At 54.7% G+C, this 64,175-nt stretch overlaps 5 protein-coding genes and 2 long non-coding RNA genes across 20 annotated transcripts; 4 read left to right on the top strand and 3 right to left on the bottom strand.

Annotated features, from left to right (window-relative positions):
- Window positions 1–6,163: 6,163 nt before the first annotated feature.
- LOC139436867 (uncharacterized) lies at window positions 6,164–8,331 on the bottom strand. Its single transcript, XR_011646323.1, has 2 exons — window positions 8,093–8,331; window positions 6,164–6,367 (listed from the first exon to the last, which is right to left on the bottom strand). It is a non-coding gene; the product is annotated as an uncharacterized lncRNA (long non-coding RNA).
- FXYD3 (FXYD domain containing ion transport regulator 3) lies at window positions 8,219–13,981 on the top strand. Of its 3 annotated transcripts, none has more exons than XM_071209221.1 (9): window positions 8,247–8,345; window positions 10,912–10,960; window positions 11,064–11,117; window positions 12,138–12,170; window positions 12,286–12,309; window positions 13,080–13,154; window positions 13,232–13,268; window positions 13,595–13,632; window positions 13,749–13,981. In XM_071209221.1, exons 3-9 carry the CDS (start codon window positions 11,078–11,080, stop codon window positions 13,766–13,768), a joined length of 267 nt encoding a protein of 88 aa, XP_071065322.1. In that variant the 5' UTR covers window positions 8,247–8,345; window positions 10,912–10,960; window positions 11,064–11,077; the 3' UTR covers window positions 13,769–13,981. The 3 variants fall into 3 exon arrangements, with proteins under 3 accessions (XP_058135196.1, XP_071065322.1, XP_071065321.1); XM_071209220.1 differs by lacking the exon at window positions 8,247–8,345 and adding an exon at window positions 9,659–9,676; XM_058279213.2 differs by lacking the exon at window positions 10,912–10,960 and having other exon boundaries at window positions 8,219–8,345.
- Window positions 13,982–14,840: 859 nt separating this feature from the next.
- LGI4 (leucine rich repeat LGI family member 4) lies at window positions 14,841–27,098 on the bottom strand. 5 transcript variants are annotated; one of them, XM_058279217.1, is made up of 9 exons: window positions 22,520–26,213; window positions 22,043–22,114; window positions 21,622–21,693; window positions 20,237–20,308; window positions 20,043–20,114; window positions 19,648–19,817; window positions 17,342–17,506; window positions 16,743–17,248; window positions 14,841–15,878 (listed from the first exon to the last, which is right to left on the bottom strand). In XM_058279217.1, the coding sequence occupies exons 1-9, from the start codon at window positions 22,687–22,689 to the stop codon at window positions 15,564–15,566; spliced, it is 1,614 nt and encodes a 537-aa protein (XP_058135200.1). In that variant the 5' UTR covers window positions 22,690–26,213; the 3' UTR covers window positions 14,841–15,563. The 5 variants fall into 5 exon arrangements, with proteins under 5 accessions (XP_058135200.1, XP_058135202.1, XP_058135201.1 ...); XM_058279219.1 differs by lacking the exon at window positions 22,520–26,213 and adding an exon at window positions 27,033–27,098 and having other exon boundaries at window positions 16,743–17,506; window positions 22,043–22,102; XM_058279218.1 differs by lacking the exon at window positions 20,043–20,114.
- FXYD1 (FXYD domain containing ion transport regulator 1) lies at window positions 26,391–30,608 on the top strand. 5 transcript variants are annotated; one of them, XM_058279222.2, is made up of 8 exons: window positions 27,044–27,177; window positions 27,951–28,015; window positions 28,419–28,451; window positions 28,879–28,953; window positions 29,183–29,219; window positions 30,090–30,139; window positions 30,285–30,336; window positions 30,458–30,608. In XM_058279222.2, exons 1-7 carry the CDS (start codon window positions 27,080–27,082, stop codon window positions 30,305–30,307), a joined length of 381 nt encoding a protein of 126 aa, XP_058135205.1. In that variant the 5' UTR covers window positions 27,044–27,079; the 3' UTR covers window positions 30,308–30,336; window positions 30,458–30,608. The 5 variants fall into 5 exon arrangements, with proteins under 5 accessions (XP_071065324.1, XP_071065323.1, XP_058135205.1 ...); XM_071209223.1 differs by lacking the exon at window positions 27,044–27,177 and adding an exon at window positions 26,391–26,458 and having other exon boundaries at window positions 30,285–30,608; XM_071209222.1 differs by lacking the exon at window positions 27,044–27,177 and adding an exon at window positions 26,741–26,809 and having other exon boundaries at window positions 30,285–30,608.
- A 119-nt stretch (window positions 30,609–30,727) lies between these two features.
- FXYD7 (FXYD domain containing ion transport regulator 7) lies at window positions 30,728–39,995 on the top strand. Of its 3 annotated transcripts, none has more exons than XM_058279226.1 (6): window positions 30,728–30,939; window positions 35,169–35,198; window positions 37,304–37,378; window positions 37,509–37,551; window positions 37,714–37,754; window positions 39,601–39,995. In XM_058279226.1, exons 1-6 carry the CDS (start codon window positions 30,909–30,911, stop codon window positions 39,621–39,623), a joined length of 243 nt encoding a protein of 80 aa, XP_058135209.1. In that variant the 5' UTR covers window positions 30,728–30,908; the 3' UTR covers window positions 39,624–39,995. The 3 variants fall into 3 exon arrangements, with proteins under 3 accessions (XP_058135209.1, XP_058135210.1, XP_058135208.1); XM_058279227.1 differs by having other exon boundaries at window positions 37,509–37,542; XM_058279225.1 differs by lacking the exon at window positions 37,509–37,551.
- A 503-nt stretch (window positions 39,996–40,498) lies between these two features.
- Window positions 40,499–51,281, top strand: FXYD5 (FXYD domain containing ion transport regulator 5). Of its 2 annotated transcripts, none has more exons than XM_058279228.2 (8): window positions 40,499–40,640; window positions 41,365–41,425; window positions 42,694–42,774; window positions 44,380–44,478; window positions 47,106–47,177; window positions 48,126–48,161; window positions 48,243–48,317; window positions 50,973–51,281. In XM_058279228.2, the coding sequence occupies exons 1-8, from the start codon at window positions 40,524–40,526 to the stop codon at window positions 51,020–51,022; spliced, it is 591 nt and encodes a 196-aa protein (XP_058135211.1). In that variant the 5' UTR covers window positions 40,499–40,523; the 3' UTR covers window positions 51,023–51,281. The 2 variants fall into 2 exon arrangements, with proteins under 2 accessions (XP_058135211.1, XP_058135212.1); XM_058279229.2 differs by lacking the exon at window positions 40,499–40,640 and adding an exon at window positions 40,932–41,036.
- Window positions 44,894–50,896, bottom strand: LOC131274191 (uncharacterized). The gene is made up of 2 exons (XR_009181385.1): window positions 50,600–50,896; window positions 44,894–48,689 (listed from the first exon to the last, which is right to left on the bottom strand). It is a non-coding gene; the product is annotated as an uncharacterized lncRNA (long non-coding RNA).
- Window positions 51,282–64,175: the final 12,894 nt, after the last annotated feature.

The raw sequence follows: 64,175 nt of genomic DNA on the forward strand, positions 1-64,175 counted from the left end.
AACCGTTAACCTAATAGTCTCCAGCTGACCTTGTGGAGAAAAGAGAGGAGCTGAGCCCAGAGGAACCCAGGAAGCCTGAACCCTCGCAGATGTCGGAAGCCATATTGCTCCAACACATGGAAATAGACTTTGGTGAGGGAGGTAACTTATGCTTTATGGCCTGGTATCTATAAGCTCCTACCCCAAATAAATACTTTTTATGGAAAACCAACCAATTTCTGGTATTTTGCCTCAGCACCCCTTTGGCTGACTAAAACAACCACCATCATCATTGCCATTATCCCCATCATCACCATCACCATCTTCACCATCCTCACCATCACCGCCATCACTGCTACCACCCCCACCACGACCACCACCACCATCATCATCATCACTCTACCCCCGATGATGCCTCTACTTTCTCCCCTTTGCCCTTATGATCTGCCCTTGGCCCCCGATTCCTCCCTCTACCCTCCTTGGTCCTCCTCTGGTTGGAGATGCTCTGGAATAGTAATGCTTGGCTTGCTATTAAGACCCATTTGTCTTCTTCCAGAGCTGGCCTGCCATCCCCACAGCCATTACAAGCTCTGCGGCTCCCCCTGCCCTGGCTTCTGTGCCGAGCCCGCCTTGCCCGACAGCTGTCCAATGCTGTGCCAGGAGGGCTGCCAGTGCGATGCGGGCTTCGTGCTCAGCGGCACTGACTGTGTGCCCCCGCCCGGTGTGGCTGCTCCCTGGAGGGCAGGAACAGCCTGGCCGGGGAGGCCTTCTGGGAAACATGAGAGCAATTCTGCCTCCTCGAGGCTTCCACCCACGCCGTGCGCGGCTCCCCCTCCTCCTGCGGGCCTGGGCAGGGGTGCAGGACCCTGAGGGGTGTCTTTGGGTGCCACTCACTCACCCCTGGCACCTGCCAGGCACCTGGGCACTTGCATGTCAGCACTTTTGATGGGAGGACTGCTGAGTTCCCAGGCACCTGTGCACTTGTCATTGCCGAGTCTGGTGGCTCCTCATTGCCCTCCTTCGGGTGGAGCTTGGGAAGGAGAACAGGGCCAGCAGCCCCACTGTGACCAGCTCAGAGATGCCCATCTAGGTTAATGGGACCCAGATTTGTCTGCAGAGAAAGAGCCTTGATCTGACTAAAGTAAGTACTCATTGGCCTGTCGAGATTCTTGAACTGATTTAAGCTACAAGAAAATGCATTGGCTTCAACAGTGTAAAAGTCATATGAAATATCCCAGGGCAAGTGCACTGATTCTGGGTCCACAGGATTCCTCTGTGTGCCAATTGGTTGTTTTTGGTTATAAATAATAGAAAACTTCATTAAAACTGACTCAGTACCAGTCAAATGTTTATATTACATAATGGAAAATTCCAGAGGGAGATCAGGCATGGTTTGTTCAGGGCACCTCTACTTCTTAGAATGTCTCTTGGTCTGTGATCCTCTATAGTGTTAGTTTTGTCCGCAGCTTGACTTTTCTTGTGGTGGCAAAAGGACCACAGAGCTTCCATGCCTCAAAGGTGCATTCTCCTCTGTCCAGAGCAAGACCAAATCTCTGACCCCAACTACTGAGTGCTTCCCTCTGATTGGACCCCACTGAACTGACCACTTTGGCAGGAGATTGTCTTCTGCCCATTGGTTCCTTCCCCAGGAGCTGGAGGAGGGAGCCATCCTGCCGGCCCTCACAGTTGCCCCTTACCGTTGTTACTTCCATCATCACCAGAGGGTAGAATGGGAGCCCACCCCCAAATCCTCAGATTCTCCAAACCAGTATTTCCTGCTACAAGGATCTTCAAATAATGTAAATGCCCTGGAAAACCTCCCCTCGGAGACCTGAAACTTTTGCCTGGAACCCACAGGGGTGGAAGTGTTTTCCACGCCTGAGGGCTCCTGCCCACAAGAGTTCCATTGTTGGCTATGGGGACACAGACATGCCCCTCCCACCCTATCCCCTTCCAGGAAGGGACGAGCTTTAGGAATTAGTCACGCTGTCAGCATCCCACACAACAACTCCATTGAATCCAAAAGGCATCCCCGCAGGGTGAAGGTTATTCGTATCCCGTTGTGCAGATGGGGAAACTGAGGCCCAACCAGGGACACTTGCTTGCCTGAAGTCACACAGTGAGAAAGTGGTGGAGTTGGGACTTGAACCCAGGCTGTCTGGCTCTGAGTCACTTTCCACCTGTGGACCTCCTGTGTGCCCCAAAGCTGCAGTCGACTTAAGAGCTGGGTGCTTGATGCATCTCTGATGGGGCCGGGGAAGTAGCAACCTTCAAGAATGGCTTCAAGTCATTCATTCACTCAACAAATATTTCCTGAGCAGCTACCATGTTCCAGATGCTGTGCTAGGTGCCGGGAAGGGAACAGCCATTTCAAAGGGGAGAGAGATAATAAAGGTCACCAATACGTGGATAATTGCACAGTCTGTCAGGAGGCCTGTGCGTGCTACAGAAAGAAACAAAGGAGCGAATGGGGAGGGGTTTCCAGGTGGAAGATACCAAGTGGAGTGGCCAAGGAAAGCCTACTTGAGCCAAGACCTGGGAAGGAAGGTGAGGGAAGGGCCCCTGTGCACATCTGGGGGAGCAGCAGATGCGCCGCTCCGGCAGGCTGGGATGGTGCCCGGGGTATCGGAGGACCAGCGGGAGGGCAGTGAGTGAGGACTTGAGGGGGAGGAGAAGTGAGGCCAGACAGGGGCCAGACAGAGGCGGGGCCTGCACTGTGGTGAGGGTCTTGACTTTCGCCTGGAGTGAGGGGCCGCCGGGGGAGGGCTCAGCCGGGCGGGCCCTGGTCTGACCCACGTGACCCACGTGCTCACAGGCTCCCCTGGCTGAGTGCGGGGGAGCAGCGAGACCAGGGGGAGGCGGCTGGGAGGGACCTGGGCGGGGCAGTGGAGGGGAGAAGTGGTCAGGGTCTGGATATATCCTTTACGGTCTTCTTTCCTCATCCAACCCTCGTGCCTGTTCTTGGGACCCTCAAAGTTATATGGGATCCTGTTATCCTTTTGTCACTTTTCTGGTTTCCCAGCTGCTAAAAAAAATACCACATGATGGGAAGGCTCACAGAGCAGAGGCCAGAGGCTTGCTTCCTCCCAGGCTGCGTATCTGCTGGCTGGCCAGCAATCTCCGAAGGTCCTTGCTTTCCCATCTTATGACAATGCCCACGGCGGCATCTTCTCCTTTCTCTTCTGGGTTGTGTTGACTTCCAGCTCCTGGCCACTCCCTGTGGCTTCTCTTTTACTCTGTCTGGATTTCATTCTGCTTATAAAGTAGTCTGGATTAAAGTCCACCCTCCCACAGTCGGACCCCACCTCAACTGAAGCAACATCTTCAAGAAATCCTATTTACAATGCGCCACACCCACAGGACCAGGGGTTGGGACCTGAACGTGCCTTTTGCCGGGGTTGGGGACCCCTGCGCTGTGGAGCCGGATGACCTGGGTTGGAATCCCAGCTTTGCCTGGCCCTTAATGAACTGTGACTTGCAGCTAAGTGATGTGTTTCCTGCCGGCCCTCCTGTGGGCAGGCAGATAATGTGAGCCCAGCAGGCGGTAAGTCCTCTAGATGCGCCTGCCAGTCTTGCCAGCAGTGGTAGGTAGACGACTCAGGGACGTGTAGGGGTGCGTGGCTGACTCTCACTGGGTGCAGCACCACCTTCTTGGATGCTGAATTGCATCCAAGGGGCGATGTGAGCTGCTGGGTCGGTGCCACCCCTTGGCCACGGGTGCCAGCCGGGCTCTGATAACTGCAGACTCATCTCTGCACCTCTGCAGCCAGGCAGGAGCCTGCTAGCCCTCACACCAGCCTCAGAGCCTTGGGTACCCAGGAGGCTATGGCCAACAGCAAGGAGCTACCTTGCTCACAGCCAGGAAGGCGCAGGGCTGGGCATGGAGGGCTCTGCGAACTGACCCAGGAGGCAGGAAAAGGAGAGCCAAAAAGAATGCAGGCTTTTAATGAAAAGGAAAAAATAGATATAACATTTAGTTATATATATACATATTATATATAAATATATTTAATTTCCTAAATTTGATTAAGTCCTTTTAGATTACCCAATTTTAAAATTACTCCCCCCCTTTCTTTGGTGTTGTTTTTCATCTCGTGATTTATTATTTTAACTTTCATTTTTTAAAAAGTGTATTGTCTTTCCCCACCTCATATTTTGAAAATATTTTTAACTGCAGAAAAGTTACGCAAATAGTGCAATGAGCCCAAATATCCTTCATGGAGATGTCCCTATTCTTAATGCTTTACCTCATTTGCTTTATCTCTTTCTCTATAGATTTATATGTGTGTTTTATTCTGAGTGTCTTGCATCTCAGAAATCTTTTCTGGTCTGTTTGCCCAGGCATTTTCAGAAGCCTCGGTCCTCTCTGTCGCGGTCAGTGGACTGACCTCTTTGGGAGGGGGCTCACAGAACCGACCTTGTGTTCCTCAAGCTATTTCAGCTCAGCTGCGGGCAGGCGCTGCCTCTCTCACCGGCCTCAGGGTGACAGTCCGGGGGAATCTTTCCTGCGTAAAGCACACCCCAGCGCCTCCCTGCAGTCTCCTGGAGACGCAGGCAGATTGAGCCAGAGGGCGGGCACGAGTGGCGTGGCCAGGACACCTGATGCAAACCCTTGAGCCACCCCAGAGTCCACCAGTCACTCCCAGGCGCCTTCCTGGGGTCCCCGTGTCAGGGATGGGGGCCCTGCTGTGAAGGGACCCCGCCCCAGGTGGCTCGCAGGTGGATACCAGCGAGAGGAAGGAGACAAATGAGCGCCCGGGATCATTTCTGATGTTGAGGGGGCTCTGTGGGAAATCCAGTGACAGAGCAGGTAGGTTCTCCATGGGAGGAGCTGAGAAAGAGAGTCCCAAGCAGAGGGAGCAGCGGGCGCTGGGAGGTGGAAACCAGCTTGGGAGCCTGAGGAAGAGGAAGCGAGGGGCAGTGCGGTGGGAGGGGGGATAGAGGGGTTCAGCAGTGGCCTGTGGCAGCCTCAGAAGGCCGGGACAGGCAGGGCTTCCTCCCGCTGTCCCCTTGACCCCCAGCCCGCAGTGGCTGCAGGCCCAGGCCCCCTCCCGTGTCCTCTCCGCACCACACCTCTCTGCACAGACCTTCCCGTGGAATCAGGCCTCCTGTCCAAGGCTGAGCCTGTGACGGGGTCACGTGGATGCAAGGCGGTCTGAGAGGGGGGTGGGAGCAAGCCTGGGGCCAGAGTAACTTGGGAGTCTCCTTCTCCCTCACCCCCTCCCGTGCAGCCTCCAGCTGGAGAAGCAGGGCCTGGGTCACCCATGGGAGACAGACCTGCTGCTTCAACTGCTGCTGCCAGGGGGGACTGTGGCCCAGTGAAGCCTGACCTGCCAAGAGAAGCTGGAAATGCAGCTCGTCGCATTGAAATCCCCTGCTGTTTAAATGCCAGCAGCTATTAATTTGTGCAACACTTTGTGAACCAGAGAAAACACGCAGTGGTGGGATTTGGCCCTGGGGCCCCCAGGCTGAGATCCTTGTCTTAGGGACAGAGGCAGGCTAAGAGGAGGTTGCAGGGTCCCCCCACTTGAGCTCGCGCTCCCCATCCTAGAGCCCAGATATGGCGCCTGCCCTTCCTGCCTCCCTGTCATTCCTGCTTGCAGAGGAGACAACCAGATATCAGCTCGAGCTCAGTCCTGTCCACCCATCTCCCCCTCCCCCAACAAGGGATGAGGACATCGGTCCAGGCTCATCAGGAAAGCTGGCCCTCCATGCCCACCTGCCACCCTTTGCAGCACAGCCCCCACCCCCACCTCCCCAGCTCCTGCAAGACCTGCTGGTTGACTTTGTGTGGCTCCTGGAAGCCGGGCAGACAGCGACATGCCACAGCCCCACTGCTCCAAGGTGGCAAGTCAGGGCCCAGGCCGGGCCCCTGCCAGCTCCCACTCTTCAAGTGCAGGTGCTGAATCCTGGGGCTGCTGGGAGCAGCTCCACAGAGATCCAGGAGGCCAGTCACCTGCCCCATCTTGCCTTGGAAATGGGAGCTGGGAGCATGGCTGCAACCGCCTCCCCGACCTGCCGGCCTGCCGGTCTGCCCTCTCAGCCTCTACCTGGGAAGGCAGGGTCCGGGCCGGCCAGAGCTCGCCTTGTGCGGGGTGTGCCTCTGGCTCCCCCACCCCCTACAAAGGTGCTGGCAGCCTTAAAAAGAAAAAGGAAGAACAGCAAAATGATTGACCCTCCCAAATCAAAAGCAAATGGCAAAATCCAAATCAATAAAAGTTTGAAACAATGACTACAAAACACCCTCCAGGCGTTAATTCTGCATTTTCATCTGGCGGTCCTGCAAGCTTTGCCATGTTTGGAAGCCCTCTGTAGGTTTGAGTTTTCTTATCTTGCAAGAATTCACAGAATGCTGAGAAATCACAGCCAACAGTAACTTCAACAGGTTCTTCAGAGCCAAATGATTTCAAGAGCAAAATGGGGAGGAAATATGACAAATGATTTTTATGACAAGTCCATATAGCTATATCTATATCTCCATCCCCATATATCATCTCTATAGCTATATCTATGCTATATAATATATAACCATATTCTGTAAATATATAATCATATATATGCCATAAAATCATGTATATACAAATATGCCATAAAAATCAGGACATGAAAAGAACAATCATGTCCCAGCTTGCTCAGTTGTCACCATGCCTTCCCTCATTTATGATTCCTGCCTGGTCCCTTCGGCATCTGAGTTTGCAGACTGGCCTTGGTGAGGGACACAGCAGCCCCTTCCTTCCCCATCACACACCCCCTCTGACCGCTGCAGTTCCTGGAATTGCCAGCAGAGGGCAAAGCCACGCCACTCCCAAGACCACCAAGGGAGTCTCTCCAGGGACATTGAAAAGTCTGGGTGAGAGATGCTCTCTGCCCTTACACAAAGACCCCCTTAGCTGAACTGGGGTCCTCCCCCACCCCGGTCTCCCGTGCCTCTATGGCCTCCTGCACCTCCCCTTTCCGGCTTTGAACCTACCCCACCCTGAATGCCTCTTCCCCTCCCAGTAGGAACGGGCCCTCCTCAGTGATGTGTGTGTGTTTGTCTGGGGTGGGGGGAGCCTTGTCCTGGTCTAGGGCCTGGGATTGGGAAATCGCCCAAGGGAACCACTTACAGAGAGCTTGTGGCTGGATGCGCTGTCCCCGCGCCCTGCCCCTCCCTGCTGAGAAGGGGGGTCCTTCCTCCCTACCCCCAGCAGACCAGGTCCTCATGGAGCCTTGACCCTGGACTTCTCTCTCCCTCTCCTGCACCCCACTCCTGATAGGACCCTCTCCCTGGCCTGGCTCCTGTAGCCCTCCCCCCCACCCCCATGAAGTGTTGGGGGTCGCCTGTAGTCCAGCTGGTGACCAGCACAGAGCCACCCCTTTCCTGGCCCTGCCCCTCCCCGTGACCCCAATCCTCCGCCAGCCACTCAAAGGCGCCTTGTTCTCCGTCCAGTCCCCAGACAAAAGTCCCTCTGTCTAAGAAGGCGGAATTGGGGGGAGGGGGCCCCCCAACGGGGGCCACACGAGGGCCTACACAGATCCCAGCCGGAAGGAATGCCTCCAGGAGAGGGGGTGGGGGTCAGGGAGGGAGCCCTGCACAGTGCAGGGGGCCTTCTCTGGAGTGGGAGGCAGCCCCCCGCCCACCACCCACTCCGTGGATCCAGCTGCCAGCACCCCTGGGGGCAGCCTGGGCTGGGAAATGCTGGCCTGGGACTTGGGAGCCGGTGCTCAGGCTCCCCAGAGCTGGGCGGGGGCTACAGCCTGGCCAAAGGTCCAGCGGCTGCCCTCCTGACCCGACCCTCTGTTCCAGTATCTTCCCCACGTCTCCCCTCCCCGTTTCCTCATGACCGTGGTCATACCAGCATCTTCTGCAGACCCTCAAACCGTGCCAACAATAAAACATGACCTGGACGGGGATTTTAGATCCCTCATGATGCCCATCAGCCCTGCCCCCAAGCAAAGCACCCAGGCTAAGTGAAAGAAGTTAGGCTGCTACTCCAGTGCACCGCCTCCCCCCACTGCCTCAGCCGGCTGTACAGAAACTCCCCCTCCGAGCTCCTTTTGGGGGGGGGGAGCAGGAGAACCCCTGCTCCCTGCTGTGATGGGTCCCAGCCCTCTTCTTCCCTTTCCACCTCACCTGAGGCTGCAGTGTCCTTGGAGCCCCCAGAGAAGCTCCCCGCTGCCCGGGGCTGGGGAGAGGGTGGAGCTACAGCTGTCTCTTTAAGAGCAGCAATGGGGTGGGGGGGCCCCCAGCCATGGGGAGTCTGACTTGTTCTCTACCTGCCCGGGTTTGCTCAGGGCGTGGCAGCTGTGGATAAAGGCAGGTCTCCAGCTCAACAGCCCCGGCTCTCTCCCAGAACCTCCTCTGATCAGCCTGGGGAGCCACACAGGTGAGTGGCTGGAGCCCCCTTCCTCCAACCCCTACTCAGTTCTGCCCCCAAACTGTCCCTCCCCCCATGCCCTCTATTCCCCCCCCCCAACCCCCCGCACACCATACTCCTCTCAGGGCTGGGGAAACAGCTGGGGTGAGAGGAGGCCCTCAAGGGGCATTGGGGAGTCTGGGAAGACTGGAGGTGCCTGGGGTAGATAAGATATCTGGATGGGGGTATCTGGTGGACAGGGGTGGGGAGGGGAGGGTGTCTGGGAGTGTTGGGAGTGTCTGAGTGGGCTGGGGGCCTCTGGGTGGGGGCCGTGTCCCGTCGGTCCTGGAGACCTCCAGGAACAGGGGCGATGGCTGCCTGGGAGGAAGGAAAATGCAGTGTAGGTTAGCAGACTTCGGGGACTCGGGGCGCTGCGCTGGCCGCCACGACAGCACACAGAAGCCGCCCTCAGCAGAAACAGTCTCCCCGGGCCAGTGTGGGAGGCTCTGCAGCCAGGACGGAGCAGGGAGGGTGGACAGAGGCCGGGGCCCTCGGCCGCAGGGCTGCCCTCCTCGCCAAGCCGTCACCCCAGCTGCAGCTCAGCAACTGGCCTGGAGGGGAGCTGAGGCCAGAGGCCTGGGTGCGCCCGAGCCCCTCCTTCCGTGTACCCTGTACAGGCAGTGCTGGAGGACGTCACGGGATGGGGAACAGTGGGGGCCTCCAAGACCAGGGCTGGCTTGAGGATCCATGACGGGATGACAGGATGGGGAGTTACCCTGGGGTCGCTGGGGTTCCGGGGAGTTAGGCATCATGCCAGTCCACCAGCCACGGGGACAATGTGGGCGAAGTAAGTGGCTCTGAGCGCATGCCCGCCATCAGCCGTCACTGCTACTGTGGGAACATCATGGGTGACAGAAGCTTCCTGGGCAGTCCTAGTAAGAGCAGCCCACCACAGCCCTGTGTCCTGACTCCCAGGCAGTCCTGCCCACACCCCACCCCAGCGCTCCCCAACAACGCTGCGAGCCCTCTTCCTGCAAGGGGTGGCTGCTCCCCCAGAAATGGCGACTGCAGCCTCCAGGGTTCATGGGAAAACCAAGAGGAAACAGGGATTCCCCGGACCTGGGTGGCCAGAGGGAGATGGAGGAGACGGTGCTACCCGCAGGAAATAGAGAAACTCAGGGGCTGGGGCTTATGCGGAGGGAAGGAAGAGAGAGATGGGGGCACTCTCTCCAGCTACGGGCAGGGAATTTTTCAGGCACCCAGCAGCGAATGTTTTCACCTGGATCCGTGACCTCTGGATCCCGTGATCTCTGGGAACCCCTAAAACCATCAGCAGAATCAGGGAAGTTTGTGTGATCATGGTGGGTGTTTGTTTTTGTTTTGTTTTGTTTTTCTGAAAGAGGCCTGGAGCTTCAGTCAGAGAGCCAGAGAGATGTGTGCCCCAAAGGAGATTCTAGAAGGGCCAGGGAGGGAGTTGCTAGGACTGGTCAGTGGTTGGATACCTGGACCTGCTTGGGTCCCACCCTGGTACTTCCACTCCTCACCCCCTCAAAGCACAGGTCTTGCCAGAAGTGAAATGGGGGACAGATGCCCTCAGGGGGGATGGGGGATGAAATGAGTGAAATCACAGCAAGGTGACTTGGCAGTGTCCAGCCCAGCATGGGACGGAGTGTTAGCTATTGTTATCACGATTGTGACACCGACTATGACGACCAGCATGTATGCTTGTGGTGGTTGGGCAGGGGCAGGGAGGGGGCCGGGGCCACACAGAGGTCTGGGGACTTACCACAGGCACACTGGGCAGCCAGAGGACAGGGCCCATGCCAGACCAGGAGGAGGGAGGAAAAGTGCTCTTTCCACTGGGCGGGCCTACCTGGAGGAGGGAGTGTTTGCTTCCAGGAGGGTCCAGGCAGGGGTAGGCAGGGGCTGGGCTGGGGCCAGGGTTAGACTAGGGGTGGGGGACAAAGGCCAGGCTAGGGCTGGGGAGGTGTCTGCAGGGGCTGCGTCGGGGCAGGACCAGGGGCAGGGGTGGGATAGAGCCGGGGGCTAGCTTCCCAGCTCGTGCTCCTAACTCAGGCTGGGGCAAGGTCTGAGGAAAGGGTGGTGCCAGGCGCAGGGGCAGGGCTGGGGGCAGAGGATGGGGCTGGGGTTGGAATCAGGCTGACGCTTCTCCCAGGCCTGGCCTCCAGGCGGCCTTGAACTGTTCCCCACACCCTGCCCTGAGCAACCTACTCAGCACCCGGCCCCCGACCCAGCCTGAGGGCAGCAAAGTCTGGGCAGGACCAGGCAGGCTGGAAGCTGTCCGTGGGAGACACTCCCAGGAACCTGGGCCTCCCGCCACCTGCCCCCCAACACCCCAAACCCAACACTGCCTGATTAGGAACAGCCGCCAAGGGCCCACTTCCCAGCTAGGTGCCTGGGCACCTGCTTTCTCCTCTGAGAGTCCTAGCTTCTCATCTGTAAAATGGGGTAACAGCGGGCAGCACCTCCCTCATTTGGTTAACGGGGTGACTGACTTACAGTCCTCGCCCAGAGGGTCACGGCTGCGGCTCCTTCATCACGACGAGTCTCAGCCGGCCCCCGCTTCACCTTTCAGCTCCTTCTCTGGGCCCCGCAGGTTTCCAGGCTGGCCCTCCGAGCCCGGGGTGAACTGTGGGCCCTGGGTGGAGGGGCTGGTGGAGGGGTGGTGGGAAGCAGAGGCCAAAAGGCCCTGCCTAAGCCGGACCCTCCCTCCACTGCCCACCCCAGGCCAGAACTTCAATATGCAAGAAGTGATGCTGAGCCTGCTCGTCCTCCTGGCAGGTGAGTAGCCGCCCCGGAACTGCCTTGCCCTGCGCAGCCGCCAAGCCTTGTGTGTCTTGCCTGCCTCCTAGGTGGACACTAGGACAGCGCTGTCCTGAGGACAGGGAGGGTGGCGCTGGTGATTTGAGGGGACACACGAGGGCAGAACTCACAGCAGCATCTCCAAGGGCTGGAAGGGTACCTTCTCCACCTTCGTTTCTGAACCTCCTGAGGGTGTCAGGAGGGCTCGGCCTGTGCTCCCATGTCCCCCCCTCCTTCCCCCCCCCCGATGCTTTACTAGAAGAGGAAACTGGGAACTGAGGGGTGATGTACCACTTTGAGCAAGTTACTGAAAGCCTTTGTGCCTCAGTTTCCCCATTTGTAAACATGAGGCTAACAATAGGACCTACTCAGAGAGTCCTTGAGAGGACTCCGTGAGTTAATATTTGAAAGTTTAGGTGGGCAACCCCTTCTAGCCAGAAGTTAATCCTAGTCCTTTGATTTTTGCCTGTTAACATCAGGCGAAACCGGTATTCCACTCAGGATAGTGTTGTCAAGCTGCGTATTTAAATAAAGCGCATTTAAGTTTTTCCAAAGGAAAAGGAGAGCAACCCCGATTGAGTGGGGGGGGGGGGGGTGATTGAGACCAGTCAGGAAGATGGGAAATTAGAACATTAGAACGGCTGGATTTGGGGAAACAGGGCCCTGGGAACTGACGCCATCTGTCATCTTGACAAGAAAATCCCTCCGTTTCTGCAGGAGGCATGGATGAGTGCAAGTTTCTGGAAATAGGGACCCAACAGTGGCCCAAAGCCACATGGATTAGAAGCTATGTCAGGAGGCAAAATGCTGCTGCTGGGGGGAGGCCAAGCATCTGCGCTGGGTGCAGAGGCGGCTGGTCTGGGGCTGGATAAGCGGGGTGGCCTCGGCCCCACTCGGGAGCCGGGAAGTATCCCTCGGAGGATGTCCCTTCTGCACCCCCTCCGCCGGCTTTCTTGGGGCCCCGTCACCATCTTCCTCCCTCCCCGCTTCTCCCACTAGGCCTGCCTGCCCTGCACGCCAACGACCCTGAAGGTGAGTCAGGGACTCTGGCTGGACTCGGCACGCCCCACCCCCAAACTCTCTCCCGGGACCCCCGTGTCCCAGCTGTTGTCCCAGATCTCATGTTCTTTTTTCTCTTTCTCTGCAGATAAAAACAGTCCTTTCTACTATGGTAAGAGTTTGTACCCCCGGCCCCCTCCCTACACACACACACACACACACAATCTTGTGCTGAGGGTCCCACACAGTGTCAGGTGAGAGTTGATGTGGGCGAGGACAGGACGGAGCAAGGATGGGACACTCAACAGTGAACACGTGGGTGGAGTAAGGGACTGAGAAAGACTCCTCCCCGAGCAAGGTGGAGACACAGGAAGTGAAGAGTTCACAAGAAGCCGTGCGGGGAGAAGGGCTGACTTAAGAAAACTTCCTGGAGTTGAGCTCTTGGGCCCAATCCTCACCTGGCCTCCAGGTTCAGCACAACCCCCTCAGCCCCCAACCCTTACCTCCCTGCCCTCACCTGCCCCCCCCCGCCGGCTCACCCTGCTCCAGCCACGCTGGCCTCCCTCCTGTTCCTCAGACTTTGCATCTGCTGTTCCTTCTGCCTGGAAAACTTGTCGCCCCCCCATTTCCTCTCGTCTCTGCTCAGCTGTGGCCACCTCCGGGAGGCCTCCTCTAACCACTCTTTCTCAAAGCTGCCTCCTGGCTTCCCTGATTCTTTTTCTTCAGAGCACTTACCTCCACCGGACCCTCCTTTATATATCTCATTTGCTTGCGTGTAAACCAGAACGCGAGTGCCAGGCGGGCCAGAGTTTTCATCTGTCCACTGCTGCTGGGTGCCCAGCACCCTGCACATCGTAGGTGCTCCCAGATATTTGTCAAGTGGACAGGGGATGGCAGGGAGGACACCTGCTGGAACTGAGGTCCCCCTCTGCCTTTCTCTAGACTGGCACCGCCTCCGGGTCGGTGGGCTCATCTGTGCAGCAGTTCTGTGTGCCATCGGCTTCATCGTGCTCATGAGTGAGTGTAGGAGCTGAGGGGGCAGCTGGGTAGGGCTGTGGGGCCCCTCCCCTGACCCCTCGCCTGCCCCCCAACAGGTGGCAAGTGCAAATGCAAGTTCAGGCAGAAGTCCAGGTAAGATGGGGTTCCCAACGTACCCACTTCTGCTGGACAGACAGCTTTCAGGGGTGAAAGGGCTAGATCTTGCAGAAAGAGAACAAGCCTCCAGTTCCTGCTCTGGAAAATCCCTGCTATTAGGATTTCTCAGATTTCTCAGTTTTATGATTCATAGCTGAGAATCCCCAGAGGGGCCCAAATTCTGTAACGCTTTTGTAATGATTGTAGTATCCTCCAGTGGAAAAAAAGCCAGTAGGCATGTCTGGGCAAGAAGGGGTTCCTTTAGCCCTGAGGTAGAGGACAAACAGGGGTGGCTGCCGACCTCACTACTTTTATCTCCCTAGCCACCGTCCAGGGGAAGTCTCATCTCTCATCAACCCAGGTAAGACAGGGAATGGAACAGGGCTGAATGGAACATGCAGTGCAAGGTATGTGCACGTGTGCTTTGGGGAAAGAATGTGGTCCGTTGTCACAAGCTGACCTCACCATTTCTCCCAGGCTCTGTCCAGAACTGCTGAGGCTGGACCAGCCAAGAGGCCCGGAGGGTCTTTCTCTTCCCCAGGTCCTGGCTTTGTGGTCCCCTGGCTCATCTGGGACTTGAACTACAGGATGGAATTCTTCTCCTTCTCTTCAAACAACTTTGCCAGGACCTCATCTCACCTCTCATGGGAGGGGTCTCTTTGTTCAATTTTTTAAAAATCTAAAATGGTTTTGCCCAAAGGGTACCCAAATGGCCTTGAGACTGTGTGCTTTGGGGTGGCATCTTGGGGGCTGGGAGGAGGGGAATGCAACACATGGAAGCTGGCAGCTGAATCTCTTTGTCAGGAAAATCCCAAAAGGCTTGTGTCCTCGTGACTTGGTAGGTGGCACAGAGTCTGCCTTCTGCCTCCATGGCCATGGAACCACTTATGCAATTTGGAATTTTCTAGTAGCCAAAGGGGGAATACTTTTGGAGTGAGAGGAGGCTATAAGAAGATGGAATGCTAGGACACTCAGGGGGCACTGGGGCCATCCCAGGAAAACTAAGATGGATGTCCACCCTCCCACCGTGCAAGTCCCCAGATAACTTATAATAGTAAGAGGCTTGTGATCCTTCCACTCACTCCTGAGATCCCACTTATTAAACAAGACCTTTCCAAACATTCAAATCTCCTGTGAACCCTTTAAACCCCCCCCCCCATGATAGTCCCAATAATATGTAACGACCACAAAGCGTGAGATCCTCCAATGAGCCTCAGACTCCCTTGACACCCCAAATGCCCAATGATACATCCAAAAATTCCCCGTGAGACACCCCACTAAATGCCTAAAACCCTTCAAAACATCCCCAAAATATCTCCTGCAATGTCCTGTGGCATGACCTCAAATAGAGGCCAGCAAGAAACCCGTAACTAATAATGCCTTTACATCCCTCCAACATTCCATGCCCCTCATAACTATGAGCCCACACCCCTTAAAGACCCCACCACATCTCACCACGAGCAGCCAAAACACACACCTGGGACGCTCCCCCTTAATCTCTCCCATGAACCCCACCCCCACCCCATTCTGCTCCCAAACACCCTCTCCCAATGATCCCACAACCGCAGGTGGGGCGGGTGCGCAGTGTTTATTGAGCTCCAACACTTTCTGTCCTCCCTCTTACCCTCCGTCGGGGAGGAGTTCCTGGGGCTCCCGGCGGCACCTCGCGGCACCTCGCGCTTTCCCACCTTTTCCCCCGCGCACGCGCAAGAGAGACGGCGCGGAGGGCACCGGCCTTCTGCAGCAAGCATGCGCACAAGCAGCAGAGGAAAAGAGCGTGTCCGCCAGGGAAAACCGCCCGGCAACTGATGACGTCATGGAGGCAGGCGCTAAAAACGATTGGCCGGGTTGAGTTTAGAGGCCAAGGTTGCGGAATCTATTTCTCAGTCCGTTCTCAGGAAGTGCGAGAGACTGGGCGTTGGGTAATGGTGGTGGGCAGGGGACTCGGGGAGCTTGCAGTCCTCGTGGAGCTCTGCATGTTCCCCAGCCATGACTCTGTCTCCCGCCCTGGGCAATGTCCCCAAGTTGCCTTTGGTGGGGGCAGCGACACCCAGCCCAGATGCTGCTGCAGACTAGAAGGGCAGCTCCGAAGATCCAGGAGGCTGGGCCCTTCCCTTTCCCATAGTGGGCCCAGATGCTCCAAAAAGTGGGCTAAGAGTGGGACCTGTGGTCATGATTTCACAGGACAGTCGTCACCCCAAGTGGGGCCAGGAGGCCAGTTGAGGGGTCATCCAGAGGCCCAGGACACCCCACCCACCCCAGGCCCCAGCCAGGGCCAGGGTCCCGTCTGTCTCAGGCACTAAGGTCTAATTCGTGATCCTGGTAGATCTGCGTGGGACCCTTGAAACAGGCAGCGAAGAGGAAGCGCTTGCCCGCCACAGTGATGTGGGCAAAGGCGCGGGGGGCCACCAAAGCTGGGGGCCCCAGCTCCTGCAGCGGCTGCAGGAGCCCCTTGTCGGGCTCGAGGCGGAAGACCTGGCTGAAGGCAAAGTCGCTGCCCAGGATAGCCAGCTGGTCCCTGGCGATGAGAAGGGGCTGGAAGACGTGGGCACCGCGCGAGGGCAGCTGCTGCAGTAAGCGGAACATGGAGCCATCCCAGCGCATGAGCTGCGGGGAGGCCACTGGTTAGGGCTTGGGGTCCTGGGAGGGGGGCTGCCATCGTCCCCCAGGTTCTGGCAGACTTGGAACGCTTGGAAACGGAGGCTTGTGACTCCCCAAACTCTGGCAGCTGTCTTATCTTTTTCAGAAATGTCACCGCCACTACCCAGCAGCTCAAGCCACAAACCTTGGAATTGTCCTTGACCCTTATCTCTCCCACACACACCCCTTGGACTCAGCAAATCCTGCCAGCTTTACCTACAGTATTTTTCTCCCACCCCCACTGCCCACTTCTGGTCCTCCTCAGCCACAGCTGCAGCTTCCTTGCGGGTCTCCCTGCTCCCATCCCTGGCCCCACCATCTGTTTCCCACTCAGAGACCCCATCAACTCCTGAGTCAGATCAGAGCGCTCCCCTGACTCCACACACCTCATACCAGGTAAAAGCCCAAATCCTTACCGGGACCCACAAGGACTGGCATGCTCCAGACCCCGAGGGAAGCCGGTGGTGCTGGAGCATAGCGAGGGAAGGAGGGGGTGGGCAGCGCCTAACACCGGCGTCGGCCTTGGGGTTCAGAGTCTCAGGGTTGGGGCGGGGAGGGCTGTGGGTCATTGTAAGTCCTGGAGTGTGTGAGTTTGGGGGAGAGAATCTGAATCTTGGGTCAGCTTTAGTGTTGAGGATGGAGAGTGGCTAAGCATCAGCTTTGAGGGATCACAGTCTGGGAGTCAGTGTTGGGGTGACGTCAGAGTTCAAAGGTCAGCACGTCAGGCTCAGGCCGAGTATAGAGGCCAGCATGCAGAGTGGGGTCATTGCTGAGAGCCAGCACCCCTCGTGCATCCCAGCACCTGCCCTACCCCACCAGTCCCGGCCTCACCATGGAGTCCCCGATGTAGCGCGTCAGGCACAGGAACACGTCCCCACCGGCCTGGAAGTGGTGCGTGGCGTAGACATCCTCAGCCTCGGGGATGTCCGTGCGCCTCTCGAAGCGACCCCCAGACCAGTGGAAGAGCACGGGCCGCTGCGAGGCGGAGGCCAGCAGCAGGTGGGGCCGGCCGTCCAGCTCCAGGGCCTCGGCGTCGGTGTCGCGGTGCCAGGCGTGCAGGCTCTGGCGCGGGTAGAAGCCGGGCCCGTCCCGGCACAGCAGCGTGGTGCTGCCTGCCTTGGAGGCGTCGGCCACCACGAAGCAGGGCTGCCCGTCCAGCCACAGCAGCTCGGCGTCGTTGGGCCGCAGCAGCCGCCGCGGGGCCAGCGCCTGCGTCAGGGCCAGCCGCAGGCCGGGGTCCGGCCGGGCCCACAGCTGCGAGCCTCCCCACAGGCGGGCGGCCAGCACCAAGAGGCGCGGGCCCAGCACCAGGGGCTTGCAGGCCACCACCGAGGGCGCTGGGGGGACAAGGTGGAGGCGGGAGGACGGGTCAGGCCCCTGGGGCTCCGTGCCAGGCCTGGGGCGGGCAAGAGGGTGTGAGGGGGGCTCACCGGACAGCTCTTCCTCGGGCCGGAAGCGCTGCAGGCCGTAGTCCCAGGCGAGGACAAGGCAGCGGCCGGCGAAGGGCTGCGCCAGGATGACATAGGGCTCCCCCTGGTAGGAGAAGGATTCCACGCCCAGCGCCGACTCCCCGACTGTCTGGAACCAGGTCAGCTCTGGGGGTGGCAGGAGAGTCAGGCTGGCCCAGGGGACCCCAAGCGTCCCCATCACTGAGCCTCAGTTTGCCCATCTCTGAAATGGGAACCAGCCGGGTGCTTGCCTCATAGGGACATCTAACGTCTTCATTCGTAATGCCACGGTAATCATTTCTTTTCTAAACTGCCTGGCATCATCGAATACTGGCTTAGAAAGTGTGTTTTTTTCACTCCAATTCACAACAGCCCTCTGGGTACATTCAGCCATGTATCCGCCTTGCAGATAAGGCCTAACATTAAATGCCAGAGGCAGCCAGTTGTCCAGCAAAAATCCATCCTTCCATCTCCCACGAAATAAGGTATGAAATGAGCGGCCAGGGCACGTTCTCCCAGCTGCCCCTCTGCCCCTGCAGGGAGATGGGTGCTGCCACGTCGCGGCGAGGTTCTCCATTGAACTGGAGCGGAAGTGACGGGTGCGATGCACAGCTCGCCTGCTTGCATGGAGACGGCTTGCCCAGGACATGGTCTCGTTCCCCTTTTTCTCCTGAGCCAGCTGTGGGCAAGCCACAACCCGTGTCAACCACCAAAACGAGGACTGTCCCCAGGGGACTGTGCCAGCCGCCTGGGCCGCTCACCTCCTTTCATGTACACATTTTGAACCTCTTTGTTAAAGCGGCTCAGCTTTTACGGTAACTGGGACACCAAGGCTTGTTAGTGCTAGGGCCAGGCAGTTGACTTCCCATTACAGGCCGGCCCCTGTTCTAGGTGCCAGGGTCGAAGCAATGAACTGAGCCACCAAGGATGCCCACCAGAAAGGGATCTTTTAAAAACATTTGTCAAATCATGCTCCAAGCCCTCCATGGCTCCCCAGAGCCCTCGGGATAAAGTCCACTCTCCTCCCTGTGGTTTTCAGGTCCAGCACATGGAGGCCCCTGCCAGCCTCCATCCTCACCTGCATCCTTCCCTTCACTCACTTATCCCAAGCCGTGCCTGCCTTCCTCTGTTCCTCAAACAGGAAAAGTGCCATGCTGCCCCGGGGCCTTTGCATAAGCCGCTCCTTTTCTCTGGCGTGTCCATCCCTCTGTTGTTCATTTACCTAAATCCAGATCTAATGTTACTTCTTCCAAGCAGCCTTCCCTGACCTCTCTCTTTCCCCCTCCACGTGAGGTAGGATCCCTCACTCCCGTTGACCTCTCTCATCTCTCCCTGTATTTCTCACAATTCATAGCATACATTTTTTTGTGTGATGTTTTCTTTAATGTCTTTCTCCCCTCACCCTTGGGACGGCGAGTCCCATGAGGCCAGGGCCCAAGGCTGTCTTGATCACCACAGTGTCCTCATCACTTCACTCTGGGCTGGGCACAGAGTGGGCCTCAGTGAATGTTTGAACAAATGAATATGTGTAACCCCTAAGTCAAATCCCCTTATTCTATGAGCCCCCCAGACCCAAAACATGAATTACAGTTGGGTCATAAAAATTATAATATCGGTAGCATCCATGTGATAGAGCCTTCTGGGCTGAGCTCAAGCGTCTCCTCCTTCCAGAAGTCCTTCCTGACCCTCCAGCTATGTCTGGTTCTTGCTCTGGGCCCCCACTGTTCCCTGGGCATCTCCTACCCCACCCCCGCCCGCCCCTGCCAGCCCCATCATCTGGCTCTTGCTGCCTGGTGGTGGTTCTCCTTCCTCTGGATCGTGGGCTCAGGGAGGGCAAGCCCCTGCGCTGCCTCATCACTGCTCTGCTCACAGCATAGCCCAATGCCCACAAAGGTAGCCAGATATAGTTACAGAAAAGCAAAATGAAAGTAAATGTAAATGAGGTAGTGGTGCGGTGCAGTTCTAAGCACCACGCTTGGCACACGGGAAGTATTCCCAAAATGTTCAGAGTGAACATTTATAGAAAGGCCTCCCTTGCCAGACCCGTGCCGAATGCTGTGCAGACGTGGATGCCTCCTGGAGTTCTCACAGCAACCCGACGTCAGGCTGTTACTCCTATCTTACAGATGAGGAAACTGAGGCCCAGGGGGTTGATGCTGCTTGCGGAGGGTGTCACAGCCAGGACTGAGGGAGTGAGGTCGGCCCCTCAGCCCTGGGAGCCATTCCCCCAGGCTCCCCCGCTCCTTCTGGGGACCCTTTTCCCCACCCCCCACTGGGAAAGCCCCCACCTATGGCTCTGCACTTGAAAGTCTTGGGGTCCAGCTGACGGAGCTGCATGTGGGCCAGGGCGGTGGGGCCCGCGCACGCCCCAGTGCCCACGCTGGCGTTCACGGTGGGCATCCACTGCAGCAGCCAGAGGAGGCGGCAGTCACACTGGAACGGGTTCCCGCGGAGGTCCCTGGGGTAAGAGGCCCGGAGGGGCTGCGACGTGGCTTCCAGCCCCGGGAGGCCACACGCCCCGCTCCCTCCCTGGACGAGGGTCCCCGCTGGGGTCCCAGGGGTGGTGTGAAAAATAGGAAAGAACCTTTGCAGCCGTACCATGTTGCTGCACAAATGTGGTATACAGGTGCCCCCAGCAGCCCCCCAGAGAACCCCTCACCCTCCCTGCCCCCTTGACCCTCACACATGAGTCAGGGTCTCCAGGCCTCGGAAGAGGAATCTAGGGAGGGTCTCTAGATGGTTATTGGCCAGGCTCCTGGTGGAGGGAGAGAAGGAGGACCCGTCAGTAGCTCCCGGGATACCCTGGGTCCCTGGGTGCCAGGTGGGGGAGCCTGCCGGGAGGGCTGGGGCCGTGGGGGTGGTCTGGGAGGCACGCACAGGTGTGTGAGGGAGCGCAGTCCTCTGAGGGCATTCTTGGAGATGGAGCCAATCTCATTGTCCTCAATGAAGCTGTGGAGGGAAGGGGGACAGGGGGCGGTGAAGGGGAGACCCCCCACAGTGCTTGGAGGAGCTCATCCTACGAACGCCATGGGCAACTGGAAAGTGCTGAATCTCCCCCACTGCCTGGCACAGCCTTCGGGAAGGCCTCCCAATCTCCTCGTCATGGTCCCAGCCTATAATTTCAGGAACGAAGAACCCGGCTCTCACTGTGATGACTGCCACCACCATCACAGACCCCGATGCCAGCACCAGCTCCCCAGTACCAACAGCTGCCGGTGCTACCGCCATCGTGCCATGCCACATCCACTGCCAGCCCAGCCAACCCTGTCACCAGCACTGACACAACCACCTGCAGCCCTCATCAGCACCAGCATCATCATTACCAAACCCCATGCCAACAACACTCGTACCCTTTACCAGCGCCACAACCATCACGACCAGTAACCACACGCCTGACACCATCATCACAAACACCGGCACCGCCACCCACATTGCCAGCACCAAAAACGTCACCATGATTCCCGACACTCACCTCTCACGCACCACCAGCACCACTCGTGCCAGCACCTTGGCCATCATCACCAAACTGACGCCAACCATACTGCCGTTGCCATCGGCGCCAACATCGCACCGTCACCGACATCAGCACCAACCCCAGAATCACCACTCCCCACAACACTGATAATTTTCACCAACCCAGATTCTACAACCTTGATCATCAACGTCACCAACATATCATCACCGTCGGGGCCACCATTTTTATCAACACCATTCTCGCTCCAGCAGCAGCAGCAGCAGCAGCAGCGGGACCGCTCCGCATGCCACCATCATCTACACCGTCACCTCCACCAACATCCGCACCATTTACACCAATACTGTGTCTGCTATGTCTCCACTGCCATCCCCATACCACCACGCCCCCATCACTACCACCGTCACCAAGATCACCTCCACCACCTCACTCAGAGCTGCTTCCTGGTCATTTGAACCATTTCCCCATCTGGCCTCTTTGCACTCCCCCTGGGCTCCCACAGTCAGGGAGGGCCTGAAACAGTCTCTGGTTGTGCAGGCCCCTTGGAGATCTTGAAGCACATACAGGTGACGTGAACAGGCTGAGGATCCCGAGGCTAATTGAGGGCCCTGACCCCACCTGAGCAGCCAGGCCTCTTGCCCCTGCAGGAGGGGTACTTGTCCAGATGCCTCCTCTCCAGCGCTGCAAGTTCCTACCTCCCCCTACTCTGAGAGTATCCCAGAGAGGGGACCCTCCCCCCCCCCCCGCCCCGATCTGGGCCCACATGTCCCCACCCCCCAGTCACACTCACAGGTACTGCAGGTAGGACAGGCCTGCAAATGCATCGTCCTCAATCATGGAGAAAGAGTTGGATGTGAAGAGACTGGCAAGGGAGCAAGAAAGGGAATTTTTCCAGAGTTACTGCCCCCTATTTGAGCCTTGACCCCACCCTGGTCCTGTGGGCGTGGGCGCACCCACACATGCATGCAAGTATGAGGATGTACGCGGGTGCTGAGGCCGTCACAGACACTCATGTGCACGTGTGTGTTCACATATGCCATGCCCGTGCGCACACACCATCCCCCATGCACGTGCACGAACACTCCCATGCCCGTGAGCACGGGCCCCCACACGTGCAGGAACACCCCCGTGCCTGTGTGCACACAACCCCTTGCACGCCCCTTGCATGAACCTCCCTGAGGTGGCCACTGGCTCAGCCAGGCCCCACTCACAGCAGGTGCAGCGATGGCATCCTCAGGAAGCTGCCGGCCTTCAGCTGGGTGACCCCAGTCCTAACGAGAGAGCTGGGGACACGGGCAGTCGTGGGGGAGGAGACCACCCCTCAAACGCTCTGTCCCCATCCCAGGGCACTCTCATGTCTGGTAGAGCCTGACCTGCTGCTCTGGCCCCCGGTTCGAGGTTCCTCCCCTGCATCTGAGGGCCATTTGCCCTCCTCACTTGGCAGGGATCCCGGCAGCACCCAGCCACCCTATCCGGCCATCCTTCCTCCCTGGGCCCCACATGGTGCCCCTGCCCTTTGGGAGTCCTGGTTTCCCCCTTTCACTCCCTTTTAAATCTCAGAAGCCCCTTTCAGACAGCCCCACAGCCTCTGCTGCCCACACCCCTCCCTGAAGATCCTAACAGGTCTTGGTCCTCTTGGGGTCCCCAGACTCCCCCACCTTGGGGCCCACAGAGGGCCTGACACTCACAGTGACAGCAGGGTCGGGGAGAAGCTCTCGGGCAGGTCCGGGGAACCCTCACACAGGGCACCGTCTTTGGAGCAGGAGCAGCGTGGAGGGCACTTTCCCTTTGGGGGTCTCCAGGGCACCCCCAGCCCTGCCCCAGCCAGCAGCAGCAGCAGGATGCCCGGCCCTCCCATGCCCCCTCGCCCCCCGCGGGCCAGGGCCCCAGCTCCTCTCTGCTCACCAGCTTGGCCCTGGCTGCGGCCACCACATTTCCATTCCGCCCGGCTCCGTCTGCCCTGCCTCTCTCTGCTGTCGCTCTGTCTTCCCCCTCTCTGATGTCTGATTTCCTTTCCCCTCCTAGCACTGTCTTTCTCTTTGTATTTCTGACTCTGGGCGTTAGGCCGCCTCCCTCTCTCTGTCTTGGTCCCTAATTCCGCCTGTCTCCATCTCTCTCTCTCTCTCTCTCTCTCTCTCTCTCTCTCTCTCTCTCTCTCTCTCTCTCTCTCTCTCTCTCTCTCGGGTTCTCTTTCTCTGTGTCTCTGTCTTTCTCTGTCTTTAGGTCTCTGAGTATCTGGCGTCTCTCTTTCCGTGTGGGGGTGTGTGGCCCTCTGTCTGGTGTCTCTTTTGTCATTCCCCTGCCTCCCTTTCCTCCCTGCACGCCACCCCCACCCCTCCTTCCAGCTCCCTGTAATTTCTTAGCGGCCTCTCATCCCCCGCCCCTTCTCCTTGGAGGTTTGGGAAAGGGACTGGCAGGGGACTGCAGAAAAGAGGAAAGGGTCAGAGGTCAAGGGAAGAGCTGCCCTGGGGAAGGGGAGGGGCCACCGAGGACTGGGGCCACTCCCAGCCAGCCCCCTGCCCAGATTCCCCCACCCCAGCCCATTCGGAGAGTTGGGGAGGACTGTCACCAGGGTGGGGACCAGATGGCCCTGTGAGCGGGAGGGGCGGGTGGGAGGACAGGCCATTGCTGCTGGGGCCGCCCGGGCACTCCCAGCCAGCCCCTTCCCCACATTCCACAGGGCATCGTCATCAGAGCTCAGGTCCGGCTGCTCCCTCTGGCGGCCACACTGAGCAGGGCAGCTGTCCTGCCCCAAACCCTGGACCCACCCTTCCCATCCCCCTGCCCTGAAATTAACCCCTTGAGTGCCCAATGTCCATTGGAAGTAGGGAACAAGTCCAAGGAAATGATGACGATGCCACCTCCTCTCCAGCATTTGCACCAGACCCTGTCCTAAAAGTCCCACATCTATTAATGCAAAGCTTCCTCGCCAAGCCCTCTGAGGTGGGTGCTGTTGTCACCACCACTTTACAGATGGAGAAACCGAGGTCCGGAAGGGTCACAGTTACCCAGCTTGTGGGGAAAGCCAGCATCCAAACTCAGACAGCTGGCTCCAGGGCCCTGCCAAGTGACTTTGCATCTTTGGAGAGCCGAATTCACAGCTATATTTATAATTGGATATTTTCCTTTGGACAAAGCCTTTAGCAAGCTGGATAGTGTCTGTGCATTAAAGTCAGAGAAACAAATAAACGACACCCAGCCTGAAACAGTAAGAATGATAGCATTCATTGAGTACAAAGAGAACTGCTGAGGTTTACGTGAATTTATGTCCCCAGTATTCACATCCACCCGTGTGGTGGGCAGTCATATATCCTCACTTTACTGATGAGGAAACCAAGGCACAGGAGGTTAAATGATGACACCTAACAACTAGGTTGTACCTCCTCATTGCCTGGGCTCAGGACCCACCGCCAATGAGGAGCCAGCACAGCCTCTCCCGGCTGGTGCACGTACCCGGAAGACTCGTTTAGGGGCAGGGGCTTGACGACACCAGCTTGGGGGGCCCAAACACCTGGGTTCTAGGCCTCATTCTGTGTGGCCTTGGCAAGTCATTTAACCTCTCTTGGTTTTCCCATCTGTCAAATGGGGGCAGTCATGCTGAGATATGCGTGGGCACCCCACTGTGCAGCATGGGTACCCCACTGTGCTCGAGAAGGCTCTGAAGGTTGGGAATGGGCTCTGCTCCAGTGGTTCTGTGACTTGAGCTCTTGGTTTCCTCCTGCCTGATGTAGGATGATAAACCTTTTTATGGGATCTTTGAAAGGGCAGATAAAGAGTTTAGGGCCAGGGGCACAGAAGGGACAAAGACAGACCCCAACTCCCCTCTCCCAGAGCGCCACTCCCAGTGGTGTCATCAGTTTAGGATGAGGATGACGGTGAAGACAAATGCTGATGATAGCTAACTTTAAAAAAAAAACCACTTACTGTGTGCCAGGCTTCGTTCTAAATGTTTTACTTGAATGACCATCCCAGTTTCCTTCTGAGGGAGGCAAATACTATGATCTCCATTTTTCAGGAGAAACTGAGTCCCAGAGAGGTTAAGTTATTTGCCCAACATCTCACACCAAGAAAATAGCCAAGGCGGGATTCAAACCCTGGCAGTCAGTGCTCCAGAGTCAGCCCTGTGAGGGAAGGAGGCTGAGGACGAACTCAGGGCTGTCCAGGCACTGCCCGCTTGACCCCTGCTCCCACGCCCCGTGCCCCGTCACCCCTCCCCAGTGCAGCGTGAACGCCAGGGTTATCATTAACCAGGACTGCCGTGACCCTCGGGTGCCGGCCGCCGAGGGCAGAGGGTGAGAGGGCTCAGGTAGGGAGCGAGCCCTTCAGAGCCTCCTGCGTGCTCTGAAGTCACATGCACACACATATGTGTGCCTCAGGGCCCCACCTGTGCCTGAGGTGGGCACGTCACCTGTCCCTGCCTGTGTGTCCTGCCAGATGCGGGCTCTGGCTCTGTGTCTGCCCTCGACCACCAGGGGGCCCTTGGGGACTGAGCCATGTTTTGCTGAGCTTCCTTGCAGTTCCTAAGCAGTAAAGGGCCCTGACCCTCTGAACCTCACCCGGGGTGACACGTGCGGCCTCAGTGATTTCATCAGTTTATAAGAGGGGAAACTGAGGCACAGAGGAGCCACACGGGCTGCCCAGATCACACCATCTGGGTCGTGCCGGAGTCGGGACCTGCTCCCAGGTTTTGGTCACTAGTACGTGTGACTCCGCGTGTGCTGTCCTCCAGGTGCGCCCAGAGGCCACGTGAGCTCAGAGAAGGGAAAGGTCGGGATTAAGCGTGCTATGCCCGTTTGTTGGTGCTCGCGGTCTGTGTGCTGGAGCCTGTGTGTGTGAACATGAGTGTGGAGGCCTGTGTGCCTGTGTGGTTTCGTGGCCAGCCGTGGGTCTCTGCATGTTGCCTGAACACTAATGCGTGTGTCTCTGTCTCCGTGGCCATGTGTAAGGGTGGCCAGTCCTGTGGCTTGACAACGTTTCTGTGTGCACATCTTCTGTGTGAGCCCGTGTAAACGGGGCACGTGTGTCTTCAAGATTTTGAGATCATGTAGAGTGCGGGCCGGGTTGTGTCTTCGAGTGTATTTGAGTGTGGGTGTGCAAATCGGTGGTGGCTGTACGGCCATGCGTGGGTGCATGTTCGCCAAGGCGTGGGTCTCGGCACCGTTGGTGAGAGTGGACGGTTGTATGTCCCTGCCTTGACTGTCTCTGTGTGGGCATCCATCAGAAAGAACATGCAGGAGTTGGGCTGGACCCAGGTGTGTTTGTCTTGTGGCTTGTGACTGGTGTCAGAGGTGCAAGCCGCAAGTCTGCGTCTTTGGATTTCTCTGTGTGACGCGTGTGCGCCTGCCTCCGTTTGCATGTATTTACTACATGTATTTGCCTGTTTTTGTGCCTGTGTGTCTGGATCTTGGGTTTCTGTGTGTGCCCCTGCGAGGGTCTTTACTGCAGCAGCAGACAGCAGCCCTGTGGCAGGGCCACGGGCTCCGCAGGATCAGGGATTGGCAGGCCCTAAGTGTTCAGGCTGAGCAACCTTAGGCCCCGCAGGGCCAGTTCCCAGGAAGCAACGCGCAAGTTCATGGACACCGGCCCTCCGGCCCCAGCTCAGCAGCCGAGGTGGACCCAAGGCCTCTGTGAGTGTGTGTGTGCGTGTGCACACGTGTAGTCCCTGTCTCTGCACGGCCCTGGCCAGCACCCCCTCTCCAGCTTTCCCACTCGCACACTGCCTGCTCTTCCTCCGTCTGAGCTGAGAGAGTTAACCCAGCAGGCCCGGGCGGGCTGGGCTGGGGGCCGCCCCCTGGCCCCCCTCCAGCCCCGGCTCCAGTTACAGCTGCTGGTTGGGGAGGGTCAGGGCGGGGTGGGGCTGGGAGGGGAGGCTGTTGGGGGCAGTGCGTCCAGCTCTGGACCAGGGGGTCCAGAGTGCTCAGCCCCTGGGCCCAGGCAGACGTTTGGGGGCCTCCTTCGGCGGGGGACAGCCTGACTGGGTGAGCTGCCCCCGCCCCTCCCGCTGGCCTCACCCCTCCCCTGCTGGACTGCCTATTTTGGGAGCAGGAGTGGCCAGCGCTGGCTTCTCAGGCAGGCCGGACCCAAGAGGGAGGGAGAGTGAGATGGGAACGTTGGGGCTCCCACAGGGGTGGGAGGGTGGGTGCGACTCCTCCCTCCCCTGCTGCTGCGTGGGCACCCTGGCTGCGCGGGGTTTGGACTCACATGTCCAGCTCCAGCTGCGTCGTTGTCTGGGGGCACCGGAGGCCCAGATGAGGAGGAGCCCGTGCCTGGCTGCGTCTACACCCCACATCCTGCTCCAGTCAGAAGTTTTGGGAGAGGGCGTTGTCCCCCCCTTGAGCCCGGCTCTGTGAGCGCGTGCGCATGTGCCCCTGACATCTGCCTTCTAGGTCTCAGGCCCCCTGGCCTGGGCCTCTTGTCACCCGCCCGGCATTGTCTGGTTGAGAAAGCTGCCGCCCGGAGGCAGGCAGAGGGGCTGCTTTCCTCTTTCTTCGGTCTTTTCCCATGGGGGCAGCCCATGGCAGTGTGACAGCCCAGCGTCACCCCAACAGGCTTGTGCGTGACCCCCGGTGGGGGACGGAGGCTGTTGCCATGGAGGCCAGTGCAAGGCGAATTCCTCCGGGGTGAAGTGGGAGATATTTATACCCAGGGTCAGGCAGAGAGCGGCGGGCGGCCGAGGGCAAGGAAGGCTGGGACCTCGCGGAGCAGAGCGGGCCGCGGTGTGCAGGCAGGTGGCCTCGGCGTGTCCCGGCTCTTGCACGGAGTCCATCTGTCCCCCGGCGTGGGGCAGGGCATCCTGCTCTCCCCTGCTCTGGTAGGCCCGAGGGCCCCAGGGCCTGCTGCGGGAGGCGGAGGCCTGTGGGAAACTCTTGGGCCCGCCTGGGCCTCGCCCCTGCCCTTGCTGCGTTACGTTGCCGCGCGGTCCCCATTGCGCGGGTTGTTTTGGTGACATCGTGTCCCGGAGAAGCAGGGGCTGCCTCTGTTTCTCTAGCGACTAAGCTTGGTGACGTTGGTGGGATTAAGTCCCCAGTCTTACTCTGGCTTAACCCTTTGGGTTCAGCCCCCAGTGGTAGGTGGGGGGAGCTTCAGGTACCCACTGGCTGACCCTTGTCATCCCCGCAGGACGATGGCGTCTCTCAGCCATATCTGGGTTCTCTGTGCGGGGCTCCTCGCCATGGCCAGTGCAGGTGAGTGGGGGAGACACCTCACCACACACCTCAGGCCCAAGGGGGGCGGGGGTGGAGGAGACCCCGAAAGAGAATCAAGCGGGGAGATCCCAACCTAAACCGAGTCAGTAAGTCGGAAGTCTCCACATGGGGTCCAGCCACAGGCTGGCATCTGGGGGACGGGAGAAGATGCCCAGGTCCGGCCAAGGGGGAAGGCGGACGCTGGCTCCCGGTGGAGTGGTGGAATCACAGATGGCCTGACAGGCAAGAGAGCGGGGTCCAGGAGGTGCTCCCGCCCTGCCCAGCACCCCGAGAGGGGGCTGCCTGCCCGAGGCCCCCCAGCCCCTGAACTCCAAATCCAGGAGAGTGGGGCCCCTGAAGGGTCCTGGGAAGCATCCAACCGCCGATTTCTCTCTCTTGCCAGAAGGACCTCAGGAGCACGATCCATTCACCTATGGTGAGAGGCAGTCTGCGTGGGGGCCTGTCCGGCCCTCACCCCACCTCCCCCGTCCTCGCCTCTGTCAGGGTCTCTTTGTCCTCTCTGTTTCTCTCTCTGTCTTCTTATGTTTACATCTCTGTCATCTGCCTCTTCCCCTCATTCTAACTCTTTTGCTCCCGTCTTGAGTCCCAACCTGCTTCTGTCTGTCTCTCTGTGTCTCTGTCTCTCATGGCACCTCTGCTGCACCTGCTCTTCCTCCCCTCCCTGTCATCCTCCACCCCCTTCCTTCCTCCCCACCCCCTCCTCCCTCCCCACCCTCTGCCCTTCTTTGCTCCTTGCTCTCCCTCTTCCCCTCCTTCCTCCCTTCTCTGCTCCCTCCTCCCCTCCCTGATCTCCTTTCTCCCCTCTCCCCCTGCCCTTCTCCCCTCCCCCCCTCTACCTGCAGACTACCAGTCCCTGCGGATCGGAGGCCTCATCATCGCGGGCATCCTCTTCATCTTGGGCATCCTCATCGTCCTCAGTGAGTACCCCCAGCCTGCCCTCGTCCCCGCCCCGTTTCCCGACCCCGCCCCCAACCCCGCCCCCGGCCCCTGCCCTAACCCCGCCCCCGGCCCCGCCCCGTGCCTGTCCCTGGCGTGGTTCCCGGCTGCTCCGCCCCGCGCGTCGGGGAGCTGGAGCCACAGCCCTGCACCGTGGCCACCTGGAGGGAACGCTCAGTCCACACCTCCCTCCACCTCCCGCCTCCCCAGGCAGAAGATGCCGGTGCAAATTCAACCAGCAGCAGAGGTAAGAGCCTCTCAAGGGCCCTCACCCGCCTATTTAGGCCCTAGAGGGGCGCTGGAGTCGAGGCGGGAAGTCCAGCCCACCCCCCGCGGCCAGAAACCCTTCAGCAAATGGGTGTTTAGCACCTGCTACCGGCCAAGCCCCAAGCCAGGCCCGGGGGAAGCAGCTGTGAACAAGCCACCCGCCCTGACTGGCCGAACTCCCGGCCCAGTGGGGGCGCTGGCCGTGGGTTCCAGCTGCCCCACCAATGTAAGATCACAGAGAGTGATCAGTGCTGGGAAGGCAGGGACGCCGGGAAATGAGATCACCTCACGGCGCGTCCCAGTTTAGCTCAGAGTCCTGTTCCCAGCTCTCGAACGCATCCTAATGTTCGAAAGCACAGGCAATTAATCCCTTCTCCATGTTCACACAATTACAGAGAGCCTTCTAAGTAATGAGGAGTAGTTACCCGGCGAATACCACACGCCAGAAACTGTTTCATTGTGTATTATCTCATTTACCACCAGCACCATCCCCCACCCATCATCCCTATGAGGTAGGAGCTATTATTGCCCCATTTTACAGATGAGGCCCAGGGAAGTCAAGTCACTTGCCCAAGATCATGCAGCTGGAAGGCCCTCAAGCCCTTTTGACCATCTCTCCCCCACCCACTTCAAGCCCCCTGGCACTCCCTGCTTGGAGCGCCTCCTGCCAGAACTTGTTCTAAGTGTTCCCATGTTTCAACCGCTCCTGGGGCCCCCTGGTTTTCCGGCAGCCCCTGAGCCTGTAGCCTGGTCCATGGCTGAGCCTCCGTCCACCGGTCTGAGGCACGAGGGTTCTGGAAGCTGCTGCTTCTCTCTTTCTCCATCTCAAGTTCCCTCTCCCTCTCTCTAGGACGGGGGAGCCTGATGAAGAGGAGGGAACTTTCCGCAGCTCCATCCGCCGTGAGTCTGGGGAGATAACCCCCTTTTCTGCTCCTCTCTGGGCACGTGGAAGGAGGGTGTGCTCTGGTACCGGAGGGCGGGGAGTTCCCTGGCGCGGACCCCCCGCCCCCCACCTGACACCCGACCTCTCTGTGCCCGCCTGCAGGTCTGTCCAGCCGCAGGCGGTAGAAACACCTGGCGCGATGGAACACGGCCAGGTCCTGCAGCTCGGCCTGGGCTGGGGGGTAGGGGGGAGGAGGAGGGGGCGACCGGCAGGGCGGGCGGCGAGCAGGAGTGCTGGGGTGTCCCTCCTTGCCTCTTACCCTTTTTACCCCACAGGGTTCCCCTGGTACCTGACGCCTCCCACCCACCACGCAGCCCGCCCCCACCCCGCCCCCGGCCAACTCGACTGTCCCCTTCCCCAGTCCTGCCCCCTACAGTCTCTCCACGGCCGCCCAGGCTTCCAATAAAATATGCTTTTCTCTCTTGACGTCGCTGTGTTTGTCGGTCAGTCCCTCTCGGAGCAAGCCTGGGTGTCTCTTCGGCCCCGGCAGGGGGCGCCCCCACCCTCAGGGAAGGGGCGGGGACGCCGGCAGTGGGCGGGGGCGGCCCGGGCGGGGGCGGGCTCCCCAGGCCCCCATTGGCTGTAGCCCCCCCAACAACCAGGGCTCCCCCCTTTGCCCCCCCCACTCAGTCCGTTCCCCCCCCCCACCTCAGTCCGTCCCGCTTCCAGCTGCTGCAGCCGCGCCTTCACCGCCTCGACATCCAGAAGCCCCCTGCTCCGCCCGGCATGGCGACCCCGACCCAGGCCCCCACAGAGGGTGAGCGTCTCCTCGGGAGGGAACACAGCGGGGCTCCGGGATCTGAGGGCTTGGGAGAGAAGGTGTGGGGCGATTCCAGGACTGGAAAGGGAGGAGAGAGAGGAGGGGATGTCCGCTCCTCCCCGGGGCGGAGGCCCCTCTAGCGTACCCCTCGGCAACACCACGGGTCTCTTGGACACCCTTTCGCCGCCGGTGGCTTTCCTGTGCGGGACCAAGGTTGGAAGTGTAGGGGCCCCGGGAGGAAGGATGCTCAGATCGGTCTCTATGGCAACCGAGTGGTTGGTCCAGCACAGTGGAGAGAGCAGAGAAGAGATGGGCTCAGAGGGCCGGGCGTGGGGGTGGGAAGTCGGTGGCCAAAAGAGTTGTTGCAGATTTCAGGGGTCTCTGGGTGAGGAGGGGGAGGGGGCCATATCCCCCTTCTTCCTCTGCTGGGTGTTTCCTGACATCCCTGGCAGGCAGGTTCAGAGGGAAGAAGAGAGAGAGGGAGAGCTGGAAAGAGGAAGTGAGAGACGGGGTGGGGTGGGGGGATGGAGAGAGACAGAAAGAGAGACCAAAAACCAGAAAGGAATATAGACAGCAGGAGACTAAGAGGGCCTAGAGGTGATGAAAAAAAGACCAGGAGCCACAGGAGACGCAGGGAGCCAGAGCAGACGTGCGATTTGGAGAAATTCAGAGACAGTGAAGGGGACAGGCAGAGATACAGAGAGAATCAGAGACAGAGAGGATCTAAGGGGAGCATAGAGACAGAGACAGGGGGAGAGGGAGACCCACAGGGAGAGGACCAGAGCGAGAAGGAGGGGCAGCAGCGGGTGGGGCCGGAGCCACTGCAGTGAGACCCGGTGGGCAGGAGTGGGGTGGACCCTCGTGCCCAGCTCCATCCCAGCCTCCAGGGTGGTGCCAGCTCAGGGAGGCGCACTTGGGCGTGTGCACACACATGCTCCTCCCGCTCCCATCCTGCCGCGCACCAATTTACGTTTCCCACCCATTAACCCAGTTCTGCTCCTACTAACACGCTCACCCCCACTGTTGCCCCCTAACAGCCCCCTTTCTGGAGCCTGCTTCTGCAGAGGAGCAAGGGAAAGGATGCTTTCCTGGGGGGGGGGGGGGGGATTTCCAGCATTGAGAGCAAAGCCAGGGAGCAGGCCAGGGGTGGTGAGGAGCCCCTGGTGGTGGAAGGAACCCCAATTACACTCCCATCTCTCCCCCCTGCCCCCTTTCCCGGCGGGCGGGGGCTGCTGCACTGAGCCATATCTGCAGAATCCAAAGCAGGGCGGGGGGAGGGGGGCTGCAGAGGCTGGAAGCCACCCTAGGGAGAGGGGGCAGGGCAGAGCCAGCAAGCCTGGCGGGAGCCCAGGGCTTCTTTTTGCAGAGGTGGTGGTTAGCAGGATCGATGGCAGCAGACAGGCAGAGGTGGGAGGACAGATGCCCTAACCCCCACCTCCCCACTTTCCCCAGTCACAGCGTGAGAGTGAACCGCAGGTCTCGGGAAACCCCAGAGAAGGAAAAGCACGTTGTGCATTGTAAGCAAACTAATTAATGATGAATTGTTGGGGAGAGATAGGGAGGGAGGTGAAGGTCTTCTCTGGCCAGAGAGCAAGAGAACTAGGGGTGTGGGGGCGTGGAGAGGTGGGGAGCAAAAAGCGGGGATACATGAGCACCTCTGAGTCTGGGTCCCTGTGGCTGAGAGGGTCCCTAAACTTGGCCAGAAGCCAGCACTGCAGGGGCAACGACGATGATAGGGGTGGAGGGAGGAGAGGGGAGCAAGATTGGCACCAGGGTCAGAAACCCAACCCCCAAGCTTCCCACATTCCCTTCCACAACCTGGGGCGCCCAGACCCCTCACCCCTCTTCACCTCTCAAGATGCCCCAGTTGCCATAGCAACCACCTCCTTTCCAGTGTTTCCTTGGCAAGTGGCCAGAAGTAGTCCACATTCCTTTTCCTGCCTCCTGGCCCCACCTTTAGCCCAGCCTCACCCTCAGGACCCAGATTGCTGGAGTAATGAGTACCAGAGGAGGATCTTCTCCGTGGAGCACTGGGCACCAAGGGAGGAACCAAAGAAGATTCTAGGACAGGCGCTCACCCCACAGGTTCCTGATGACTTTCGAGCAGAGGGTTGTGTGGAAACACAGGGGACAAAAGCAGGACAATCTGGCTACTCCACCTTCGATGCAGCTTCCTGCGGTATAGGAGTGCCTCGCATTAATTAATTAATTAATTAATCCATTCATTCATTCATTCCAGAAAACCCCTCTGAGAGCCTTTCATAAACGCCAGAATTCACAGCAGCCATGAGTGAAAGTTCCTCACCATCTGGTGGGGGGGAGCTGGGACAGCAGCGCAGCTCACTCTACAACGATTCCCCATCCTGACGCTTTTGAGTACCACCTGCATGGTTCTTGCCCTCTCCAAATGTTTCCCCACACTTCACTTAATATTTTTCCTTCAAAGGATGAACTTTTAAAAACGTTAATTAGCTCTATTGTAGATCAGCACCATGAATGGGGGCAGGGGAGAGTTGTTCTTTTTTGTTTGTTTTTCTTTTTTGCCTTAAATTGAAGGCAGTCATAAAAACAATCTTAGATAAGTGAGTATGCCTCTCTAGGCCTCAGTATCCCTCTTTTATGAAATTGGGGTGGAGATCACTCCTATATCAAGGAGCTGGGGTGAAGATAACGTGTGTTATTACCTGTCAAGTTCTTAGAAGAAAGCCTGGCTGTTAAATGCTGGTTAGATAAATTAAATAAAGGAAAAAGCCAAATAATGTCACAAACTTCTATCTGCCGAAGGCCACTGCCTGCTGAAAGCCTATTTTCTCCTGGATAGAGGGGGAGATTAACAGGAGTTGGAAGGTGCTCAAGACACATCAGCACCAACTATGGCTTCCTCTTCGAAGGCTGAACAGAGAACTGAGAAAGGCCAAACTTACACATTGCATCAGCCAGTTCTGTGCAGGGTCTTGCCTGGGTTCCACCTGTGTCTGTCACTTTAGGCCATGCTTTGCTACAATAACAAATAGTGCCACAGATTTCAGTGGCTTATAAAGGTTTATTTCTCACTCACACTTACGTATCAATCACAGGTCAGGCAGGGGTCTCTAGTCACGGAAGAAAGTTGCAGCAGCTTTGAATATTAAGGTCATTATCTTGAACATTCTGGTCACTAGGCCAGAGGCAAAGGACAGCTCTAGGGAGTCTCGCATAGGCATTTAAATACCCCAATCCCAACCGGGGACTGACTGTGGCACTCCAGTTCATAGACCAGAATTAGTCACATGGTTCCACCCAGCCTCAAGGGGGGCATCCTTCCCTGAGCCTGGAAGGGGAAAGAACACTAGTGACCTGGTGGGCCACCGTACTGGCACACACCCCACACTTGGTAGAGGTCTGCTCTAGGCAAGGCTGAACTTACTAAGAGCTGTCGGAGGCATCGGGGAGCCTCTGGGATGGGCTTCCTGCATGGGAAGGAGGCTCCTCGCTCTCCAGAAGGAGAAGATGGTTTGAGGTGGGGAGGTGGGAGATGGGGAGAAGTCAATCCACAGACTCACATGTTTTGTCCACACATTAACATTTCTGAAATTGGGGTGAGTTTTCTAATAGATGGGGATGTTTCATTTGTAGAGTTACATACATATTCACACACACTGGGAAAGCTATTGCAAAATCAATATTGAATCTTAAAATCAATGGTGTCTTAGAACTAAGTAATATAGGATATTAATCAGTGAGGCTCCCCTGTGCTGGATTTGGTGGCAGCAGCAAATGGACGAGAGCAGTGGCTGCAGTGGCCGCCCTTGGGAGCTCTCAGATGACTGAGAAGTTTTCAGAAATGTTTAAAGGAAGCTTAGTGATATGGGTCAGCGGTCTAACAGTGGGGATGGGGATCTCTGAACCCCCTGGCATCACATGTAAACAGGGGTGGGTATATGTTTTTTCAGGGAATGACTCCACAGGGGTGTGGGGCCAGGACTGCCTTGTATGGTTGACTAGGTTGTACACTGCACAGGGGAAGATACAAATTGATGGAGTGAACAGGGGCTGGAATCCAGCCTATGTCCCACTCCTAGATCTGGTGTGCTTCTGTGGGGCTGTATCATCCAGAGCAAGGGGCCTCTTTGTCTGGTTTCTACAAAGAAACTACTGGGCCAGTGGCCCTACACAGGTCCTCAGAAATGTGAAGAAACCAGTGTTGACATTTTTTTCCCTCTCTCATTCTCTGTCTTCCTCCACAGCTCCTCAGGAACATGACCCATTTTACTATGGTGAGTGTCGGGCTCTGATGGGGCACTCTGGGGCTGTGTCAGGGGTGGTCGCATGCGCACAGGTCACTGCTAGGGTGGCTGCAGCTCTGGCCACAGGATGCTTGCTGGGCCACTGGCCAGGTGACCACAAGGCTGGGCTTGGGGAAAGCAGAACCAGATGGGAGGCAGGGGCTCTGCAGTCCCTCTGAGTCCCCTTCAGATCTCACCAGTACCCTGGGCTGGTGTGTTGGGATCATCGGAGAAGCAGGTGAGGGAAGGACTTAAACCCAACGGCCCTGAGGTCAGACTGCCTGGGTTTGAATCTTGTTTATCTACTTAATAGCTGTGTGACCTCGGGCATCACCTCTCTGGGCCCTTCTATAAGCAAGGAATAATACTAGTTCCTACTCAAGAGGACTGAATGGTACCAATAGATTGTCCCCTCAATGCTGATGCCCAGGCCTGATGGAACTGGCCCCAGTTCCTTTTCTAGACACCCTCCTGTCCTTTGCCTTTTCTTATTCAGAAGGTTCCTCTAAGTTCTTTCCCACCCCAGGGCCTTTGCACTTCCTGCTCCCTTGCCAAGAATACTCATTCTCCTCCTCCAGGCCTTAGATGAAGTGTTGATGGCTCCTGTTGGAGAGTCTGTCCCTTCCTCCCCTGGCAAGAGGAACTACACCCACAGCCAGCCACAGCTGCTTGACTCCGTGTTGTTTTGAGTTTCTGCTTTCGTTTCAGTGCTTTATAACAATGTGAAACTCAGCTCCTTGAGGGCAGAAGGTTGACCACTGCTGGGACATAGGGGGTGCAGGGGACACTGCAGTGAGCAAGGCAGACAAGCATCCCTGCCCTCCACACTCAATGGCAGGAGGCGAGAAAATAAACTTGAAAATTTGTAGTATAGTAGATGAGGAGAATGACTATGAAGGAAGGTAAAGGAAGGAATGAGACTAGAGGGTGTGGAGGAGAGGATGGGAAATTCTAAACAGGACAGCCAGGGAAGTCTTCGCTGACATTTGAATAAAGCTCAAAAACTGGTGAGAGATGGGAAGCGGACTTGGCCCAATGGATAGGTCATCCACCTATCACATGGGAGGTCCGAGGTTCAAACCCCGGGCCTCCTTGACCCGTGTGCAGCTGGCCCATGTGCAGTGCTGATGCGCGCAAGGAGTGCCCTGCCACGCAGAAGTGTCCCCTGCATAGGGGAGCCCCACGCACAAGGAGTGCGCCCCATAAGGCGAGCCGCCCAGCACGAAAGAAAGTGCAGGCTGTCCAGGAATGGTGCAGCGCACATGCTGACCTGACACAGCAAGATGACGCAGCAGGGGGAAACACACATTCCTGGTGCCACTGATAAGGAGAGAAGAGGTCACAGAAGAATGCACAGTGAATGAACACAGAGAGCAGACAACTGGGGGGCGGGGGGGGGGGGAGAAGGGGAGAGAAATAAATAAAATAAATCTTTTTTAAAATAAAAAAGCTGGTGAGAGAGGAAGCCATGTGGCTATTTGAAGGGAAAACTTTCAGGTAGTATGAACAGTGAGTGCAAAGGCCCTGAGGCAGGACCAGACCGGCTGTGCTCCAGGAGCAGCAGGGAGGCCAGTGTGGCTGGAACAGAGGAGAGAGGGAGGACCTAAAATAGGGAAGGCCAAGAAGGAATGGGGACCAGCTAACACAGGGCCTGACCAGCCGCCTTGAGGACTTCGGATTTTACCCAGAGTGAGGAGAGCCAGGGGAGGGCTCTGCACCCAAGGAGGCCACTGATCTGCGGTCCTTGCGGCTGTGCAAGGGGGACGTGGGGTTGTGCATCGAGGCCATAAAGGAGGCTGCTGCAACAGCCCAGGTGGGCCACAGTTGTGGACAGGTCGGGGATCAGGGCGGCGGTGGTGGATGGGGTGATTAAATAAATACGTGCATTTTAAAAAGTGCATGGCCAGGAAAAAGGACCCAGAGGGAGAGGGCAGGAGAGGAGGGTAGAGCGCTCTGTGGGCAGCAAGGGAGGCCAAGCCCGTGTTTGAGCCTCACCTTGACCCAGCGGAGGTGCCTCCCGCCTGGGCTCAGGGCAGAGGCTCCAGGGGGGGCTGAGGCGCCGGCCCCGCCTTCACGTCTCCCCTTATCGTCCCCAGACTACGACACTGTACAGACGGTGGGCATGACCCTGGCTACCATATTTTTCCTTCTGGGCATCATCATCATCATCAGTAAGTGTGGTCCCTTCCTGGGCTCCCAAGTGCCCTCAAAAGGGGACTGCCTCAGGGTCCCCAGGTGCCCCTGCGGCTCTTGTCCAGACCCTGGCCCTGTCTCCTTGATCTGTCACCTCTCTCCTCACAGGCAAGAAGGTGAAGTGCAGGAAGGCGGACTCCAGGTCTGAGAGGTCCGGCAGCAGTAGGGGGGCGGGCGAGCTAAGGGAGGGGGAGGGGGACTGGGGGTCCTTCCATAGCAGAAGATCCCCTGGGCCTGTCACATGTCCTACACTTCCCATACCTGGGGTTATTGCACCTCTTTATGGGCTTCTCTCTCACCTTTGTTTCCTCAGCCCAACATGCAAATCCTGCAAGTCAGAGCTTCCTTCCTCAGGTGAGAGTGAAAACGTGTGCTTCCGGGAAAGGATAGGAGGGAGCAGAAAGGGGTGTCATCACATTGGGGTGTATCTGGGAGGGGGGCTACCAACAGATGGAGAAGGGAAGTGGTAGGAAGCTGAGACCCCGCAGATCAGAGCTCTCAGCCATGGAGAGTCAGTGGGATGTGAAATGTCCCGAAGAGTCCACACAGCTTCCCAGAAACGCCTGCGCAAGCCTGTCAGAGCAGGGGCAGACTCATTCCCCAGGGGAGAAAGCCACCAGCCCACGGGGACGGCCCCGTGGGGGAGAAGGACTTCTGCTAGCCAGAGGGAGGAAGACGGCGTGAGAAGGTGGGAGGGGAGAACGTTCTCCGGACTCTACTGTTCAGCTGGCAGATCCAGTCATGACCAAGAAAGAGAAAAAAAAGAAGAAAGGAAGGGAGGAAAGAATAAGGGCTGGAAGGAAGGAAGCGAGGGAGGGAGGGAGGAAGGGCTCCTGGATAATGGTGTCAAAATAACAAAAAGAGAGATGCACAGAACATAGTTTTTTTTTTAAGTTGACGTTGGAAATGTGGATGCTGGGAGTGTGAGGATGGAGATTGTAGGAGATGGACGGAAGGTACAGGCCAGAAATGAAATGCTGAGAGGATGGAGGGTGTCAGCTGGTGGAGAGTATAGGAGAGGATGAGGGTGTAGCAATGAGATGGGGTATCGGAGAGGATGGGGGGGGTGGAGAGGGATGGGGTGTAGGGGGGCTAGGGTGTAGAAGGATGGGGTGTAGGGGTGATGAAGGTGTAGGGGGATAGGGTGTAGGAGAGAGATGGGGTGTAGGGGAGATGGGGCTGTAGAAGAAGGATGGAATGTCGGAGGGGGATGGGTGTAGGAGAGGGCGAGGAGAGGGTGGCGATATAGGAGGGGGTGGAGGATATAGGAGAGGGGTGGTGGGTGCAGGTGGATGGAAGGTGTAAAGGACAGAGAGGGGCAGCAGGAGTATGAGGGGGATGAGTGTGTAGATGAAAGATGGCACCTCCTTGCAGGTGTTCATTTTATTTATGTAAGATCTTGACCTGTTTTTGGTGGAGTTGCATCCTTTCCAGGGATTTTGAAAAAATCAGAGCTGGGAATTACTCTGCCTCTTATAAAGCCCTAATAACGTAAAAGTGAGCTTCGGGGTATTCCATATTTGGGGGCATTTGGCATGGAATTTGATGTGTTTTGTTTTAGGTTCTTTCAGTGGGATTTTAAAACATTAACTTGTGTTAATGGTAGGGATGAGCAGAAGGAAGAAGGGGCACTCTGAGGAGGATGAGCGGGTGGATTTGGCTTGGCACCCGGGGTCCAGTTTAGGAATACGTACAGGGTTCTGGCGCACCCCAGTTAAGTCATGGTCCCGAGGGGGCGGGAAACGGGGCAACTCCCGTTGTACCCAGATGTTCCCGGAGAGGCGGTAGAGGAGGGGTGGAGATGTGGAGAGACGGTAGAGGAGGGGTGGAGATGTGGAGAGACGGTAGAGGAGGGGTGGAGATGTAGGGGGGCACGGGGCAGGGGAGGGGGCGGGGTGGAGGAGGGGGACGAGGAACAAGAGTGGTTAGGGGTGTGGGAGGGGGCTCCCTTTCTGGAAGGGGAGCCCAGAAGAGCTCAGCTTGGGTCTGGGGGCGCCGGCCTCATCCCAGGCGTGTCCTTCCGCGGGCGTCCCCGTGGTGCAGAACGGAAGCCGCACGGGTGTCCCCATGTGGACCAGAGGGTAGACGTGGGGAGGGAGGACAGCCTGCCGGTGGCAGCCCAAGGCGCGACCGCCAAGGCGCCTGGAGGCGAGGGACGCGCCCACCCTCTGGGGGCCGACGCCCGCGCTCTCTCCCCCAGCCCCTGGCGGCGGCGGCGTGTAGGACCAGCCGCGGGCACCTCCACTGCTGTCCCCGCCTGAGCGCGGGAGCCTGAGGCCCGGGTGGAGGCGGTGGGGACCCCAGCCTCGCGCCGGGGAGCGCTCCCCCGAATGAGCCGCCCCGCCCACCCCGAGGCTGGAGCCGCTGCACCCGCTGCCCTCCCCAGGCCTTGGCAACGACGACCCCCCAAAGAGCCCGTCTGTACCCCAGACCCAAGGACTCAGGCCATCCGCTCCTGGGATCCGGGAGTCCACCCCAAGCCCCACGGAATCCCCGAGTACTGCTCCCCCGCACCGCCCCGTCTGCTCCCCAAAGACCAGCCCCTGCCCCCTCCACGTCTTCGTCTTAAGCTTAATAAATGTGCATTTGGTTTTCCCCCTTGTTTTATCTGTGTGTTCTCGTCTGTGGGGACAAAACTAGGGGGTGGGGATGGAAGGGGGATTGAACAGAGCCTGGATCAGCCCTCGCCTGCATCCCCAGAGCTGTCCCCTCCTCGTCCTCCACCTCCTTCCCTCCGCAGCACCCCCAGCTGCCTCCCACCAACCCTCAGAAGCCCTCTCGGTTTCTTCCCCCTCTCTCAAGACCCCAGAGTTGCCCCTGCCCTTCCCCCCCCCCCCACCCCAGCAACCCCAGAGTAGCCCTCCCGCCATCAATCCCCCCTCCAGCACCCCCAGAGCTGCTCCCTTCTTCCTCCCACCCCTTCCCCAGAGTTGTCCCCTCCCCCCTCCCACTCTCCCCTCCCCAGAGGGGGCCCACCCACCCAAGACCTGCCTGCCGTACCCCTTCCTCCCCCCGCGAGGGTGGGCGGAGGTCACTGACCCGCCTCTCACCCCTACCCCTACCCTCAACGTCTCCCCTTCCTGCTCCCACCCCGGGCTCTGAAGCCAGGAAACCCAAGAGGAAATGACTGAGCCCGGCTCGGTCCCGCCCGCCTGCTCCCCTGGCCACACCCTCCGCCTGGCCGAGGCTACCGACTGCCCTCTCCCCACGAGGCGGCCAGCTCCGGACCCCGGCTCTGCTGTAAGTCCCTCCTCCAGTCCGTCCACCCGCCTCCCCTCTGCCCAGGGGCCGGGCTCAGGTGGGAGAAGATGGATCTCGTCTGTGCCTCGCGGGCCCCCATCCCCGCTCACTTCCCTCTGCCGCCCCTTCTGCGCCTCCACGGGCTGCCCTGCCTCGGTCTCCCCAGCGCCCCTCCATCCCCCTCGGGCCAGTCCCTCCCAGGTCTGCCCAGGAGCCTGTTGCATCCTCCCCGGCCCCTAACACCAACTCACTTTTTCCTCTGAGATCAGGAGCACATTACTCATTCTTCCTCTTTCTTTCTCGCTGCCTCCTCGGCTCTGGTGACAGACCCAGCAGGAGGGCAACGGCCCCAGGACGGACTATTGTGGACCCCAGACCCTTCCTACCCCCTTAACTGTCAGTCTGGGCTAGGGCTGGATGCCTGGGCCCCCCGGGGGGTGCATTTCAGAGTGACTCTGTGTGGTAGCTGCTGCTGGGAGGCCAGTTTGATCTGATTCTTCTTGTCTTCTTTGGGGACCTGGAGAGGGGAGACGTGGCAGCCTGAGACACCCCTCCCCCCCCCACTGCAGAGCCCTCCCCCAGCTGGCTGTCAGCCCTGGCAAGGGTCCCTGATGCCAGGAGTGGTTGCTTTGGGAGGGAATTGGGCTACAGGACCCCCCCGGGGGCTGCCTGGGACCTGCCTCCACTGGCACCCTAGCTGACTCCAGCTCTGGCTCCCCCATAGATGTCGCCGTCCAGTCGCCTGTGTCTCCTCACCGTCGTGGGCCTGCTTCTCCCTGACAGAGGTAAGGCCCACACCTTGTTTCCCCCCAGCTCTGCCCTGAGTGAGTTTGGGGGCTCTATTTGTCTCTTCATCCCCCCCAGCTGACCTGGCACCAGGAACTTAGGGTCCCTGTGCAGAGGTGGGGGTTTCACCCTGCTTGGACGGTTGGCTGCTTCCAATGAGTCTGGCCAGAGCATGTCCTGCTGAGCATCCTCTCTTTTGCCTCCAAGAAGAACTCCCTGAGTTTGATTTGGCAGGAAGATCTGTTTCAGTTTTCTACTTGGCAGCCAGGAAACCAGGACTTCCATCAAAGCAGCTCCCTGGTTCCCTGGGCGAGGCATAGTTAGAGGGGGTGAGCTGGGGCTGGTCCAAAGAGTCCAAGAGGTCTCAGTCCTGCCCGGAGGAGGCAGTTACTGTGGCAGGATCTGCGTGTGTGCGTTATCTTGTTTCAGCTTCTGCTGGACTCTATTAGATATAGTGTCATGTCTGTTTTACAGAGGAGGAAACTGAGGCTTAGCCAGAGGAGCACCCTATGCCAGAGGCTAGCAAGCTGAGGGGCTGGGAGGACAAGCAGCCCGCCTGCCCTCAAACCAGAGCAACTGCTCCCCTGAAGCTGCCCCCATTTCTCTTTTATAAAGTGCTTTTCGTGTACTTTATCATTCAACAAATATTTGTTGAGCACCTACTATGTGCCAGACCCTGTTCTATACCCTGGGGAGACAGCAGTGAACAAAACTGCAGAAATTCCTGCCCTCGTGGAACTTACATTCTAGCGGGGAAAGCCAGACAATAAATAATAAATTTGTAAAGGATACAGTGTGCTAGAAGACAGTAAGTGCTGTGGGCTTGTTTGACTGGGGTGGTCAGGGAAGGCCTCACTGAGGAGGTGACATTTAGATGAGCACTTGAAAAGGATGAGGGAAGGAGCTATGCAGGCTTCTGGGGAAGAGCGTTCCAGGCAGTGGGAACAGCCAGCGCAAGGGTCCCCAGGCGAGCTTATGTCTGATGAGTATGAAAACCAGCAGGCAGGCCACGTGGCCGGGTGGGGGTGAACAGGGACAGAGTGGGAAGAGGTGACAGGGACCAGCTGGAGGTTTTTACAACTAGGGTGGAGGTGGGCAGGAAAAGGAGGGGTGCAGGGGCATCAGTGTTGCTTAAGCAGGCCCCAGACCACAGCTGGAACCAGTCAACGCTGAATGAGTCTTCTGAGTTATCACTAAGGGTTCTGAACGGCGGGCGGGGTGGGGCAGAGTAGAGGCCCCTTCTGACTTCTCATGCTTGACGCCCCAGGCCAGACACTGGAGGAGACCACCTCTGTCCCCAGAATGGAGCCCAACACTATGGACATTCACAACTTGACTCAAGTCCCAGGTAAGAACAGAGGAGTAGGTCTGGCAAGATCCTATCCCTGCAAGTAACAAAAACCAAAAGCTCAAACTGACTTGGCCAAGCAGAGGAGTTTATGGACTCGTGTAACTGAAAAGCCCATTCAGGTATAGCTGGATCTAGGTGCTCAAATGATCCTCTCAGGACCCTGACTCCAAGTTCTGGTCATGTTTTCTCCATGTTGGCTTCATTCTCAGGCACTCAGAGGCCCAGGGCTTCTATCGTACCTGCTAAGAATCCAGAGCAAAGAGAATTCCTTCTTTTCTGTTTCAGTAAAGATCCCAAAATTGAGTGTCATTGGTCTGCTCAGGTCACATGTCCACTCCTGAGCCAGTCACTGTGGCCACAGGCACGATTGGCCTGGCCTGGGCCTCATGCTCTGTCTCCAGAAGGGCTGGTGCCAGCCCCACTGGATGAAATGGACTGAGAGACAGGTGAGGGTGGTTCCCCAAAGCAAGTTTGAGGGGCTCTTATCAGGGGTGGGGGGGGATGCTGAGTAGGGGCAGTGGGCATCTGAGGGAGGTGGGGTGCTGATGCTGGCACCGTATTAGGGCAATTGGCAAATGGCTGGATTGATGAGGTCATTTCCATCACATCAGACTTTTACTGGGTTGCTCTGGGAAGGCACCACATCCCATCCCTGAACCGTCCCTCCATCTTCACTCCGCTCTTGTCTCCCTGACCCGGGGCTCTGGACTCCAGTCACGAAGGCCCTGGAACTCCAGCCCACCCCTCAGATCTCACCCAAGGAGGCTGGTGGTGGGTGGGCAGGGGAGGGAGTGGGCCAGGTGTAGCTCCTCCTCTTCCTCTGGCACTCTGGGTCCTTGGTTACTCATTGCAGCCCCCTCCTCACCACACACTCTGAATCCCCTCCCCCTGGCTCAGGTCCTCCTGGGGAAGCCAGCCAACTCCATTCAAGGCTTAAAAAAAAAATTCCTTGAAATTGTGAAATCTAACATGCATACAGAAAAGTACAAAACCTTACATGCACAACTTAACAAATGACTCTCAACTGAACCCCCAAGTAGCCACGACCCAGTTCAAGGAGCAGAACTTTGCAAACCTCCCTGTTGGCCAGCCACAGTCGTTTCTTCCTTTTCTCTCCTTAGGGTTTTGTTCCCTTTTTGAAATTTCAAATTCTTTTTTGAATTTTTTCTTAGGGTAAGGCATAATTCAAACAGCACTCCCCAATATTTTCACTTAATGTTTGTACATAAACACAAGCTCCTTGGATATAATAACAATATTGTAGGTGAGACAAAATCGCTTTGTCCACCCCACCCTCTTGTTCTCTCCCCCCATCTCTGGGGGATTTCCGCTGCTGTCAATGGAGCAGTTTCCCAATGATACTACATACATCATCATGTAGATGGCAAAATACATATTTTTTATTGCCTGCAGAAAACATGCTGAGTGTGCAATGTGTATGTGTAAGCTTAAGGATAACAGATCCCCACAGTGCGCCTTGGTATAACATCTTTGATTTTTGCCATCCTGATGGGGGAGATGATCCCTTGCTGTTCTATGGCTCTGCATTTCCCTAATTCACTCGATTCTTACCCCCCATTCCCATTTTTCTGACCTGAGTAGAAACAACACAGAGCCAGACCGAGACCCAAACCCAGCAACCAAAGGGGACGGATGTGCTTCTAACGGCAGCTCCAAGGATGGACTCAAGGGGCGTGGAAGGTAGAGTCTGGCACTGAGAACTGTAACATACAATTTTTGTTTAATTCTCTATCTAGGTCAGCATTTCCCCAAGTACGTTTCTCAGAGCACCTGTTTTGGGAATTGTTAATACAGTCTCGAAAAAAAAAGTGCTTTTGTGGTCAAAGGTGTACAATAAACTCTGAGTTAACTTAAACATGTTTCCCTAAAGCAGGACTTCTCAGAGACTTGAAAAAGCTAATTCGTAGTGAGCATCCCCAACAGGGGGCATTTACTGCACAGTGCTCCCCACAATCAGTAAACTTGGGGGCTCTCCTTTGTTTGGGTCCTCTCACAGGGCTGGGCCTGGGAAACGTGGCTGTGGGTGTTTCCTATGTGTGTGTCCTCTTAATGTTACAGCAGGCGTTTTTCAGTTGCGAAGGACAGGAAACCCAACTCAGAAGAAAATGATTTATTGGTTATATAAGTTCTGTCAAAGTCCCACGGTAGCCTGTTTCAGGCATAGCTGGATCAAGAGGCTCAAACACTATCATCACGACTGCCTTGCTCCCTCCCATCTTTGCCTCTCTTCATTCTCATCTTGGCAGCAAAGATGGCCCCATAGTTCTAAGTGTAGGTCACACAACCAACATCTGTCTGTTATTTCCAGCCCAAGGCCTAGGATTGATTCTCATTGGCCTAGTTGGGGGTCACATGCCCAGATTTGAACCAATGGGAGCCTGAGGAATGGACTGTTCTAATTGGCCAGACCTGACTCTCGTCGCGCAGGGCTGGAGAAGAGGGCATCCTTCCATCCAGACCCAGAGTGAGGGAAGAGGTGGTTCCCCTCAGGCCAAGTTAAAATTACCAGCAGAAGTGGGGGAGGGGGCTGAGCCGGGATGAAGGCAACAGGGGGCCTCTAATGTCTGTGTGAGGCTCCATATTCAGAAGGCAGCCCACTCCCAGGCTCCCAGCTCCCACTGCCGCGCAGGCCGGGCACTGCACAAGCCCACTCCCTCCGGCTTACTCTTGCAGACTCAGAGATTCCCCTGGTAGATGTTTATATCTGTTACAAGTTTCCAGTGATGGTAGTAAAACATCTCATTCTTCCAGGATCTATTAAAACAATTTTCCAACAGATAGAAATTAAATGTCATGAAGAAGGCTACTTTTTCTAATTTGCACCAAAGTGCCCTACGGGGAGCAGGGAGCAGCTGTGTCCACACTTCCCAATTGGTAAAGCATTTTCACATCTCCCGGTTCGTTTATGCTGAGTCCTTGCTGAGCAGAGTTGTTCTCTGTTTCGGTCCACATTTTTGGTTATATGTGACAGAAATTTAACTGGATCTTGGTTGGGTCAAGGGGGTCATAGCCAAGAGATAAAAAGCACAGCTGAGCCTCAGAGTTGGCCAGAATCTGGGTGCAAAAGCCCCTGGCCCTTCTCCCTTCATTTTTGCTTCTTTTCTGCTGGCTTCTCGTCTATGTGGTGGAGAAATGGCTCCTTCCAACCCCACCCCTCAAACAGGGATTTGAAGGTCCCAGGGCAGGACTCAGATTGGCTGACCTGGGTCCACATGTGCCCTCTTGTGGCTTGGGTTACAATTGACATCTCTACTGGAACCACCCAGACTGGGGAAGGGAGAGCAGTCCCCCGAAGAAAGGCAGAGGAGTTCCCAGAAGGAAGAAGAAGTAACAAGCAGACAGTAACAGCAGCAAAGGCTGGCCAACATTTGCTGAGCGCTTGCTCCATGCTAAGCATTTAACTTTCTCAATTACTCTATGTAGTGGAAACTGCCATTACCCCATTACAGGGGAAGGAACTGAGGCTCAGAGAGGTTACCGAGTTTGCCCTAGGCCACACAGCCCAAAGTGGCAGAACCAGGATTTAAGCCAGGCCACCTGGCACCAGGGTGCATGAACACCTCCCACCACCATGGCTGTCCTTTCTGTTCTCAGTGGAATTGACACCTTTGTCCCTGCTATTGATCTTGCTTGTACCTTCCTCTGGTCAAAGCTTTTTGTGAACATCTGACCCTTGGCTGCCGTCAGTGTATGTTTAGGGAATGAGGTGCTGAGAGAGGCCCGGGGAGCTCGGGGGTCATGGGGCCACTTCATGGGGCTTCACAGCGGGGCATCAGACAGGGGTGGCCGCTTTTCTGGGAGCACTTCTCAGTGCCAGAGGCAGGTATTTTATTTGGGGCATTGATTTCTTTTTTAAAGAAAGGAACCATCTGGTATTTTTGGTCTGGGGGTGGATGGGGTAGAGGTGATATTCAAAATGTTTTTTCAAGTATCTCCAGGTTGCATAGCTGGGCTGGGGTCCCAGAGGCATCCCTGCTCTGAGATGCTAGATGTTTCCCTTTAGTTCCTGGGTCAAGGGGGGTCCATGACGTCCTAAGGGAGGAAACAGGGTCCCTTGGGGGTTGTGGGGGTGGCTGGTCTTAACCAGCAGGTGCAGATGTACTTCCATATTTCAATACCTGCCATTACCTGCTGCCTCTAGGGGTGGGGTATGCGGATACCCTGTGCCTTGAACCCTGGATGTGTACGGGTAGGAAAGGGGATTCCTCCAAACACAGACTTTCAATGAAGCCCCTTATTTCTGTCTCCACGGATCCCTCCTGCTGCCTGCCATCTTCTGGCCACTCTCTCTGCCAATCCCACTGAAGTCACCACTCCGTCCGAGAGACCGTCCGCAGGCAAAGACACGAGGATGGACCCCCAACCCCACAAGTCAGCTGGTCAGTAACTCTTCCCAGAATATGGCAGAATATTCCCACTGCCATATTCACTGTGTATTTCCAGCTACCCAGAATGATGCTTGGCACAAAGTAGCTCCTCAGTAAACATGTGTTGGGTGGATAAATGAATTTGAGCCTGGCTGAGGACTAGGCACAGGGTAGGGAAGTAACAAATGTCTGAATGGATGAGTGAATGAATAAGTAAATGCAGAACACACTCTGTGCCACGATGGAATAGCTCCCGGTTCAGTAATTTTGGGCGGTTCCTCTGGTCTCAGCTGGACTTGCTCAGGCAACTGAGGTCACTGGTGGGTCAGCAGGAACCTCTGTTTCTGGGCCCCTTTGATTCTTTCTCTCATGGTCAAAGACTCCACTCCCTGCCCAGTCAACACTAAATGAACAAGTGAAAATGATCTACCCATGGGTCCCCTAGAGAGTCCATTCACTCATTCATTCAACAAGTATTCCTTGAACACCTACTGGGTGCCAGGCACCATTCTACATGCTGGGACTACAGCAATGGACAGGATAGACAAAAGTCTCTGCCCTCACGGGACCAACATTTTAGTTGGGGGAGTGAGACAATAAGTAAGAAACATGATCATTGTGTAATAGGTAAGTTGGAGTTGCTACCAAGAAAAATAAAACTTTGCTGGCTCTGGAGAGTGACTGGGGAGTATTTGATGGAAGGGGCCAGGGAAGGCCTTGTAAGAAGGAGGCAAAGGAGAGAGCCGAGTGGGTGTCTGGGGAAGGGGTGAGAAGGCCCCTGGCCTGCTCATCAGTGAGGGGGAGGGGGAGAGGAAGAGGTCCGAGAGGTGAGCCAGTTTGTGCACCCCCGTGAGGACTTAGGATTTTGTCCTGAGTGTCTCAAGTCTGAGACCCATGGCTCCCCTTTCCCTGACTGTGCCTTTGCTGAACCCTGACTTCCTCTCTGTCTGTCCCCTCCAGGGTCGGACGAGGATATGGACAGTCCTTTCTTCTATGGTACGTTACCCATGAGAGGATGTAGGAGGAGGGAGAGGGGAAGGCTCCTCTCATCATGCCCCTCCATTTTCCTCTCTGCAGATGAGAGCACCCTTCGGAAACGGGGGCTGTTAGTGGCGGCTGTGCTGTTCATCACGGGCATCGTCATCCTCACCAGTAAGGATGGGGGTTCAGTTGGAGGGGCACCGAGACTGGGAGGGGAAGATCTCGGCTCGCCCTGTGGCTACAGATTAGGTTCTGAAGGCCTCTGGGCAAGATGGTTTTGAACAGGTGTATCTGTGAGCCTTTGCTGCATACAACCAACCCAAAGCTCGAGGGCTTAAAAAGACAGCCGTTGACTGAGCTCTCGTTTCTGCAATTTGGAGATTCAGGTTGGACTCTGCTGGGTGGTTCTTCTGGTCCCAGGCATCTGAGGTCAGTTGAGGGTTGGCAAGGAGCTCTGTCTCGAGGGACACCTCGATTCTTCCGCGTGGGATCTTATCCTCTGGCAGGCTAGCCTGGGCTCGTTCGGGTGGCAGTGACAGGATCCTGTGCAAGAGAGTGAAGGTGGGCAAGGCTTCTGGAGGCCAAAGTTATGTTGGTCCAAACAAGTCACAAGACCGTGCTCAGAGTCAAGGGTTCAGGAAATAGACTCCACCTCTTGACAAAAGAAGATGCAAAGTTTTATCCCAAGGGTCACCGGTACTAACAGCGAAGGGACACACAATGGGGCCATTTCAGCAGTCAGCGTACCAACGGTGGGTCACAAGCTCATGGCCCGCAGATCTGGCCAGGAGCCTAAAGGAGTGGACAAGGCCGGTGGGAGGGGATGAGTGGGCACCAGAGGCCTCATCTAGAGGGAGCCCCCAGCCCCTCAGCCAAGCAAGGACCAGGGCCTGGAACTGCTTAATGTCCTTGTGAACTCTTCCTGTGCTGAGAAGTTGGCAGCTGGGTCAGCCTGGGTCGTGGCAGGTGACAGACGGACACCCGAAGGGCTCATTGCAGAGAGTTGAGTGGAGGGTTTTCAGCAGAGAATAGTGCAGCCCTCCAGGACTAGCAACGAAGGGGAGCTGTCATCACCCCACCCGACAGGGCCTGGTGCGGGAGGGAACTGTCGGAAGCGGCTACACGCCCCCCAGCGGGGGGCTCGGGTAGGAGGACCAGGTCCCTGGCCTTGCCTCCCCTCGTGCCCTCCAATCTCCTGCCAGTGCCTCCCTGCCATTCTAAACCAGAGGGCAATGTAAAACAGGTGTAGCTCCGTGGTTGAGCACCTGCCTCACATGTACAAGGTCCTGGGTTCAATCCCCGCTGCCTCCTAAAAAATATAAGTTAAATAAACCAGAGGGCAGAGGATCCCGGGAGAATGTGGCCTGGTAGGCTCCCAGGGTCCGGTGCAGAGTGGCAAAGGGAATGGTGGGGACAGGGGAGGGAGGCAAGCAGAAATAACAAACAGAAAAACTCAATCTTTTTTAATGGTGCAGGGCAAATAAAACCCGAGAGCCACCAGTTTGCAGCCCTCCGTCAAGCTGTCTAACCTGCTCGAGTTTCATTACCCCTCTAGCCCCATTTCCTCCGCAGGAAAAGGGGCACAGCCGCAGCTCTCTTCCTTAAGGTGGGAGGCAGAACACCAGGAGAAGGATTGCGGGGCCTGCCTGGCCCGGAGAGAAGCAGCTCTGGCCTCTGCCTGGGGGGTGAGGGATTGAGCTCAGAGGGTTAAGGGTCTACCCTGGGTCACACAGACACCCGCGGGGCAGGACCCAGAGCCCGCGCCCTGACCGGGCCTGAGTTGTTCCTACAGCACAGCTCGCGGGCGCCAGCGCTGTGTGACGCTGCCTCGGGGAGCTGACCTGGTGGGGAGAAGACAGCAGACACAAATACACGAGCGAGCGGGGTGGATTCAGAGAAAGACACTTGCGGAGGGGGGCAGGAGACAGGGTGACCAGACAGGGACTCGGAGGGAAGCTCCCTCTGAAGAAGTGAAGTCTGAGATTCCTAGTGGTGAGAAAGGTGATTTTTTAAAAAACGTGTAGTTGGAAGGCGAATACAAAGCCCGGGAGACAGGAAGGAGCTTCGAGAAGTAACAGCAGGGGGCCGAGTGAGCGATGGGGAGACGGGGATGAGGCCGGCGAGTGGGGGCGGAGGCGGGAGGGGCAGCCGGGAGGCGGGCGGCTGGCTGTTTTCTTAAGTCCTCGCTGGCTCCCAGGATCGCCCCTTGTCGCTCTGGCCCAGCCCCGGCCTCCCCGTGTCCCTGGAGCCCTCAGTGCCCCCGTCCCCCAGGGCCTTGGCGCTGGCGACTTTCCACCTAGAGCACGTCCCCCCCCCCAGATAACCACTGGCTCCACCTCGCCTCTGCCAAGCCTTTGCCCCAATGCCACCTCCTCAGTGAGCCCCCCTCATCATACCCTGGCCCCCAGGCCTCCCGCCCCCTTCCTGGTTTTACTTTTCTTCAGAGCACTTACCACTGTCTGAATTATCCCCGTCCACGCATTTACAATAGTTTTCTCGTTGTTAGTCTCCCCCCTAGAAAGTCAGTTCTGTAAGGCAGGGACGTTTCTCTTGGTCCCAGCAGAGTTCCCAGTGCCTGGCACAAATAAATATTTGCTGACTGAACAGGAAATAGGATGAGCTTTCAAAGGGTTTACCTGCTAGTGAATGTGGGAAACTCCCCTGGGGCCCCTTCACTGGCAGCGAGGTAGTTTTTCATTCACTTGTTTATGGAGTTGCCTTTGAGCTTCCCGCGGGGCAGGATTGATCGGCGTCCCCAGCTCACAGAGCACACGCCTTAATCAATATTGTATAAACTCGTGACTCGACGCTTTCCTTCACCCACAGGTGGCAAGTGCAGGCATTGGTCCCAGTTATGCCGGAATTACTGCAGGTGAGTCCGTCGGAAGTGGGACCGACGGCCCGCTGGGCACCCCAAGACCGAGCCCCGCACCAGCTCGCTGCGCCCAGGCTCCTCCCGCCCTCACGGAGCATACAGAGTAACCAAACATGGAACCCAGCCTGAGAGGGAGGACCCGATGGACCACGGCTGGGGCTGACCGGTCCCGAGCCCCCCCAGCCATGCCCACCCCTGAAGGCTGGCCTGGCGAGTTACCCATTCTGTTCAGACGAAAAGTAAAGCACTGTGCTCCTTGCTCCCTGGTCTCCGTCATTTGTGACAGGGAGTGGAAGGAAGGGACAGGCGCTGGGAACAGACCCCACAAGGGGTAAAATAAGGGAGAGCCAGAAAGAGGCCTGTGTGAGGCAGGGGGATGGCAGAGTGGGGTGGGGGTAGGGGGTGACTGGCAGAACGGGGCTCAGGGCTGGCTGGATCCTGCCCGGGCGGCATTTGAGGCTCCCAGCCCAGTCCACGGGCAGAGCCTGGTGCCCAGCGCCAGCTCACCCCAGCACAGGTGGAGACCCCTTCTCTTCCCACCTCAGCTCCCTCCGTCACCATGAGGGGCCCCCCACACATGAGAGGTGACTCCCTGCCTGCACATCCAGGTGCCATCCACACCCCACACCCCACGACCCAGCCCTGGGCTTGGGGTGTGCACACACACCAGGAAGGCTGTGCAGACCCTGGAGGAGGGCACCAAGCAATGGGGGGGCATCCCAGAGCAGGGCTCAGAAGGGACACAGGGTCCAACGGGCACTTTCCGACGGCCCGTGAACTCTGCAGCCTGGGCTCGGACACAACTTCTGCTGAGGTTTAAGGATTCTGCTAAAGCAAAGAGACAAATCCTGTTGGCAGGTGGTTGTGTAACAGTGTTTCACAAACTTCAGGTCACAGCCCATTCAAGGACTAGGAAATCAATTTAGTGGGCTGTGACTAGCATAAAAAGAAGAAAAACAAGACATAAAACAGAAAAGAAAATTTTAGAGTGCGTCCAAATAATCTATAAGGCCATATATTATTATATGTGATAAACATATTATTTGCAATATATACATATGGAAGAATATTAAAAACATTTTATGAGTGGTACCTGCCACCTACATATCAGAATAGATGCCCAACCAGCGAATATCATTTACATATATGTGAGTATATGTGTGTACATGTATATATATATACACACACACACACATGCACACAGATATCTATATATCTATTAAATTGAGTCTCTTGAAACTGTCATTATTTGAGGGTTTTTTTGACCTACAAAAATAGCAGTTTCATATGGCTAGACCTAATGCTACACATAACAAGCAATGATAGAAAATGTATTTCATACTGGAGGTTGCTTTTTTAAAATATTGAAAACCACTGTGGGGAGGGCACATATTTCCTGTCTTAGAACAGGAAATTCTGACAGTTTGTTTACCCACTGGCTGGGTAGCTGTACCAGTATTTGAGAGATGTTTCTAGGGACAACAGTTGCCAAACTTGAACTACTACAAACCCTTCTCCTAATTTTTCCCACATTTTTATCTCACCTGTACTTTTTTTAAGATCAACTCCCTTTTTAACTTAAATAAATTTATTTTAAAAGGCGCACTCATAAATGGAAAACTAATACTACCAGATATAAATAGAATAGAACCATAAAGATAAATACAGTGAAAACCAAGAACGGTTCTATTGCCCTCCGGGTGGGTGCCGGGCTGACTGGGCGCTGAGAGGGAGCCTACTCTGTGGGAGGAAGAGCCTTCTGGAGGGAGAGCTTGTTACCTGCTGCCCGAAGAGACTATCTCCCTCATGTTGTTTGATGGATTAAAACTTATGCAAAAGGTAATTTACTTTCTTTATTTTGCTGGGGGCCTCAAGCCATCTTCTGAGCCACACCAAAGCACTGCCTGGACTTTAGGAGTCGGGTTAGGAGAATTCCCGGCAGCCTCCTCGGGTGTGGCAGTGAGGGCAGAACAAGGGCAGCCCTGATCCTCCATGTGGACGGTGGGTGAACTGGCACTTGTGTCCACCGCCCCCTCCTTCCATGCGCCTTCTCATGGGGTGGAGATGAAAAGCTGATATTATGTTTCCCAGACCTACTGAGATGGTGTTCTAGATGTTGACTCATCCCTGCCAGTTAGAGGCCTCACTTGAAATCTGGAAGCCTGGAAAAGGCCATCTTGCTGTTTTATTGGCTGTTTTCTGCTGGCCAGTGTAGCTGGGAAGGTGTTGGGGTTTTCAGTTTCGCCATTCCACTGTCCAGCCACTAGCTTTGTGGGCATTAAGAGGCAGTTATGCCCCAAAGAGGCTATCCAAATGGTGAATAAGCACATGAAAAAATGCTCAATATATTAGTTATCAGCAAAAGGCAAGTTTAAGCTATAATGAGAGGAGCGAATACTACATACCCACTAGAATGGCTAAAATGAAAGAGACTGCCAATACCAAGTGTCGGCGAGGCGATGGAGCAATTGGAATTTTCATACAATTCTGGCAGGAGTGTAAATTGGTAAAATAGCTTTAGAAAAACTTTTGGCAATTTCTCATAAAGGTAAATGCTCCCGCTCCAATCAAATGGTAGAGTGAGATGCTTCAGGGCTCTTTTCCCCCATAGAAGCTTTGAACAACCAGCAGGAAATGGCAGAAACATCTTTCTCAAAGTTCCAGAAAACAGCTAAAGAATTGCAGCAACAGGGAAACGGACTTGGCCCAGTGGTTAGGGCATCCGTCTACCATATGGGAGGTCCGCGGTTCAAACCCCGGGCCTCCTTGACCCGTGTGGAGCTGGCCCATGCGCAGTGCTGAGGCGCACAAGGAGTGCCCTGCCACGCAGGGGTGTCCCCCGCATAGGGGAGCCCCACACGCAAGGAGTACACCCGTAAGGAGAGCCACCCAGGGCGAAAGAAAGTGCAGCCTGCCCAGGAATGGCGCCGCCCACACTTCCTGTGCCGCTGACGACAACAGAAGCGGACAAAGAAACAAGACGCAGCAAATAGACACAGAGAACAGACAACCGGGGAGGGGGGGGGGGGGGAATTAAATAAATAAATAAATCTTAAAAAAAAAAAAAAGAATTGCAGCAACAGGGTGAGTGCAAATCAAGGAAAAAGCCACTTAAAAGTGGTAGGATCTCAGGGCTTCCCGGCTGCCGCTCCCTGCCCCTCACCAGGTTAGTGTGGAGCTGGCGGGCACTCCCAGTGCAGATCCCTGGTCCTGGTTGCAAAGGGAGCAGAGTAACCCCTGGGCACAGGCTGGGGGCATGTATGTCCTGCCCAGTCTGTCTGGTGGTGGCCTGAGAGACTCACTGTCCCAGAACTTGCCCAGTATGTGGAAGGCAGCCCACTGGGCTCTCCTACAGAATGCTGTGGCACAGCAGTCAAGTCATGCTGCCTGGGACAAAGAATTTCTGGCTGTAGGACATATAGTGTAGTACCTGGGACCACGGGGAAACTGTTTCCTAGGGAAGAGGGGACCTTTGTATCTGTGTACATGGGAAATTCCTAAGGCACAGGCACATACCCAAGATAAGACACATGGGCAGAAAGGACCAGGGACACCCTACACTTTGGCCTGGAGCTATTTGCCAAACTCATTGTATGGATAAGCCCTGAAGGAGAGCATTGGCAGTGGTCAATCTGAAAAAACTGGAAGTGTTTTCTTTTTCTCCTTTTCTTTTCTTTTTTTCTGTTAGCTGTCGGCATTCAAGGAAAGCTCTGTTATAACACTAGCTGGATACCAACTTAAGAAACAGACACCTCAGAGTCTAAATTCCAGCAATAGCAAACTGAAATATAAAAATGTCCACGTTTCAACAAGAGATTATAAAATATATAAAGAGACAGGAAGTGATGGCCCAGACAAAGGAGAAAATTTAAGCTTTAGAAATCATCAATGAAGAGGATTAGACCTGGGATATACCAGATAAAGACTTTTAAAAAGTGGCCCATGGGAAGCAGACATGGTTCAACTGACAGAGCATCTGCCTACCATATGGAGGGTCGAGGGTTCAATCTCCAGGGCCTCCTGACCCATGTGGTGAGGTGGCCCATGTGCAGTGCTGCTGCACGCAAGGAGGGCCGTACCATGCAGGGGCACCACGGGGGTGCCCCACACACAAGGAGTGTGTCCTGCAAGGAGAGCCGCCCTGAGTGAGAAAGTGCAGCCACCCAGGAGTGGCACCACACACAGAGAACTGATACAGCAAGATGCACAACAAAAAAGAGACACAGTTTCCTGGTGCCACATGACAATGCAAGCAGATGCAGAAGAACACATAGCGAATGGACACACAGAGCAGACAATGGAGGGGGAGGGGAGATAAATAAAATCTTTAAAAAAAAAAGAAGGTTGTGCTAAATGTGCTCAGAGCTAAAGGAAACATGGACAAGAAACTAAAGGAAATTGGGAAAAGGAAAGATGAACACAAAGAGAATATCAATATGGAGAAGGAAATTTTGAAAAGAAACCAAACAGAACTGAAGACCACAGTGACAGAAAGAAAGAAAAAAAAATAGCTGGAGGGATTCAACAGCAGATTGGAGCTGGCAGAAGAAAGAATTAGTGAACTTGAAGATAAAACAATTGAAATTGTCCAGTTTGAGGAGCAGAAAGAGAAAAGAATAAAGAAAAGTATATAGAGTCTGAGGAGCCTGTGGAACACCATCAAGCATATCGTTATATGCATTGTGGGAATCCCAGAAGGAGAAGAGAGAAAGGGGCAGAAAGAATAGCCAAGGAAATAATGGCCAGATACTTCCCAAATTTAACAAAAAACATGAATATATATGTCCACGATGCTCAAAAAAATCCAAATAGGATAAACCCAAATTGACCCACACCGTGCCATGTTATAATAACTGCTGCATGCCAAAGAGGGAATTCTGAAGCCACAAGAGAGAAGGAACATGTCCTGTACAAGGGAACCTCAATAAGATTAAGTGCCAATTTCTCATCAGAAACCATGGAGGCAAGATGGCAGTGGGATGGTATATTTAAAGTGCTAAAAGAAAAAAAAAATGCCCACCAAGAATTCTATACCTGGAAAACTGTCTTTCAAACTGAGGGAGGAATTAAGACATTCCCAGAAAGACAAAAGCTGAGGGAGTTCATCACAACTAGACCAGCCCTACAGAAAATGCTAAAGGGAGTTCTACAGGTTGAAAGGAAAGGACAACAGACAACAGACAAAAGCCACACACAGAAATAAACATCTTCAGTAAAGATAACAACATGGGTAAATAAAAATACCAGTGCTTTTGTATTTTTTACTTGTAACTCCACTTTTTGCTTCCTATGGGATCTAAAAGGCAAATGCATAAAATGTAATGATAAATTAATGGTTTTGGACTCATACAAATATGTATTTTGTGAGAAGAACTACACAAGGTGGAAGGATGAGAAATATAGGAACATAGCTCAAGTGTGCTATTGAAGTTAAGTTGATATCAAAGCAAAGATGATTATTACAGATTTAGGATGCTAAATTTAAACCCCATGGTAACCACAAAGAAAATATCAGAGAATATGCAAACTCATAGAGACAGAAAGTAGCATACAGGTTACCAGGGAAGGGGGGCAGAGGCATGGAGAGTTAATGCAAAATGAGCAGAGGGTTTCTGTTTAGGGTGAAGGGAAAGTTATAGCAGTGGATTGTGGTGAGGGTATTGCAACATTGTGAAATGGATTAATCCCAGTGAATGGTATGCTTGGAAAGGGCTGGGATGGGAAGATTTATATGTTATATATGTTTCCACAATCAGGAGAAAAAAGAGAAGCTAAAGAGATAATGACAATTAATCACAACATATGATACTGGATGAGATCTGAGAATGGAGGATAAAAGGTAAAAAGGACATTATTGGGACATAAGAAAAAATTGGAATATAGAATTTAAGCTTTATATCAACATTGAATTTCCTGAACTTGATAACAGCACTTAAGGTGATTACATAAGTGAATATCCTTGTTTGAAGAAATGTACATGGAAGTATTATGTGTTCAAGGAGTATGATGTGTGCAACCTACTCTCAAATGATTGGAAAACAGAAGGAAGGATAGATGGATGGATGGATAGATAGTAGATAGAGAGGTAGATTGATACATACATACGTACGTACATACATAGATACATAGATAGATGGAATGATATGGCAAAGGTGGCAAAATGTTGGAATTGGTGGATCTAGCTATCTGAGGGAGTGGAGATATGTAGGAGTTGTCTGATTGGGGTTTGTATTATTTTTGCAACTATCCTGTAATAAGTTTGAAATTACTTCCAAATAAAAAGTTAAAAAGAAAAGGTAAATGCATACTTAACATATTCAACTCAGCTGCAAGAGAAATGAAATCAATGTCCACACACAGACTTTGTATGTGAAGGTTTATGGCAGCAATATTTGTAATAGCCCTAAACTGCAAATAACCTAAACGTCCATCAGCAGGTGAGTGGCACGTGCATATGACGGAACACTACTCAGCAGGAAAAAGGAAGATGCCAGATGCACACCACAACATGGCTGATTCTCAAAGGCATTGTCCTGAGTGAAAGAAGCCAGATACAAAAGGGCACAGACTGTGAAATTCCACTTATATGAAGTGCTGGAAGGAGCAAACAAATTAATGGTGATAAAAGTTAGAATAGTAGTTGCCTTTATGAGGATTGGGGAGGGGAGTCAACTGTGAAGGGGCATGAGGGAACTTTCTTGAAGGACTGAAATGCTCTGTACCTTGATAGTGATGAGGATTGCATGAATATATATATTTGCAAAACCAATCCAACAGTACACTTAAGATGTGTGCACTTACTACATGTAAGTTATACTTCAACACAAACAAAGCTGGAAACAAAAAGACAGATATGTCCTGGGTGGGAATGGCTTTCCTGATCCCTGGGTCATCAACAGGTCCAAATGCACGATTCTGAAGTCGACGTGTCCAATGAGTCCTCCTGATTGGGGTGAGTTGATTCAGTTGTTTTCTGGGAATCATTTGCTGAGTCTCTGCCTAGAGCCCACTCCAGTAGCTTTTCCAAAGAACTTGTCAGCCCCTAGTTCCCTAAATATAGCCAGCCTAGCTTTGGTTCAAATCCACAATAACAGTCAGTCCCCAGATCTCAGAGGCTTATACCAACACAGGTTTGTTTCTCACACTACATGTCCATCGTGGGCCAGCTGGGAGCTATGAGGGTCTGCAAACTGATGGAGCTGCCACCATCAGAAACATTTCTGGTTATCATGACAGAACGAAAAGACCACAAAGTGAGACAGTCACTGGCTCTTACAGCCTCTGCCAGGAAGGGATGCACATCATTTCTCTCACATTTCATTGACCAAAGCAAATCACATGCCCACGAAGTGAATTCAATAGTGCAGGAAAGCACAGTCCTCCTGGAGGGAGAGAACAGGACACTGGTGGACAGTAGCATGACTTTACCACAAAGGAGGCTTATTATCTCACAGAGTTAAGAATTCTGGAGACAGAAATTGCGTTCAACTGCAGGAGACAGAAGACAGAAACAACAGTGGTTTAAGCAAGATAATTTCTTTTTCTCTCATGTAAAAGAACTCTGAAGTATGCAGTCCAAGGCCAGGTTGGGGGTTTATTGATGTCATAAGGAACCAGGCTCCTGTTGACTCACTGCTCTGTTACCCTTAGCATGTGGCTTTACTCCTCAAGATCACAAAATGGCTGCAGGAGCCTCAGTCATCATTCCAATAAAAAAAAAAAAAACTGGAGAGAAAAGAGAAAGATCAGGAAAAAACAGAACCACTTGGTGACCTGCCTCCTTTTAAAGAGCCTTTCCAGGATCCCCTCCCAAAAACTTCTGCTTACTACCTGCAAAGGAAGCTGGGAAGCATAGTTTGTTGAAGCCGTTGCCACCCTAATTACCAACAGAGAAAATAGCCCCCAAGGAATTTGTGGCGGAGAGGGCTCTGTGCTTCCCACAATTCAGGGGATGAAGGCTCAAGCCATTTTTATTCAAATATGAAAAGAAAGGATAACTCTTAAGACTATGACCTCCAGCACCCAGCATTACTGTAATTGCAGAGTTGGAAGAGACTTCCAGAAGTCTCTGTACCAGTCCTCTCCCCCAGTGCTCCCAAAAGACGGTTCATCAGCTGCCCAAATCTTATCTGGCATGGGACCTCTTTTTCTGTTGTGTAGTGGTCTGAATTGAAGCCTCCTCCTCTCCACTCTTTCATCAGAGAAGAGTTTTCTTGCCAAGAGCTAATGGAGTGGCTCTTTAACACAGTCAGGCTGTCAAAGTTCTTGTTTTGGAAGGATTGGGGCCAAATCACATTAACTGGAAGGAATCTGTGCTCCTCATATGAGATCAGATTGTGCTTTTCTTGAGATGTCAGGGAGGGACTGCAATGCTTGCTTCAGTGAGGTGTGCCTGCTGCTAAGGAGGTTGGCAAATCAATGAGCTCCAGCTCCTTTTGGTAGGAGATTAGAGAGGAATTGACATACCCATTGCATTGCTTTGTAGTGTGTCATCTTGGTGAAGCTAACCCACATTTCCCAGAATTCCTTTCCCTGTCTGTTTCTGGTTAGGGTGGGTGGGCCACAAGAGCAGTTATTGTGGGCTTGATGGTAACACGTTGCAATGAATGTAACACTGTTGATTTATGGGTGTAATTGTGGCTGAAAGGAGTAGTCTAGGGAAATTAATGTTAGTTGGAGGACAGCTGAAGGATAATATAAGGAATGTATAACAATGATTTTGGCAGTATATGAGGATTGTGGTTAGTAATATAAATATAGGAATGTTCTTCTACAAGGTGTGAAGAATGGGAAAAATATAGCTAATGTAATTTAGAGACTATAGTTAACAACAACATTGTAATGTTTTTGAAACAAAAGCAAAGTTGGCACTATATTAATGCTAAAGGTAACCAAGAATATGGGGTTTGGATTTGTGAGAGATGAATATGCTGAAGCATTTTTTCCTCTTCTTCACTTTTTTCATTAATAAGAAGATCTTGACTATGTCATTTAACTAATTTGCATTTATCTGCGTATCTTTCTGAACACTAGAGGAGCAGTGTTGGAATTGGATGAGAAAAGTGCCTGGACAGAATATTCTAGGAGTAATGCTTCCATAACTTGTTGAGCTACCTTTCTCTGTTATTTTTTTTTCAATTTGAAATAAAGCTATTTTTTAAAAAAAGTAGTTCTAGATATTCTTGAAGGAGGTTTGGTGGGTGGAGGGAAGCAGCAACTATTTCGTGGCTTTCACTGGTTGTCACCTGCTGGCTCACCTCTCTGGCAATTGCAGCTGGGCCTGCAATTGTTCCACCTTCCCCTAATTCTCCTACATCTCCAACTCCTGTGTGTGCTTAGCGCCGTGACACAGGACCCTGGTTTTGGCAGGACACCCACAACCCCTAGGTCAGAGGCCACAAGAACTGACATGGGGCTCATCCTTGTGGGCTCCAGCTTGCAGATTCCAGCTGTTTTTACTCTCCCCTGCTTTACAACCATCTTCCTTTCCTTGCTGCCTCTCCTGTGGAGTTTAAGTTCCAGCATCAATGGAAGACAGAAATGACAGTCTAACAGAGACTGCTTAACTAGATCACACTGTTAGGCAAAGTCAAATCCCCGTACCAAATCATGTGTGTGTCTGTGTTTGTTAGCAGCTCTGCTTTGCTGATACAGCATCTGATACTAAGAGTGAATCCAGAGGAACAGGATATTAAAGATGAGTTCTCAGAATTGGCTCTGGGTTTTCTGGAACTGGTTCTCTGATCTGATTAGATTTAAAGGCATTAATGATCCTGTTTTCAGGGTAAAGGAGGCACCGGGAGTCCGCAGCAGGGAGTGGCAAAATAGTTTCTCAAATTATCACCTCCAGACACCTGTAACGAGTTCCTCTAGAAGGCAAGCCTCTGAGGGACAGACTATTTGCTCGCATAAAACATTTTAGTGAACATGAGGAAAGTAATGGGATTAGTTGTTTGCTTCTGAAAAATGCTAGAAAAAGAAAATGATGCGCTGAGAGCTTTAAGTTCCAGCTTAAGGTCTGCGTTAAGGACCTGAAAGCTTCTATGACTGTGCTGAAAGAAACTCTTATCTGCTGGAGTCACAGGGCTGAGCTTTCTGAAAGACCAACCCAAGCCGAATCCTGTGGGTGACTGATTGCAACACTGACGGAATTCCAACCTCTCAGGGTCACTTTTGGTCATGGTAGGACCCTGCTGATCCTCCTCCGCTCCTACCCTGACCTCCTCTCCTTGCTTCTCTACCTGTAACTAAACTTAAGTTGCAGCAGGCGCTAAAGGGTGAGGCACAACTCATGGGCCATGATGAAGTGCCATACTTACCAAGAGAGTTGCCAATTTCTGTTTGCCAATTTTTATCAACAGAAAAAGGAGAAATATGTGTGGGAATGGATCTTTGTGGGATCAAGACGGAAGAATATAAAGTTGAGTCAGGCCAAATTCATTGATATGAGCCCACTAAGCAGAGATTCCAGATTCAGTATTTGAGCTTGAGGGGCTAAGAATGGCTCAAAAAAATTTTCTTGGCTGGGTGATGGCTGTATGGATCCAAGTTTGGCCTATACTATAGAACCTGGGTTGGCAAATTTTCTCTGAAAAGGACCAGATAGTAAATATTTTAAATTTTGCAGTCATTCTCATTGCATCTGTTCAACTCTACTGTGGTAACATAAAAGCGACACAAGACAATGTGTAAATTAATGAGCATGGCTGTTTCCCATTAAAAGTTCACTCGTGAGCACTTGAATTTCATAAAACTTTCACATGTAATGAAAAATTTTTTTTTCAATCAATGAAATACGTAAAAGCTAATTTTAGTTTGTGGGCCATATAAAAATAGGTGGTAGGCTGGATTTGGCCCATAGGCTAACGTGTGCTAACCCACATTGGAGAAGAAAGGTATCCAAAGGTTTAGGGGGGGTTGAAATACTAGAGTGGCTCCATCACATAAGACCTACTTTTATTTACATTGGAAGGGTCCACAAGATGTGGCTTTACCATACCTATGAACAATAAATTCATGATGGGCTGCCCCAGTATCCTTGAAGCATTCTGCTGTGGATTTTCTTCGTAGTTCAAAAATTATATTGGAGGAAGCAGATGTGGCTCAACTGACAGAGCATCCGGCTACCATATGGAGAATCCAGGGTTCAATGCCCAGGGCCTCCTGACCTCTGTGGTAAGCTGGCCCATGTGCAGTCCTGCCTTGCGCAAGATATGGCGTGCCACGCAGGGGCACCTCCACATAGGGGAGCCCCACGCGCAAGAAGTGTCCCCCACAAGGAGAGCCGCCTGCATGAAAAAAGTGCAGCCTGTCCAGGAGTGGCACCACACACATGGAGAACTGATGCAGCAAGATAACGCAACAAAAAAGAGACAGTTTCCCGGTGCCACCTGACAATGCAAGCGGACGCAGAAGAGCACACAGCGAATGGGCACAGAGAGCAGACAATGGGGGAGAAGGGGAGAAAAATAAATAAAATAAATCTTTAAAAAAAATTATATTGGAAACCGCTACCATTGAACTGGGATCCCTAAATGTAACAGGGATGGTGGGATCCTGGGATGGCAGGGGACAAGTGGTGGTACTTTTATGCCAAAGATTAGGTAGGTGTGGTTACCCTAATGGAGAGCAGAGCCAAAGAAGTTGTCAGAATAGTCCATCTCACAGACATCTTTGGCATTCATTAGTTCATCAGGACATGGGGAGGCTCCTACAATCTTGATTGATCCGTATAAGCAAAAAATATCTGGGTCTGGTGAATAGAAGTCTGACCTGAATTACTAAAACAGAGACTTCCCCCACTTGAGCCCTTGTGTGAAGGAGGACAGGGTGGTGTGGAGTAAGTTGGCACACAGGCTCAGAGCACAACAGAAACTTAGCAAATGACCACGTTATTATTTACATAGTACAAAGAGTCCAAATGAGAGGGGAAGAGATCCAGTCGTGGCTGGGGTCCTGGGGTGGCCCAATCTGCTCGGGTTGGGGTTGGTAGATAGCACTGAGAATTCCTACCTTGATTAGCATCTGGGTTTGCTTATTCCCAGTTTCTGGGTTTCGGTTCTGGTCAGGCCTTTTTATTAGATGTAACATTTCCCCCAGATTCTGGAATGGAAGCAGTGCACAATGGGAGGTGGGGGCAGACGAGGGCTGGGCGATGGCCAGAGAATGTGCCCATGACTTCCCCAGGAGAGATGTCCTCTCTCCCCTGTGGCCATGAAGGAGGCAGTACAATTCTGCATCATAAATCCAGTTCACAGAATTGGATGGGATAAGGTGTAAAACAGGATATTTACAAGAACATCCCTCATGCAACATGAAAGTAGCCTTGTGTGAATTGCTCTTAGGATAAAAAAGCAAATCCCTTGCACAGCCTGCAGTCTCGCTTGGCCTGGATGCCCACATCTGCAGCCTCCTCTCTCTGTCTTTCACCCTGCTCCTGCTTGCTCTCTACTCCAGTTACATCCCTCAGACTCACCATTCTCTCTCCTAGCACGGGGCCTTTGCGTATGCTATTTCTTCCTCCTGAAATACTCTTCCCAGGATTCTTTATTTAATTAAACTCCCTCATTCTTCAAGTCTGTTCAGATTTCAAGTCCCCCCAGAGCCCTTCCTGGAGCTCCCTCTACTATACATTCTCATGGATCCTTATAGTTTTCATTCATAGAATTTATCATATTTACATTTGTTTTTATGATTATCTCAGTAATGTGTGCCACCACCACTCTTCAGAACATGAATGCTGTGAGGCCAGGGGCCAGGTCTTGGTCACTGCTGACCAGTAGTGTGCTAATAAGTGTTTAATAATGGGCTCTGGAGCTGGGGCTGTGGATGACTGATTTATAGCGTTTGCTGATTTCCGTGGTGTAAATCTCCCACCAAGGTTAATTTCAAACTATTAATGTGATTTCAACCAGCTCAAAAAAATTCCTGAAAACTTTGACAATTGTTCTCATGAACTGACCTGAGATGAATCCAGCCCACCACTACTGTTGAGTCCTGGTCGCCTGGCACAGAGTTGTTCAAACACAGAATGAAGGAAAGAAATGAGTCCCACAAAGCAGAGGTCTGTCTACTTGTTTCTGTCTGCGGCAGATTTTTTTAAAAGCAAAAGTATGGCATTTTCCATCAAGTAAAAATGTATCCGTTTTAAACTA

Source organism: Dasypus novemcinctus, chromosome 18 (genome assembly GCF_030445035.2).
Source record: "Dasypus novemcinctus isolate mDasNov1 chromosome 18, mDasNov1.1.hap2, whole genome shotgun sequence".
Taxonomy (NCBI): Eukaryota; Metazoa; Chordata; class Mammalia; order Cingulata; family Dasypodidae; genus Dasypus; species Dasypus novemcinctus.

Bases quoted from the DNA above. Each gene is read 5' to 3' on its own strand.
- FXYD1 (XM_058279220.2), top strand. From the start codon at position 27,080: ATGAGGAGGAGCCCGTGCCTGGCTGCGTCTACACCCCACATCCTGCTC. The intron at 27,178-27,950 runs GTGAGCGCGTGC...TCATCCCCGCAG, and splicing joins CCCCCCTTGAGCCCGGCTCT to GACGATGGCGTCTCTCAGCC. The intron at 28,954-29,182 runs GTGAGTACCCCC...CCGCCTCCCCAG, and splicing joins GGGCATCCTCATCGTCCTCA to GCAGAAGATGCCGGTGCAAA.
- FXYD5 (XM_058279228.2), top strand. From the start codon at position 40,524: ATGACTGAGCCCGGCTCGGTCCCGCCCGCCTGCTCCCCTGGCCACACC. The intron at 40,641-41,364 runs GTAAGTCCCTCC...GCTCCCCCATAG, and splicing joins CTCCGGACCCCGGCTCTGCT to ATGTCGCCGTCCAGTCGCCT. The intron at 47,178-48,125 runs GTCAGTAACTCT...TGTCCCCTCCAG, and splicing joins CCAACCCCACAAGTCAGCTG to GGTCGGACGAGGATATGGAC.
- LGI4 (XM_058279215.1), bottom strand. From the start codon at position 22,689: ATGGGAGGGCCGGGCATCCTGCTGCTGCTGCTGGCTGGGGCAGGGCTG. The intron at 22,115-22,519 runs GTGAGTGTCAGG...CCGTGTCCCCAG, and splicing joins TCCCCGACCCTGCTGTCACT to CTCTCTCGTTAGGACTGGGG. The intron at 20,309-21,621 runs GTGAGTGTGACT...TTCCCTCCACAG, and splicing joins CTGTCCTACCTGCAGTACCT to CTTCATTGAGGACAATGAGA.
- FXYD3 (XM_071209220.1), top strand. The intron at 10,961-11,063 runs GTGAACTGTGGG...TGCCCACCCCAG, and splicing joins GCTGGCCCTCCGAGCCCGGG to GCCAGAACTTCAATATGCAA. The intron at 12,171-12,285 runs GTGAGTCAGGGA...CTTTCTCTGCAG, and splicing joins GCACGCCAACGACCCTGAAG to ATAAAAACAGTCCTTTCTAC.
- FXYD7 (XM_058279225.1), top strand. From the start codon at position 30,909: ATGGCGACCCCGACCCAGGCCCCCACAGAGG. The intron at 30,940-35,168 runs GTGAGCGTCTCC...CTTCCTCCACAG, and splicing joins GACCCAGGCCCCCACAGAGG to CTCCTCAGGAACATGACCCA. The intron at 35,199-37,303 runs GTGAGTGTCGGG...TATCGTCCCCAG, and splicing joins ACATGACCCATTTTACTATG to ACTACGACACTGTACAGACG.